The 71,424-nt window shown below is 38.1% G+C and overlaps 4 protein-coding genes and 1 pseudogene across 7 annotated transcripts; all 5 read right to left on the bottom strand.

Moving 5' to 3' along the window:
- Window positions 1-4,792: 4,792 nt before the first annotated feature.
- On the bottom strand, window positions 4,793-9,538 carry LOC148106142 (uncharacterized; annotated as a pseudogene). Its single transcript, XR_015719878.1, has 5 exons — window positions 9,490-9,538; window positions 8,088-8,415; window positions 7,290-7,541; window positions 7,081-7,200; window positions 4,793-5,351 (listed from the first exon to the last, which is right to left on the bottom strand). The product of XR_015719878.1 is annotated as an uncharacterized LOC148106142 (transcript).
- A 5,972-nt stretch (window positions 9,539-15,510) lies between these two features.
- LOC148106143 (uncharacterized) lies at window positions 15,511-20,126 on the bottom strand. Its single transcript, XM_087849566.1, has 5 exons — window positions 19,970-20,126; window positions 18,582-18,902; window positions 17,786-18,034; window positions 17,575-17,694; window positions 15,511-15,904 (listed from the first exon to the last, which is right to left on the bottom strand). The coding sequence occupies exons 1-5, from the start codon at window positions 20,016-20,018 to the stop codon at window positions 15,723-15,725; spliced, it is 921 nt and encodes a 306-aa protein (XP_087705692.1). The 5' UTR covers window positions 20,019-20,126; the 3' UTR covers window positions 15,511-15,722.
- A 5,766-nt stretch (window positions 20,127-25,892) lies between these two features.
- LOC102777407 (uncharacterized) lies at window positions 25,893-36,464 on the bottom strand. Of its 3 annotated transcripts, none has more exons than XM_087849510.1 (6): window positions 36,410-36,464; window positions 35,961-36,323; window positions 27,294-27,614; window positions 26,793-27,050; window positions 26,342-26,449; window positions 25,893-26,085 (listed from the first exon to the last, which is right to left on the bottom strand). In XM_087849510.1, the coding sequence occupies exons 1-6, from the start codon at window positions 36,462-36,464 to the stop codon at window positions 25,907-25,909; spliced, it is 1,284 nt and encodes a 427-aa protein (XP_087705636.1). In that variant the 3' UTR covers window positions 25,893-25,906. The 3 variants fall into 3 exon arrangements, with proteins under 3 accessions (XP_087705636.1, XP_087705640.1, XP_087705647.1); XM_087849514.1 differs by lacking the exons at window positions 35,961-36,323; window positions 36,410-36,464 and adding exons at window positions 26,584-26,709; window positions 28,276-28,347; XM_087849521.1 differs by lacking the exons at window positions 25,893-26,085; window positions 26,342-26,449; window positions 26,793-27,050; window positions 27,294-27,614 and adding exons at window positions 33,749-33,800; window positions 33,888-34,023 and having other exon boundaries at window positions 35,952-36,323.
- A 6,527-nt stretch (window positions 36,465-42,991) lies between these two features.
- Window positions 42,992-46,420, bottom strand: LOC148106144 (uncharacterized). Its single transcript, XM_087851802.1, has 4 exons — window positions 46,351-46,420; window positions 45,126-45,497; window positions 43,181-43,316; window positions 42,992-43,084 (listed from the first exon to the last, which is right to left on the bottom strand). The coding sequence occupies exons 1-4, from the start codon at window positions 46,418-46,420 to the stop codon at window positions 43,033-43,035; spliced, it is 630 nt and encodes a 209-aa protein (XP_087707928.1). The 3' UTR covers window positions 42,992-43,032.
- A 7,750-nt stretch (window positions 46,421-54,170) lies between these two features.
- LOC148106145 (uncharacterized) lies at window positions 54,171-59,021 on the bottom strand. Its single transcript, XM_087849609.1, has 4 exons — window positions 58,831-59,021; window positions 56,598-56,918; window positions 54,864-54,977; window positions 54,171-54,588 (listed from the first exon to the last, which is right to left on the bottom strand). The coding sequence occupies exons 1-4, from the start codon at window positions 58,877-58,879 to the stop codon at window positions 54,473-54,475; spliced, it is 600 nt and encodes a 199-aa protein (XP_087705735.1). The 5' UTR covers window positions 58,880-59,021; the 3' UTR covers window positions 54,171-54,472.
- Window positions 59,022-71,424: the final 12,403 nt, after the last annotated feature.

A 71,424-nucleotide genomic window follows, 5' to 3' on the forward strand; every position in this document is an offset into this window, starting at 1 on the left:
GGAAAAACATTATGAACTCTTAACAGTCTGCTTTTTAAATAGCAGAGGTACAGTGGTGTCTAACACCACACTTTGGAAGGCAAATGTGTTATTCTCGACTAAATATTCTTTAACACATTGTAGATTTGATTTTTTTGGACACTCCCCCCCTTCTTTTCTCTTCAGGTGTACAGAGTGCTGAGGAGCACAGGTGGTACTGTAGTAATGCCGGCAGAGGGTATGTCTTCAGATTGAGTAATCTATAATGTTTGACATGTTTTACATTTAAATATTAGTAATTCTGTTAGTTATACCTGGTACAAAATTCTGGACGTGTTGACTCATTGTGCTCCAAAAAAATATGTTATTGTTAGCTTAAGATTCTCTGCTCACATTGCAGGTTTTCTGTTTGATTTACTAAGGTAGCATTTTTTTAATTATCTGTCAATTAAATATGCCATATTTGCATTGTATAGGAACTTATAAAAAAATGTGTGGTACTTTCATTAGGCCTCCACAATTACACATATTGGTTAATTGGTTAAACATTCTGTAAGGAGAGACATTGAAAACAATGTTAACAACATATTGTAATTTTCTGTTTTATTTGGATCAGGCAGGGAGAGTGGACTTCGGACAGAAATTGTGGAAGATATTTTAGAGGCAGTGTTTGAAAACAAGTTTCTTGTATGTTTGTTTATTACTACCTTGCATGTGGAAAAACAACAAATGACACGGTGGACCAACTGGCACCCATTTTAAGTTTCTTGTGACAGCAGTTATAAAATCAGAATTGTTCTAACAGCATTTTGAGTAGGAAAAATTACTACTTAATCACCAGCTCAGCTGATCAACACATTGACATCTATCAGCAATTTCATGAGATGAAGTCATCAGTAGAAATTTGTTATATTCTCTAAATTTGTGATAAATTTCATAACGTTAGGGCACTGGTTTAGCTCACTACTTGACAAGATGACCATATCCCACATGGTTGAATGTAGTGGCCCAGGTTTGAGTCTGACCTCTGACCGTTCATCATTTAGAACACTAAGCAGTACTTTAGTATGGGCAGTATAGTACAATATGTGTTACTTTCTTACCTTATTGGCTCTCTGTGTTAGGTTAGTGAAGGAAACAACACATTTTACTCAAGTGAGTGAATCAATATGCAATTAGTAAGTAGTTGCTGATGTCACAACATACTACTTATTTTCACAACATACTTACCTGTGAATCATAGAGGGCAATTTCTTGAAGTGAAAAGTCCTAATGGGAAGAAAATAATTATATATTTTGTGCAACTGCTGTTTGTAAATTAAGAATTTAGAATCCAGAATTGAGGCGCTGCTAGCAGCTAGGAATGGTATGTCTTCAGATAAAGTAGCGTGTTATCTGTATTTAATATTCATTACAGCTAATATCCTGATCCAACAGCTCCACTTTTTGTGTATTTTACAGGCCTCTTACATTTGCTGCTACTGGCACGCTCATTCCAATTTACAAGAGGAAGAACTCTGAACTATGAAGAAATGGTGCGAGTGGCATCAGCGTAGTGCATGTCAGGTTTCAGTGTAGTGCATGTCAGCTGTGGTCACACATGGCATGTGGTTTTAAAAAGAACATTTGTATTCATTCCCAGCATTAGACACATTCAGCTGCACTTGTAATTATGAAGACACATAGCCTCCTCCAGCTCCAATTTACTTTAAGAAAATGTAATGCCAGGATGTGACTTTCCTAAATGTGTTCTCAAACTGTTGATACTTTGTTCTAAGTAGTTCTTAATTATGAAAGATAACATTCATTACAATGGGAAGTAAAATCTTGTCTGCACACCAACAGAAGCCTTGATAAAAGTGTGGTTTTGTGCAAACTGTGCAAAAAGGAGTTGGCATACCATCGAAGCACTTCAACTTTACGGTACCATCTAAAGCAAAAAACATGTTGCATCGAACACAGAAACTATGGGAGCTGTTAGCATTAGCTGTCCCAGTTCGAGTACCAATAAAAGGTGTTGGCAGCCCAAACTTGGTGAAATATCGGACAAACTTACAAATTCTCTCGCAAAATGGATTGCTCTGACTGTAGACCACTATCAGTGGTAGAAGACAGGGGTTAAAAAATGTGCTAGGTGATCCAACTTTCCAACTGCTGTGCCGAAAGACTATTTCAAGTAAAATCAACAGGAGGGCAGGGCTGCACCTCTGCCTGCATCTGTGAGAATTGCTTTCCCACTGTCAGGTGCAGCTTTGCCAGGGGAGGGTCGCAGCGGCCGTGCCGACAACGTTGCTGACCCATGTCTGTCTGTTTCAGGGCGGTGCTACGAGGGAGGCCACGTTTGCAGTAATTGAGGGCCCAAGTGTGGAGTGTGGCTGGACTGCGTGGCGACACGCCGTCAGGAAAATACAGGTCCGTGATGGTAGCTTCCACCTTTGTTTTCTGGCTGGCGTGGTCCCCATCTCAGAAGAGGAGTTCCTCTCCTGGTTTTAAACATAAGGAACATTTGCCCAATGAGGCTGGACAGTGGGATGACATTGTATTATTTTTTAGATAGTGTTTATTTATTTCTGCCGACAGGGTTTGTAGCATATTGAGAAAGTTGTTTTTATTGTATAAGGGTATTTTAAAATTTTATTTGTAATTGTATTTGTGTTCTGGTTTTTCTTCCTCCGTTGGAATAAATGGTGTGTCTAAGACCCGTTTAGTCTCTGTGCCCTGAGCGCTGATTCGCTTGCTCCCCTCGTCCCTGTATGCGAAAGAACGTTCAGGTGGGATATTACATACCCCTCCTCTTTGTGGTGCTCCAGACATGTTCTCAATTCTCCACCCCAAGGCAGTCGGTTTCCCGCCCCAGGTTCCCTAACCCAATTTGATCTCCCACACTAAACAGCGTTCTTCCATGTGTCCTCCCCCTCCTCCTTCCACTGTGGTCTTCTCTCCTCCCCACTTTGCACCAGTCCAGTTGCAGTCAGTTCTCTTCAGTTTTGTCCTGTGTAATCCAGCTGTCTTTTCCATTGCCATTTCACTCCAAATGTGGCAATTATGAAACTCAGACAGTCTTCCCAAGGTTCATTCATGCACAGTGAAGTTGCCGCTTGTTGGAAACGCATCTCCAGCCATCCAGTCCTGATGATGGTGTTTTCTCCATGCTGATGCCGTTTGCACATACTGCTGCTGCTGGACCTCTCACTGCTCAGGATACTGCTGTTTTCTCTTGACCTGCTGTCAACTCTTGATGTCCCAAAACTGTATTACTTGTCTTTTACTTTCTCTCCAACTGCTCTTCTACTTTTCAGCTGGTTGATGCTGAGTGATCCCTTTCCCACACAACCATTCAACCTTCTCTGCCATCTCACAACATTCTTTTACCTACAGTTCTTACCATACAGTTACAACTGCCCGGAGCTTCTCATCTGGCTGAAGTGTAGTGCCTGCCCACAGCCGCCTCTTTAGCCCGCTAAGTTGGCTCAGCTACTCACGGGATACAGTTTCCCTTTACATTCAGAGCGTCTTCTACAATGGACTTCTTCCCTTCCCTATGTTCCCTTCTGCAGAAAAGTGCTAAAATACCATCACTCCACGCACTGTAGTACGCAGAAATGATTCCCGACACTGGACTCGAACTATCGTCCCTGTGATGGACCTGAACAGGTAAATAAAACTATTTTTAACTTTTATCATGCTGCATCACCCCACGGAGATCTCTGATGATGACTCAAATTACATGGTAAAATTTAATACTGCCTTCACAAAGGACCAATCTCAATGTGTAGCTACACGCAACCATCAGTGGCTCAAGATAGCCACTGTGCTTGACCCATGCTTTAAGGATTTAAAGTGTCTTGTGAGGGGAGAGCGAGAAGAGGTTTGGACCAGCCTTGAGGCCCTGCTGCAGGAACAGTGTAGATACAAAGGAGCCAGCAAAGACAAGAACCTTCTCCTCTTTTGATTGTCATCAGATTCTGATTCAGATGGAAAGTAAATAAGAATGGAGATGTTTTGAGTCCAATAGGTTTGTTATTTTTTGCCCTAAAATGTTCGATAATCAAACGGTTTTAGTCTAATGTACAAAATAATTTTTGCTAAGGTTACTTAGAGTTTAAAGGTGAAGCTGGTCAAATAACCCGTTATGTTTCTGCCTTATTTTTTAGGAAGAAAAATGGCACTTTATGTTGAAAATTGTATTATTATTACAATACCATTTTCAAAATGCACTGGTGGAGAAACTGAGATCTGCTGATGGCCTTAACAGTCACCAGATCTTCAGTATTTTCATGAGCCCTTCCAGTCTGTGTCTTCAGTTTCCCGTTCTTAGCTTACAGGAGGAGCATTGCAGCGACAACAGGGGTAGCAGAGTGGCTCCAACAGAGTCTATAGGCAGGATTTTTAGCGCTTGTTCTTATGAAGCTGAATATGCAATGGATTACAGAAAAATATATTTTACTTAATTCCACCATAAGATGAAAAAAAAAAAGATTTTCTGCCAATTGTCAGTTATCAAATCTGTATCTGATCTCTTCTCACACTTTAACAAGTTTTGTTGGCATCAATTTCCCAAAAATTAAGTTCTATTGTCCGACACTACACCATTTTGTGAAGCACTTTGTGATTTTTGTCTGTGAAAAGTGCTAAATAAATTAATTTTACTTAACTACCACATAGAGAAAAAGGTATCCTCTTTTAAATGCAATGTTTAAGTTTAACTTTTGTTCTTTTTTTTCTCTTTTAATCTAAAGCACCAAGTTCTTACTTCCGTGTTCTCCATGGTCTCTTTTCTTTGACTCTTCCTGCATGGTTACAAGAAAAACTCTTTTATTGGCACTTTATTCATACACTGACATCACATTGTAAGCTATATGGTTGATTATTTAAAAATGCAGCAACAAACAACAAATGGCGAAAACATCTGTACACAAATGTGTCCTTCAGCACTACAGTTGAAATGTAAACGCAAAATAAAAAGTATGAAGGACAGAGAGTTTTTATATGATGATGATTATATTTAAGAGGACCTCAATAGAAAATTGCAGAAATTACAAGAAGAACCACATTTTTATGGAAATTTATACACAGTTGTTATCTTGTGAAAAAAAATGTGGAATGAATGAAAAGGAAAGGATAAACTCTAATCCTTATTTCCACACCTACACGGATACGTGACAAATGTACAGCAGGTGAAAGGTGACACTAGGTGTTGGAGTAAGGACTCATTTCAATCATGAAAACAGAGTTATCTGGAGATTCCACCTTTTTTGGGACAGCAGGGCCTTCCAATATTGTTTTTTTCTTCCAAGTGAACCAGATCCAAATCCCACTTAATGACAGAATTACCACAGCGGCTTTCAAACCAATAATGAACCAGGAAGTACCTGTGTTAGACATAAAAATGTTTATGACAAGTTAGAGCTGTGAAAGAAGAGTCACAGTAGAGTTTTCACTCATGTACCATAGTTTATAGAAAGGGGAAAAAATACATGAATGCGTCCCCTTTATCAGAGTTCATTTTTACTCATTTATATACAGTGATGGGAATAACGGCGTTACTAACGACGTTACTTTTTTCAGTAATGAGTCTAACTAATTAGTATTCCTATCGTTACTACGCCGTCACAGTTACTAATAAGAAAATGCGGTCCGTTACTATTTTTCAACACACAGACGGTTGAAGCTGTGTTCAGCTTACCGCATCTTATATCAGTTTCACGGAAGTAGCTGACTACGTAAGTAACCTGGACGCTACAGCTTTAAGCAGCTGCGCGCGCTCCCGCGGACAGCAATCACTTTCTGCCCGACGATCACTTTTCGGCACAACACCTGGAGCTCAGGGGGGCAAAACAATCGCATGAGTGCTGTTTTTTGGCTAAGGAAGAATAAAGTAGTTGTGGTAAGCCAATCACATGACCACTTCAAAGCAACAAGGTGATATATACCAGTTTTTAAATTGTGTTGATAGGTCACTTAAAACCAGAGTCATGATAAACAATATATGCCGCGTTTTTTCCTCAATACTTTCATCACGTTTACTGTCTAAGGACAGCGCTAGGAAGCACTCTCTGCTTATGAGCAAAAAATACAAAAACAAAACAAAAAACAGCCCTTTCCTGTTGGTGGAAAAATGCGCCATGTCGACAAATCCAAAATGATATGGCAACATGACATTTGGTTGTTTAAGAAGAGGGGGAAGTTTTAGCAGTGAGTTAGAGAGAGAGAGAGAGCAGAAAAAGAGAGAGCGAGTTTTGAGATGTGAGAGATTTGTGACGTTTAGCGTGTTTGGAGTGTGTAGTTAATGCGTTGTCTTGTGTAGTTAGTGTGTAGTGTTTTAGATGGTTTTGTGTTGTGTGTCAGAACAATGAGGCGACTGCTGAATGAAAACAGGAGCAGTGATACACCTGCTGCTGTCAGGCCTGCAGGTATCAGGCTGTGATGTTCTCCTTTATAGTGGACAGAAGTTATTGTTTTGGAGTGGCACAAATAATTTGTGTGGCATCTTATTGAATGCAGAACAGCTGATTGTTCTTTAAATAGTTTGAAATGGTTATTTAAAAAATCAAGGTAAAAGGTAAATGGCTGCAAATAACTTTGTTGTTTGCAAAGCTTGTGCATAGGATTTTAAAATTGACAATTTATATTTGCATTTAAAGTTATAAAATATGATTCATTAAACATGTTTGTGGTTGTTACAGTAAAAATATAACTTTTTCTACTCTGATTTATGTTTTTTGTCTGATTTTAGATCAATTGTGTTAATACAGTATGTCAAAATGAAAACATAACTGTAAAATCAGACACGTGAGGTTGTGCTGAAAAGGATGATACCAAACAAGGCAAAGTAAATTGTTTTTAAAGGTAAAATGTGGAGGTAAAATCAAAAGTAGTCAAAAATGGCAAGTAATGCAATAGTTACTCGTCAAGTAATTAATTACTTTTAGAATCTTGTAACTCAGTTACTAGCTCAGTTACTTTTTTGAAGAAGTAACTAGTAACTATAATTAATTACTTTTTCAAAGTAACTTGCCCAACACTGTTTATATACCATCTGTCATCGGTGATGGCAGTTTGATTAAAGAGGGTTAATTGACACTATGTTAGTCTCCTTACCCACTGCAGTTGGTGTGACTGGTGTAGGTTCTGTTTTTGGTTCAATACACAGGCTGTTACTGTCCACAGGCACCCACCCTAATATCTGTGTCCCATTGATTGAGGTGCAGTTAATGAAGCCTATGAGCAAAAAAACAGATCATTCATGAAAGACCTTCAAAGTCAATTAGTCGTTATTATCGACCTTTATTCAAAATGTTGTCACTCACAACAGGTCTTCTGTTCTTCTGAGACATCACTGACGTTGTTCCTGACTGAGCAGACCAGACGTCCTGAGATGTGCTGTTTCAGAGTGATGATGTTAGTCATACTATTTGGAGAAAACAGCTCAGCATCTGTCAGTGTGCGTCCATCCAGAGCCCAGCTATACTGAGGACTGTCCCCTCCCTCAGAGGAGCGGGACACTCTCATCTCTCCCTGGGACAGACACTCAGAGACCAGCAGGACAGAGGACACAGGAGCTGAGAGAAACACACACAGGTGACTTTTGGTACTATAACAAGATGCACTTTCATGCACTGTGCTTCCTTCTATGTAACTTTACATGGTCTGTAACTTGGTAGCTGATTTTCCATAGTTCCTAAAATCTACTACTTTGCAACACTATCAGTTGGTTATGGAATATCTAGGAGGGAAGAAATATCTCAAAATTATTTGCTGCAAAGGTAGCATCCTGGTACAGTAACATACACAATTTCAGTGAGCTCTTTACAATTATTCATTAATTCACAAATGTTTGTAGAGGCAGACTGCATGGCTAGCTGCTTGGTTTCATACATCTGTGTCAATGGAACTAAAAACATCAGAATTCAAAGATTAAGAGATGTGGCCCAATACTTTGGTGAATGTAGTGTGCATCATGTAGATTATCATTATTTATGGTTTGCTAATTAAGAACAGGGGATGCACAAAATGTACGTATGTGAAATTCTGTGCTCTATATTGTAAACATTACCAAAACAATATTGCATTTACATCAATTAAAGGCTGCATTTCCCAACATTTACCTTGAACAATCAACTGTAAAGTCCGCACGCCCAATAATATTCCATATGAATGAAAGCTGTCAAGGGTATAATCACCACTGTCTGTCCTGCTCAGGTTATTGATCCTAAATGTTCCATTACTCAAAAAAAAGAGAGATCTGTGTGCTATGGTATTATAAAAAACCATATTATTTCTGACAATTAGTATTACTGATAAATTCTTTAACAGTTGGTAGATATTAGATAGATATTTCAGAGCTGCTGTCCATCAGCTGGATGTCCACACTTCCTCCCAAAGCTCCATAACACTGAGCTCCATCCTGTCTGCCATCACAGTGAGTTGCCACACCTGCAAATTTTAAAACATTAAAAAAGAAAAACATTTGTGATTTGTTAGTTTCTACCAAATAAATGACAATAAAAATTAGAATAACATTGTCAGCAATCCAAAATTTACTGATGTGAGGATGTTTACTTGTAGTAAAAAGTAAAAAGTATTTTTAGTATTACCATGTTTATACCTAATACCACATTATGTTTTGGATAACCCAGTGTTTTAATTGAATGGTATCAAATTATTTATAGTAGCACTACTGCCATAAATCTGTCAGCTCTTAATATCTAACTCAGAGTACGTAGCAGTTTTGACAATTGTAGGTAATAGAGCCTCAAGAACAAACATACTGCATCCATAATCCCAAAGTTATCACACAAATGTGTCCAACATTTACAAATATATTAATAATTAAGAAATACAGGTAGACACATTCTCCACATTTTAGCCGAATACAAAAATTAAAGTATTTTCATGTGAATAAAATAATCGGTTGTTTGTCAAACAGAAAACAGGAACCCATATTTCAGAGAAAAGACTCTGCACAGGACAGAGATGTTCATTTCTGAAGGTGGCCTTATAAATTAAAAAGTAATGCAACCAATACGTTCTTCAGCATATCAGTAGTGACTGCATGACTTAAATAACTTAAGATCTGGATTCCTAGTTACAACCAATCAATAAGTTGAGACACATTCTTCAAAATCAGGCAGTCCATCAAAGTAACAAATAAGCTTGACGTCTCTGATAAGGATGGAAAGAATAAAGTCCTTTAAAAAGCCAGAACTCACTTAAACACACTGCAACAAGGCTGCCAAGGTGCATAGTGAGCTAAGAATTTACCACTGCTACTAAAACTGGTAAAAAGACAAAAAAAAAAGGAACTAAAGCTCTGCTCAAATGATCACGTACTGCAGATGGAGCCAACAGATTCATACATTAATTTAATCAAATAAATCAAAGTGCACACATTGTAACTTTGTGTAAGTATTTGTGCAGCTTAAACATCTCTGAGGGCGATGTCAGATATTTTGTACAGGTTAAAAAAGTATTAAATGATAAGTGTCGCATGTACAAAGAATATCTCACCATGAGACAGTCCCAGTAGGATCACCATCAATCCCAGCACAGCTTCCATATCTCCTCACTGTTCAGTGTGTGTTGACACAGTCGACAGAGTACTTTATTAAATGATGCACATTTATCAAGCAGGTAACAGTCAGAAATGGCTCCTGCTACTGATCAGCCTCTTTTGAAATGCTGTTCTCATTCTGTGTGTGGAAGTTTGAAAAAGGAAGTACAACTAGCATGTTCATTACTTTGCAGAAATAAAAGGAACCTCACAGATCTTCCACGGACTTTGTTTGTTAATTATTACTCACACTGTCACAAGACTATTTTTAGATCGATAACAAACTAACCATATCCTGCCCATCACTCAGTGTCTACAACATTCATGCAGTTTAATGCAATTCAACAGCAGCCCCATTTATATTCCACCTTAAGTCCATATTTTGGTGCTGATACAAAGCATGTGATACACATCCATGAAGAAAAAAGAAACACTTTTAAAACATTATAAAATGTACACTCTGCCCATATGGAAAACATATATATAAATCTTATAAAGTTTGTATCTGTCTTGTGTGAAACTTGTATGAAAAGCATACAAGAGTGAAAAAAATATATAAGATCCCTAGAAAAAATATATAAATGAAACTTGTATGTTTTGGATACTTACTAAAACAATATATGAAAGTGGCCACTTTCATGAGTAAATCATATAAGCCTTATATGTTTCACTATATGAAGTAGGCCACATCTGATGCAAGTCTTTTATACGTTTTTTCTATTTCTTTTCTATACAGGTGACTTTAGGGATTGTGGTATTTAGGCTAATTGGTGGTTTGAGTGGTTGTTTTGACCAATGCTCATTCAAACCAGTACAAGTTCTGAAAAGTGACACTATTATTCAAAAGTATGTTTTAAATACTTGGCTGTATTGTTTTGATGCATTCTCAATAATCCAGATATAAATATTTAAGAAAATTGTCTTAATCTGCACAAAGCATTTTCAGTGAGCGAAACATTTTGTTGCTCATCTAAGTGTTCATCTGAATCATAGGCCTGCTCAGATTGTCTGCCTGCGCAGACTACTGATTCTAAATGTGAATCCCACCCTCAAAGGACAGTGTGTGAATACTTTGATGAAAAGCATTGTTATAATCATCTTATTATTCTTTGAAATGAGTAAAAGGTGAGTGAAAAGGTGTTTCTTTCTTTTTGTGATTGGTTTCATTTTGTGTTTGTTGGCAAAAGAAGAATGTTCAGTTTCAATTTGTTTATTACTGTGAAAGTAGAGCCTAGTGAACCAAAACCTTTTTATGGGCATGCTGTGACTGCAGCAGTGTATTAATACTTTGACAAAAGCATTACTCATCTTATTATTCTTTGAAATTTGTAAAATAAAAGTACTCTGCATATTTGTTTCTTTCTTTTTTGCTTTGTTTCATTTTTTTGTTTGAATTGTTTATTTCTGTAACTGTAGAGCTTCCGTGAAATAACAGGGCAAATCATCACACCTATGAAGGCAAATCATCACACCTATGAAGTCAGAGGAAGTTGGTATTAAAATTATTAAATTATTTAAATCTAAAACTCTTGGGTTTGAAAGCTAGCTCACTAAAACAAAAAGAAACTAGCTGTTTCTCTTCATCATCATTATTTTTTTCCACAAGGAGGAAACTGAATTAACATGATCAATAACTACACTACTGATGATTATGAGTATGCCATTATGACAGAGTTTGATAGGAGCTCCCGCGTTCCGGCAACCTTCAGATAAACTACTCTAGTCTAACTACTGAAAGCAGCTGTCATAGTGATCAGTTTCAGATAAGAATGTGTGAACTCAGAAAGAACAGAAGTGATTAGAATGAAGCTAAAGAGAGAGAAAAGAGAGAAGTTGTCTTTCAGTTTAGAGATACTAATACTTTGAAACCAAATGTGTAATTTTCTTGTTCAGCTAATCATGCAGTTTCACTGACATTGTAATATTTAAAATTTAAAATAGATGCAATAACTAAATAAAATTAAAACAAGTAAGAGGTTTATATGTATTTTCAAGCCAGTTCAACACATACATGATAAAATATTCCATTTTATATTCAAGTTTTAATTACAGATTACTTCAATTCTCAAAACACATTCGTAGACATCAATGATTGTTCTGTTGTTCACTGGTTTTAAAATGTTTTCTGAAGTTATGTATGTTGAGGTTACATGTTTGTTAGTTTCACTATAGAAGTTATTTTGCACAGAAGGAAGTGAAATTGACTAGACCAAACCCTAACCCTAATATTCAAAACTTCATTAAAAATCGTCCTTGATAGTTGACGTCAAACTTTCAACACATTCCTCCTCTGGGCCACCTACTGTACGTCTATGCCAAGTTTCATCTGAAACTGCTTTCATACTCCCAAGAAATTAAAAGACAAGTCTGCTCAAATGTCACAACATTCAAGGAATGTGATAACGTCATGTTAAAATGTATTTAAAAATCAGTTGTGAGAGGTGACATGAATTTCGCAATGGATTCCTCTTCTTTGACACCCACACTATATGTGTGCAGTTTCATCTCAAGGTGTGGGATTTTAATGTGTTAATTGCGTTTAATTAATTAAAAAAAATAACATGTTAAAAAAAAGCCGCATTTAATTGCACTTTGCATTCCAAGATAAGGAGAACTTTTGTCAGTGTATGATTTCTTAGTACACCTATTACACGGATGCACACACAATGAATCCGAAAAAGCATGTTGCTAGGACTGATCAGAAGCAAATTTCATTTCAAATGACTACCCAACAGAAGCCTTGATAAAAGTATGGTTGTGTGCAAACTGTGCAAAAAGGAGTTGGCATACCATCGAAGCACTTCAACCTTACGGTACCATCTAAATGCAAAACATGTTGCAGTGAGCACAGAAAACGTAGGAGCGTTTAGCATTAACAGTCCCAGTTCGAGTACCAGTAAAAGGTGTTGGCAGCCCAAACTTGATGAAATGACTGGCTTCAGGACAAAAAATTAGTAAGTCAAATGGATTGCCCTGACTGTAGTCCACTATGAGTTGTATAAGATAGGGGGTTAAAAATGTGCTACAGTTAGCGTCAGGTGATCCAACTTTCCAACTGCTGTGCCGAAAGACTATTTCAAGTAAAATCAACAGGAGGGCAGGGGTGCGCCTCTGCGCTCCCACTGTCAGGTGCAGCTTTGCCGGGGGAGGGTCGCAGCGGCCGTGCCGACAACGTTGCTGACCCATGTCTGTCTGTTTCAGGGCGGTGCTACGAAGGAGGCCACGTTTGCAGTAATCGAGGGCCCAAGTGTGGAGTGTGGCTGGACTGTGCGGCGATGCGCCGTCAGGAAGAGACAGGTCCGTGACGGGAGCTTCCACCTTTGTTTTCTGGCTGGCGTGGTCCCCATCTCAGAAGAGGAGTTCCTCTCCTGGTTTTGAACATAAGGAACATTTGCCCAGTGAGGCTGGACAGTGGGATGACATTGTATTATTTTATAGATAGTGTATATTTATTTCTGCCAACAGGGTTTGTAGCATATTGAGAAAGTTGTTTTTATTGTATAAGGGTATTTTAAAATTTTATTTGTAATTGTATTTGTGTTCTGGTTTTTCTTCCTCCACTGGAATAAATGGTGTGTCTAAGACCCGTTTAGTCTCTGTGCCCTGAGCGCTGATTCACTTGCTCCTCTCGTCCCTGTATGCGAAAGAACGTTCAGGTGGGATATAACATACCCCTCCTCTTTGTGGTGCTCCGACATGTTCTCAATTCTCCACCCCAAGGCAGTCAGTTTTCCTCCACAGGTTCCCTAACCCAATTTGATCTCCCACAGTAAACAGCGTTCTTCCATGTGTCCTCCCCCTCCTCCTTCCACTGTGGTCTCCTCTCTTCCCTACTTTGCACCAGTCCAGTTGCAGTCAGTTCTCTTCAGTTTTGTCCTGTGTAATCCAGCTGTCTTTTCCATTGCCATTTCACTCCAAATGTGGCAATTATGAAACTCAGACAGTCTTCCCAGTAAAGTTGCTGCTTGTTGGAAACACATCTCCAGCCATCCTGTCCTGATGATGGTGTTTTCTCCATGCTGATGCTGTTTGCACATACTGCTGCTGCTGGACCTCTCACTGCTCAGGATACTGCTGTTTTCTCTTGACCTGCTGTCAACTCTTGATGTCCCAAAACTGTATTACTTGTCTTTTCCTTTCTCTCCAACTGCTCTTCTACTTTTCAGCTGGTTCATGCTGAGTGATCCCTTTCCCACACAACCATTCAACCTTCTCTGCCATCTCATAACATACTTTTACCTACAGTTCTTACCATACAGTTACAACTGCCCGGAGCTTCTCATCTGGCTGAAGTGTAGTGCCTGCCCACAGCCGCCTCTTTAGCCCACTAAATTGGCTCAGCTACTCACGGGATACAGCTTCCCTTTACATTCAGAGCATCCTCTACAATGGACTTCTTCCCTTCCCTTCCCTATGTTCCCTTCTGCAGAAAAGTGATGAAATACCATCACTCCACACACTGTAGTACACAGAAATGATTCCTGACACTGGACTCGAACTATCGTCCCTGTGATGGACCTGAACAGGTAAATAAAACTATTTTTAACTTATTGTTACTGTTTCTTTAAAAAGCTCCATACTTGACAGTTAATATGTGTAGACTTATAATGACTTTCCTGAATTGTCTGCTACGGGTTTGTGACTGAGCTTCTTGGAGGGGAGACATATGTCTTATGTTCAGTGGTTTTACATGCTTCTAACACCTGCATCACCCCACGGAGATCTCTGATGATGACTCAAACTACATGGTAAAATTTAATACTGCCTTCACAAAGGACCAATCTCAATGTGTAGCTACACGCAACCATCAGTGGCTCAAGATAGCCACTGTGCTTGACCCATGCTTTAAGGATTTAAAGTGTCTTGTGAGGGGAGAGCGAGAAGAGGTTTGGACCAGCCTTGAGGCCCTGCTGCAGGAACAGTGTAGATACAAAGGAGCCAGCAAAGACAAGAACCTTCTCCTCTTTTGATTGTCATCAGATTCTGATTCAGATGGAAAGTAAATAAGAATGGAGATGTTTTGAGTCCAATAGGTTTGTTATTTTTTGCACTAAAATGTTCGATAATCAAACGGTTTTAGCCTAATGTACAAAATAATTTTTGTTAAGGTTACTCAGAGTTTAAAGGTGAAGCTGGTCAAATAACCCGTTACGTTTCTGCCTTATTTTCTTAGGAAGAAAAATGGCACTTTATGTTGAAAATTGTATTATTATTACAATACCATTTTCAAAATGTACTGGTGGAGAAACTGAGATCTGCTGATGGCCTTAACAGTCACCAGATCTTCAGTATTTTCATGAGCCCTTCCAGTGTGTGTCTTCAGTTTCCCGTTCTTAGCTTACAGGAGGAGCATCGCAGCGACAACAGGGGTAGCAGAGTGGCTGCAGCAGAGTCTATAGGCAGGATTTTAGCGCATGTTCTTATGAAGCTGAATATGCAATGGATTACAGAAAAATATATTTTACTTAATTCCACCATAAGATAAAAAAAAAAGATTTTCTGCCAATTGTCAGTTATCAAATCTGTATCTGATCTCTTCTCACACTTTAACAAGTTCAAAAATTAAGTTCTATTGTCCGACACTACACCATTTTGTGAAGCACTTTGTGATTTTTATCTGTGAAAAGTGCTAAATAAATTAATTTTACTTAACTACCACATAGAGAAAAAGATATCCTCTTTTAAATGCAATGTTTAAGTTTAAGTTTTGTTCTTTTTTTCTCTTTTAATCTAAAGCACCAAGTTCTTACTTCTGTGTTCTCCATGGTCTCTTTTCTTTGACTCTTCTTGCATGGTTACCAGAAATAAACTGTTTTATTGGCACTTTATTCACACACTGACATCACATTGTCAGCTATATGGTTGATTATTTTAAAATGCAGCAACAAACAACAAATGGCGAAAACATCTGTACACAAACGTGTCCTTCACTACAGTTGAAATGTAAATGCAAAATAGAAAGTATGAAGGACAGAGAGTTTTTATATGATGATGATTATATTTAAGAGGACCTAAATATAAAATTGCAGAAATTACAAGAAGAACCACATTTTTATGGAAATTTATACACAGTTGTTATCTTGTGAAAAAAAAAATGTGGAATGAATGAAAAGGAAAAGAAAAACACTCTAATCCTTATTTCCACACCTACACGGATACGTGACAAATGTACAGCAGGTGAAAGGTGACACTAGGTGTTGGAGTAAGGACTCATTTCAATCATGAAAACAGAGTTATCTGGAGATTCCACCTTTTTTGGGACAGCAGGGCCTTCCAATATTGTTTTGTTCTTCCAAGTGAACCAGATCCAAATCCCACTTAATGACAGGATTACCACAGCGGCTTTCAAACCAATAATGAACCAGGAAGTACCTGTGTTAGACACAAAAATGTTTATGACAAGTTAGAGCTGTGAAAGAAGAGTCACAGTAGAGTTTTCACTCATGTACCATATTTTATAGAAAGGGGAAAAAATACATGAATGCGTCCCCTTTATCAGAGTTCATTTTTACTCATTTATATACAGTGATGGGAATAACGGCGTTACTAATGACGTCACTTTTTTCAGTAACGAGTAAACTAATTACTATTAATATCGTTACAACGCCGTTACAGTTACTAACAAGAAAATGCGGTCCGTTACTGTGTTTCAACAGACAGACGGTTGAAGCTGTGTTCAGCTTACCGCATCTTATATCAGTTGCACGGAAGTAGCTGACTACGTAAGTAACCTGGACGCTACAGCTTCAAGCAGCTGCACGCGCTCCCGCGGACAGCAATCACTTTCTGCCCGACGATCACTTTTCGGCACAACACCTGGAGCTCAGGGGTGCAAAAGAATCGCATGAGTGCTGTTTTTTGGCTAAGGAAGTAGTCGTGGTAAGCCAATCACATGACCACTTCAAGATGACAAAGCAACAAGGTGATATATACCAGTTTTTAAATTGTGTTGATAGGTCACGTAAAACCAGAGTAATGATAAACAATATATGCAGCGTTTTTTCCTCAATAGTTTAACTTTTGTCACGTTTACTGTCTAAGGACAGCGCTAGGAAGCACTCTCTGCTTATGAGCAAAAAATACAAAAACAAAACAAAAAACAGCCCTTTCCTGTTGGTGGAAAAATGTGCCATGTCGACCAATCAAAAATGATATGGCAACATGACATTTGGTTGCTTAAGAAGAGGGGGACGTTTTAGCAGTGAGTTAGAGAGAGAGAGAGCAGAAAAAGAGAGAGCGAGTTTTGAGATGTGAGAAATTTGTGACGTTTAGCGTGTTTGGAGTGTGTAGTTAATGTGTTGTCTTGTGTAGCTAGTGTGTAGTGTTGTGGATGGTTTTGTGTTGTGTGTCAGAACAATGAGGCGACGGCTGAATGAAAACAGGAGCAGTGATACACCTGCTGCTGTCAGACCTGCAGGTATCAGGCTGTGATGTTCTCCTTTATAGTGGACAGAAATTATGTTTTTGGAGTGGCACAAATAATTTGTGTGGCATCTTATTGAATGCAGAACAGCTGATTGTACTGTAAATAGTTTGAAATGGTTATTTAAAAAATCAAGGTAAAAGTTAAATGGCTGCAAATAACTTTGTTGTTTGCAAAACTTGTGCTTGTGATTTTAAAATTGACAATTTATATTTGCATTTAAAGTTATGAAATATGATTCATTAAACATGTTTGTGGTTGTTACAGTAAAAAAAATCTAACTTTTTCTACTCTGATTTCATGTTTTTCTGATTTTAGATCAATTGTTTTAATACAGTATGTCAAAATGAAAACATAACTGTAAATTCAGACACGTGAGGTTGTGCTGAAAAGGATGATACCAAACAAGGCAAAGTAAATCGTTTTTAAAGGTGAAATGTTGAGGTAAAATCAAAAGTAGTCAAAAATGGCCAATTATGCTCAGTTACTAACTCAGTTACTTTTTTGAAGAAGTAACTAGTAACTATAATTAATTTCTTTTTCAAAGTAACTTGCCCAACACTGTTTATATACCATGTGTCATCAGTGATGGCAGTTTGATTAATGTTAGTCTCCTTACCCACTGCAGTTGGTGTGACTGGTGTAGGTTCTGTTGTTGGTTCAATACACAGGCTGTTACTGTCCACAGACACCCACCCTAATATCTGTGTCCCATTGATTGAGGTGCAGTTAATGAAACCTGGCAGAAAAAAACAAATAATTTGAGAAAGATGTTAGAAGTGAATTAGTTGTTATTATTGACTTTCATTCATAATGTTGTCACTCACGACAGGTCTTCTGTTCTTCTGAGACATCACTGACGTTGTTCCTGACTGAGCAGACCAGACGTCCTGAGACGTGCTGTTTCAGAGTGATGATGTTAGTCTTACTATTTGGAGAAAAGAGCTCAGCATCTGTCAGTGTGCGTCCATCCAGAGTCCAGCTATACTGAGGACTGTCCCCTCCCTCAGAGGAGCAGGACACTCTCATCTCTCCCTGGGACAGACACTCAGAGACCAGCAGGACAGAGGACACAGGAGCTGAGAGAAACACACACAGATGACTTTTGGTACTATAACAAGATGCACTTTCATGCACTGTGCTTCCTTCTATGTAACTTTACATGGTCTGTAACTTGGTAGCTGATTTTCCATAGTTCCTAAAATCTACTACTTTGAAACACTATCAGTTGGTTATGGAATATCTAGGAGGGAAGAAATATCTCAAAATTATTTGCTGCAAAGGTAGCATCCTGTTACAGTAACATACACAATTTCAGTGAGCTCTTTACAATTATTCATTAATTCACAAATGTTTGTAGAGGCAGACTGCATGGCTAGCTGCTTGGTTGTCATACATCTATGCCAATGGAACTAAAAACATCAGAATTCAAAGATTAAGAGATGTGGCCCAATACTTTGGTGAATGTAGTGTGCATTATGTAGATTATCATTATTTATTGTTTGCTAATTAAGAACAGGGGATGCACAAAATGTACGTATGTGAAATTCTGTGCTCTATATTGTAAACATTACCAAAACAATATTGCATTTACATCAATTAAAGGCTGCATTTCCCAACATTTACCTTGAACAATCAACTGTAAAGTCTGCACGCCTGATGATTCTCCATCTGAATCAAAGGTTTGAAGGGTATAATCACCACTGTCTGTCCTGCTCAGGTTATTGATCCTAAATGTTCCATTACTCAAAAAAAAGAGAGGTCTGTGTGCTATGGTATTAGAAAGAACCTTATTATTTCTCACATGTAGTATTCTTAATGAATTCTTTAATAATCGGTATCTAGATATTTCAGAGCTGCTGTCCATCAGCTGGATATCCACAGTTCCTCCCAAAGCTCCATAACACTGAGCTCCATCCTGTCTGCCATCACAGTAAGTTTCCACACCTGCAAAATTTGAAACATTGAAAAGAAAAGCATTTGTGATTTGTTAGTTTCTACCTAATAAATTACAACAACAATTTGATTAACATTGTCAGCAATCCAAAATTTACTGATGCGAGGACTTTTACTTGTTAAAAAGTATTTCTTGTATTACCATGTTTATACCTAATGCCTAATTATGTTTTGGATAACCCAGTGTTTTGACTGAATGGTATCAAAGTATTTGAAGTAGCATTACTGCCATAAATCTGTCAGCTCTTAATATCTAACTCAGCGTAGGTAGCAGTTTTGACAATTGTAGGTAATAGAGCCTCAAGAACAAACATACTGCATCCATAATTCCAAAGTTAATACATGGATGTGTCCAACATTTACTAATATATTAATAATTAAGAAATACAGGTAGACACATTCTCCACATTTTAGCCGAGTGCAAAAACTAAAGTATTTTCATGTAACCAAAAGAAAATAAATGTCAAACACAAAACAGGAACCCATATTTCAGAGAAAAGACTCTGCACAGGACAGAGATGTTCATTTCTGAAGGTGGCATTAAAAATGATAAAGTAATGCAACCGATACATTCTTCAGCATATCTGTAGTGACTGCATGACTTAAATAACTTAAGATCTGGATTCCTAGTTACAGCCAACCGATAAGTTGAGACAGATTCTTCAAAATCAGGCAGTCCATCAAAGTAACAAATAAGCTTGACGTCTCTGATAAGGATGGAAAGAATAAAGTCCTTTAAAAAGTCAGTTTAAAACTCACTTAAACACACTGCAACAAGACTGCCAAGGTGCATAGTGGGCTAAGAATTTACCACTGCTACTCAAACTGGTAAAAAGACAAAAACAAAAAGGAACTAAAGCTCTGCTCAAATGGTCACGTACTGCAGATGTAGCCAATAGATTCTAACATTTAATTAAATAAAATAAATCAAAGTGCACATATTGTAACTTTGTGGAAGTATTTGTGCAGCTTTAACATCTCTGATGACAATGTCAGATATTTTGTACAGGTTAAAAAGGTATTAAATGATAAGTGTCACATTTAAAAGAATATCTCACCATGAGACACTCCCAGTAGGATCACCATCAATCCCAGCACAGCTTCCATATCTCCTCACTGTTCAGTGTGTGTTGACACAGTCGACAGCCGTCAGAGTACTTTATTAAATGATGCACATTTGTCCAGCAGGTAACAGTCAGAAATGGCTCCTGCTACTGATCAGCCTCTTTTGAAATGCTGTTCTCACTCTGTGTGTGGAAATTTGAAAAAGGAAGTACAACTAGCATGTTCATTACTTTGCAGAAATAAAAGGAACCTCACAGATCTTCCACGGACTTTGTTTAATTATTACTCACACTGTCACAAGACTATTTTTAGATCGGTAACAAACTAACCATATCCTGCCCATCACTCAGTGTCTACAACATTCATGCAGTTTAATGCAATTCAACAGCAGCCCCATTTATATTCCATCTTAAGTCCATATTTTGGTGCTTATACAAAGTACCTTGTATACACATCCATGAAGAAAAAAGAAACACTTTTAAAACATTATAAAATGTACACTCTGCCCATATGGAAAACATATATATAAATCTTATAAAGTTTGTATCTGTCTTGTGTGAAACTTTTATGAAAAGCATACAAGAGTGAAAAAAATATAAGATCCCTAGAAAAAATATATAAATGAAACTTGTATGTTTTGGATACTTACTAAAACAATATATGAAAGTGGCCACTTTCATGAGTAAATCATATAAGCCTTATATGATTCACTATATGAAGTAGGCCACATCTGATGCAAGTCTTTTATACGTTTTTTCTATTTCTTTTCTATACGGGTGACTTTAGGGATTGTGGTATTTAGGCTAATTGGTGGTTTGAGTGGTTGTTTTGACCAATGCTTATTCAAACCAGTACAAGTTCTGAAAAGTGACACTATTATTCAAACGTATGTTTTAACTACTTGGCTGTATTGTTTTGATGCATTCTCAATAATCCAGATACAAACATTTAAGACAATTGTCTTAATCTGCACAAAGCATTTTCATTGAGTGAAACATTTTATTGCTCATCTAAGTGTTCATCTGAATCATAGGCCTGCTCAGATTGTCTGCCTGCGCAGACTGCTGATTCTAAATGTAAATCCCACCCTCAAAGGACAGTGTGTGAATACTTTGATGAAAAGCATTGGTATACTCATCTTATTATTCTTTGAAATTTGTAAAATAAAAGTACTCTGCATATTTGTTTCTTTCTTTTTTGCTTTGTTTTTCATTTTTTGTTTGATTTGTTTATTTCTGTAACTGCAGAGCTTCAGTGAAAAAACAGTGCAAATCATCACACCTATGATCTCAGAGGAAGTTGTTTTTAAAATTATTAAATTATTTAAATCTAAAACTCTTGGGTTTGAAAGCTAGCTCACTAAAACTAAAAGCAACTAGCTGTTTCTCTTCATCATCATTATTTTTTTCCACAAGGAGGAAACTGAATTAACATGGTCAACAATTAATTATTTAAAATAGGACTACACTACTGATGATTATGAGTATGCCAGTATGACAGAGTTTTATAGGAGCTCCCGCGTTCTGGCAACCTTCAGATAAACTACTCTAGTCTAACTACTGAAAGCAGCTGTCATAGTGATCAGTTTTGGATAAGAATGTGTGAACTCAGAAAGAACGGAAGTGATTAGAATGAAGCTAAAGAGAGAGAAAAGAGAGAAGTTGTCTTTCAGTTTAGAGATACTAGTACTTTGAAACCAAATGTGTAATTTTCTTGTTCAGCTAATCATGCAGTTTCACTGACATTGTAATATTTAAAATTTAAAATAAATGCAATAACTAAATAAAATTAAAATTAAAACAAGTAAGAGGTTTATATGTATTTTCAAGCCAGTTCAACACATACATGATAAAAATTCCAATTTATGTTCAAGTTTAAATTACAGATTATTTCAAATCTCAAAATACATTCATAGACATCAATGATTGTTCTGTTGTTCACTGGTTTTAGAATGTTTTCTGAAGTTATGTATGTCGAGGTTACATGTTAGTTAGTTTCACCATAGAAGTTATTTTGCACAGTGAAGTGAAATTGACTTGACCAAACCCTAACCCTAATATTCAAAACTTCATTAAAAATCGTCCTTGATAGTTGACGTCAAACTTTCAACACATTCCTCCTCTGGGCTACCTACTGTACGTCTATGCCAAGTTTCATCTGAAACTGCTTTCATACTCCCAAGAAATTAAAGCACAAATCTGCTCAAATTTCACAACATTCAAGGAATGTGATAACGTCATGTTAAAATTTATTTAGAAATAATTTATAAGAGGTGACATGAATTTCCAATGGATTCCTCTTCTTTGACACCCACACTATATGTGTGCAGTTTCATCTCAAACCATTGCATAACTCTGGAGAAATTAAATGACTTTTCTTGTTCATTTCAACATGCACATTTGATTATAACAATAAATGAAAAATTAATTAAATATCATCTTTGATTGTTGACATGAAACTGTCAAATGAATACTCCTTTCTTTTACCTTCTCTATATTTGTAATAAACAAAACTTTACAAAAAAAATCATCTTTCTTTGACAGTTGACATGAAATTGTCCACAAATTCCTCTTCTCTGAAACTAACACTACATCTCTGCAAATTCAGCTTCAACCACTGAAACACTTCTCTTGTGAACTCTAGTGAACTCAAGACAGACAGTAAAGTGGTGTTGAGCACCCTAATACAGGAAGTAGGGATTGGCTCTCTGTTTAAAGAGTCCAAATCTCTGATCCTATCGATCTTACCCAGCAAACAGTGCAAAGCTTTGATGAAACCGATGTGTGAGGGGACTCACCCAGCTGTAACTGCCTCAGAAACCCAAGTTGCCCTGCTGTTGCCCTGCTGTCATCTGTTCTCGTAAAGTATAACCAAACTTTTGAGCGTTTGTGCCACTTAGTCGTCATGTTTCCTATCGGGTAAATGACACTACGCAACGTGGTGACATCATTCAAGGGAACTGGAATCGATAGGGGAATCGTTTGCAAAAATGGCAAACAATTCCAATTAATTGAAACAATGGGAACCGGTTCTCAACAAGAACCATCTGTACCTAAGGGTCTGTTAGTTTAAAAGGGCTGGAGTAACCTGTAACATGGATAACAACACTCTGCTGGGTGCTGGGAATATTGTACTCAAAGGATGACACACTGAAGAACTAGAACATAATTAAATATATAAAACCAAAGTAAATCATGAACCCACATAACTCAAAACACTTAGTCGGTGACCCAGGAACCATGACAGTTAATTCTAAATAGTATAAATAGCTCTTACATGTTACTCCAGACAGACTGTTGGTGCTGTTTTCCAAGGCACTAGTTTTTTTTTGTTTTTTACATGCAGTGCATGTATAAGACATTCACAGAATTTGAACACTTAAATAAACAAAACTGCAAAATGTGAATTTCTCTCTCTCTCTAAAACGTACAAAATTGTCATGGTCCCTGTGCCTCCTTGGCCAGCCCAGTGTGGCCACAATTGTTTGTTGTTTTGCTCTCTCTGCTCTCCTCGCCTTGCTCTCTCTCTCTCTCTTACCTGTAGGTCTGGGCGGAGCTCAGATTAGGCTCCCGCCCTTGGCCTACATACCTGCAGCTGATCTCCGGTGATTTGCAGTTGATCTCTGGCTCTACTTAAGGCAGGGGCTCTGAGCTACTCGTCGTTGGAATATTGAGTAACTGTCATTAGTATTGCTTGGTTCCATTGCGATTCTTTTGTTCCCGTGCTTGCCTTCGACTAACCCTCATCTTTGTAAATAGGTTTATCTGGATCTGCCCTTTTTGTGACCCCTGGACCCCGTGAGTGAAAGTGAGCTGCTTGTGTGGAGATTGTTTGGACGAGGAGCGGAGCGAGTGCGAAGACGTGTTTCCCCAGCCTGTTGACCCCCGGGACCCTGGTGTTACCCCCCTTCACGTGTATATAGCGCACCAGTGTGATTAATAAAAAGTTGTTTGAACCGTGCTTTCTCAGTCTGCGCCTGAGTCCGTTCCACCGCCGTGACAAAAATGCCTTTTGTAGATTTAAAAAGGTATGGTTTCACTGACTCAGTGAGTATAGGTAGTCTAGCGGTTTGTCTTAAAACAACTGTACTCTCCAAATTTAGACTTGAAATAGATTTTTGACTTTAATCTCAAAATTTGGGCATTATTCTTGAAGTGATCAGTAATATTTTTTCTTAATGTGGCTCTAATACACTATAAAATAGAGCGAAATAGAGAAAATAGAGCCATTTTAAATGGTTGTAGCCTTTCTACAAAATGCAGAGATGCCTCCTGTGATAAAATGAACAATTCTGACACTCTGTTTCAGTTAACTTACCCCCATAATTATGACAAGTTGTTGTTTATGTCAAATCTTTTCACATATACCGTAGTTGTAGTTGACACCCAAAATAAATAATAATAATAATAATAATAGTGTCTGAAAACTGCATTTAAAATAAACTTACATTGTAGATAACTGAGTGCTTTTCCAAAATCTAAATAGATTAAATAAATACAAGTTCTAAAAATGATACATCTTCCATCATATTTGATTATTTATTAAACAGTGATGGAGCTAATTAAACTGATTAAAATTAGTTAGATATTATTTAAACAGTTCTTCTGCCGTAACTGTATTTTAAGTGTATTTTAACTTTAAGTGCATATACATATGAAATTGATCTCAGAATTTCAATCTCTGTCAAATAGGAATAGGTCACTCCAGATGTTGACCAATAATATTTACAAACATTGTGTACTAAAATGATTGCTTTCATATTTAAAAACTGAGGTTTTGTGAGAATATATACAAAAATATAGTTAAAATAGTTACAGTTCTTTACAATAAAGTCAGATAAGTAACTAAAAGACAGTTAAAACAGTAATAGAATGCTGCATAATAGCACCATCTCGTGGGAATAAATAATAATACTGCTTCAGACTGATTTGTTGACCAGATAAACCTTTTTTGGACTATCATAATTTGTTTCAATAGGCTTTTGTTTTATGTATATAGTTCAAAGATATGCCACCTCAAAAGATAGCATCAGGTCTCCTTATTAAAGCATCTTAAGAGTCACTACCTGAGGTACTCAGTCATTGCTGGATCATTGAGGAACTTCAATCAGTGTAACTCCGGGTCTTGTGCTGGTTTGTTGTGCTTCTTGTCATCTTGTGAAGAAACTTACCTGTCTCCTCTTGTGCACAGAAACCAGTGGAGAGCAGCCTGTTGAAGAGAATCACTGGCATCTTGGAATCTGGATCATCACAACTGTGAGAATCGAGTTTTGGGATTGTTTGTTGCACATTTTGATGCTTGTAAGTCAATTAATTGTCCATTAAATCCATTTGAGTCCTGCTTTGCCTTAAAGGAAACCTCACAGCCTCATCCAAGTGATTCTCCAAATTGCAGCAAATACAGTGATGGTGACTCACACACCTTTCCCTTGAGAATGTCATTTGAACATCAATATCTCTTGTAAGGAATCTGTTAGGAAAACTGTTTAAACCAGGGTGTTTTATCACTGTCCAAAGGTTTTGCTGCACTGAAATTTGTACAAACATTTAGCCATTTACTTTATTTATTTCTAATTTAAGGATCATCTGGTCCAACTTCTACCAAGTCAAAAACTAGACAAGTTCACATGAAAAAAGAAAAACTCCCACATAAAAATGGTCTATCATCATGTCTGCAGAATACAAAAGCAGTAAACACTCACAGTGTTTATATAACATACTATCTTTAAATCAAGAGATCATAAAATAATACATGTGTAGTCCTCTAGTATAATGCAGATGAAAGTAAAATAAATCAGTAAGTATTAGCTTTTTAAAATTTTTCTGATGGGAAATCACATTCAATTAAAGACCTTTAGACATTTTAACATCAGCTCTTCTCTCCATGGATCTTCAGTGATGCAGTCTGTGTAGAAGCACTGAACACTTAAATCACCTGAATTTATGGATGTTAACATACAAACAATCATCTCCTGTTGGTTCAGTCTGTCGAGGACACTTTGAGTACTTGACTTGGCCAAACTCTAGCTCCGCCCTTTTCTCCAGTTGTTTCGCCTGCCGTTTCACAACCGTGAGATCAGCAAAGATTTCTTCCTGATCATTTTCTTCCTCTGCAGAGTAGCAAGAAGGAGTGGCTCAAAAACAATAAATGAATGACTAAAGGAATAGTTGCACTTTGTATGAAACTTCATTTTTGAGCTTTAGACTTTATGGTGGATTTTGTTAAGCTGTTGAGATTTTTTCTTTTTAAAGTTAACTGTGGCTGCTTAACAATATTTAAGTGACATATAACAGAGATATAGTATATGTATAAAAGAGTAAAAAAGCAATTTGAAAAAAGTGAGCAAAGGAGAAGAAGTATTGTACCTTTTGTTTTGCTGTTTTTCTTTTTCCACTGGGCACAGATTGCTGCTACAACCACAACTAAGAAAATTATAAGTGTTGACAGAACACCACTGATCAGCGGCAAATGTCCTATTTCATAGAAAGAAGACATAACAAAAACACACAATTAAGTCAATAAACATGAAATGAAGAAAGGAGAAAATGATATCAATGGGTCTAGCTGTTTTTTCAGTTTCCACCGTACCATGGGTCATTCCTCTTACCCATTGGTGTTTGTGTGGTTGTGGTTGGTTCACTTGTTGGTTCAATGCACAGGGTGTTATTGGCTGCATACACCCACTCTGACACCTGTGTCCCATTGACTGAAGTGCAGTTGATGAAAATGAATCCTATGGGCAAAAAACAGATAATTTATCAAAAATGTAAAAGTGATACAATTGTCAAAGTTGTAATTATCGCCTTTTTCACTCACCACAGGTAGATATTCTCTGTTCTTTGGAGACTTTACTAACATGGTTTTTGACTGAGCAGCCCAGATGTCCTGAGACGTGCTGCTTCAGAGTGATGATGTTAGTCTTAATATTTCTAGAAAGGAGCTCAGCATCTGTCACTGTGCGTCCATCCAGAGTCCAGCTATACTGAGGGCTGTCCCCTCCCTCAGAGGAGCAGGACACCCTCATCTCTCCCTGGGACAGACACTCAGAGACCAGCAGGACAGAGGACACAGGAGCTGAGAGAAACACACACAGATGAATTTAGATTTATTAGAATCTCTCTAATAAAAGAAAACGCAGAGATATATAAATTACCAAAACAATTTTAAGTTTCTGTCTACTAATCACCTTGAATAAACAACTGTAAAGTCTGCAGATCATTGCACAAATTATATGTATCTGAAATTCTGTAAGCTATATAGATTACAAAAACAATGTTAAGTTTGCATCTATTAATCACTTATTAACACAACATTTACCTTGAAAAAACAACTGTAAAGTCCACTCGCCTGATGATCTTCCATCTGAATCAAAGGTTTGAAGGGTATATTTTCCACTGTCTGTAATGCTCAGGTTATTGATCCTAAATGTTCCATTACTGGGGGAAAAGTGAGATCTATGTGCTATGGTATTAAAAATAACCTTATTATTTATGGCATATAGTATTTTTAATGAATTCTTTAACAATTGGTATCTAGATATTTCTGAGGTGCTGTCCATCAGCTGGATGTCAACAGTTCCTCCCAAAGCTCCATAACACTGAGCTCCATCCTGTCTGCCATCACAGTGAGTTTTCACACCTGTAAATTTTGAAACATTAAAGAAGAAAAACACTTGTGATTATTTCGTTTCTGCCAAATTAATTACAATAAAAACATTGATAGCAAACCAAAATTAATTCATGTGAAGACTTTTACCTGTTACAAAGTTGTTTCTTTTTTTTCTTTTTTGGGGGGGGATTAACATGTTATTACTTAATGCCCAATTGTGATTTTTGGATAATCCACAATTTTGATGAGCTGTATATAAAATTATGAAATCTATCAAATTATTTTTAATAACACTATTGCCATAATTACATACTGATTATTTCACTCTGAGTAGGTAGTTTTACAAGGTGCAGGTAATGGAGCCTCAAGAGCACACACATTTAATCGATAATATACTCACAAAGTTGTGACAGTAATGTTTTTAACATTGCAACTAGGTTACCGTAAAATCTGTTTGCACTTAAAACAACAACACTAAAAAAATGTCAATAGACGACCATTATACTGAGCAAAGTTACTACTCTCCTTTTTTTCTAGAATCACTGATACCAAAAGTGGTCTGCTCAAATGTTCACAAATTAAAGATGTAAGGAAAATGTCCAACTTCATGTACTGATTTAAAAAATCACATTGCTTATTATTAATTATCATTTTTAATAAGATGCCACATGAAAAACCCAGAACAGCTTACCATGAGACACCCCCAGTAGAATCACCACAAATCCAACCACTGCTTTCATTGTTTAATGACGTGCAGACAGCAGTTAATAGTCAGAAATGACTCCTGATCAGCCTCTTTTAAAAAGCTCATCACATTAAAAGCAGAAGCAAAACTAACATATTCATTACTTAGCAGAAATAAAAGGAACCTCACACAGCTTCCACAAACTTTTTTAATCATTATTCATACTGCCATTGGACTCTTTGTAACAAAATAACACTGTCCTTCCCATGATGGCAGTAGACTAATAAGGTTTAGTTTAGTGCAGCTTAACAGCAGTCATGTTTGTATCTAATCTAAAGTGAATTCTTGTTATATCTTATTTTAATTTAGTTTATAATTTGTTTTAGTATCTAATACATCATATTTACATCCATGAGGGAAGCAGACACTTTTGAACAGCTTTGAACATAAAAAAAAGAATGAAGGATTGGTGTTTAGGATGATTGTTGGTTTGAGTGGTTGTTATTGTTGCCAAAATTAAATTCCAATGAGAGAAACACCTCATCGCTCATCCAAGTGACTTCTTCATTCTTAGCAGACTAAATGTTTCCTACCTTATAAATAGTACAGTTACATAATGACCGAAATTACCCCCATTGCCTAAGCCAAACGCCCAGTATTATGAGCACTGATCAACTGCCATGAGTACTATTCACGGAGAGTTGGGAACTGCTGCAATCATCACAGCATTGTAAGATGGTGTGGCAGAGGTGTGGTCTCTGGCTCAGCTGCAGGGGAGGAGTGGGGCAGTGAGCTCAAGGGGGCAGTACCAAGGAGGCTGGAGGAACAAGTGGCGGTTATTTAACTAATGAGGTTTCTCCCTTTATATATAGTGAAGCTGGAGACCTGAGGGAGGAGCATGCACTGACAACTGACTGGGAAGTTAATGAACTGTGTACAGAAACGTCCAGCCATATGTTTGTGGTGCCTTAATAAACACTCCCCAAGCATTCAAACATACCAGTGTGTCAGATCTATCATTACAGATAGTGAAAGATGTACTCTCAGAAACACTGGTTTCAGGAGGGAGTCAAAAAGGCCATTCATGTAAAAAAGGAGCAATCAGCTGTGGAGACTCAAGAGTACGTCTTTCACCATCTTACAGTTCTATGATTGCAGCCATTCCCCAACTCTCTGTGAATGTTTCATCACTATTTAGCCTCTCACTAATCAAATCAGCAGACAGATTTCACACAAACTCCTCTATTCTACTCAAATGCAAACAACATGGACAACATAACTGACCATGATTCCTGTAAGTGATCAGACCTCGTTAATTTATTTAAAAAAAAATACATTTTACATTTAAGAAAAAAGCCTTCTGACTCATGTTCATTCTGAGAGGAGGAGAGGAGACTCTCTTTTCTGCTGTTTACATGTTTGGCTCATGATCACATATTAGACAATGGAACCACCAAGAGAAAAAAGGAAACTTTCTCCAGGCTACAATCGTTTTGATCCCATAACGTCAAATAATGTTTTTTTTCTTTCTTGTGTTTATGTATTCCTTTTTTTTTTTTTGTTTATTTTTATTACTTTGTTTTGTTTATGTATTCCTACCTGATTAGAACCTTGTGGAAGAGTGTTTTTCCAAAGCAGGAGAATGATCTCAAAGAGACAAAATCAATCATTAAGTCCTCACTACTCTGTTTTTCCAGAAGAGAGCTCAGCATCTGTCAATGTGCGTCCATCCAGAGTCCAGCTGTACTGAGGACTGTGCCCTCCTGTTACAGTAACATACACAAATTCAGTGAGCAGAGGCAGTCTACATGGCTAGGTGCTTTGTTTTATACATCTGTGGCAATGAAACTGAAAACATATGAATTCAAAGATTAAGAGATGCATGAATGGTTAATTGGCTGTATTTGTATAGCGCTTTACTAGTCCTTAAGGACCCCAAAGCGCTTTACATATTCAGTCATCCACCCACCCACACACTGGTGATGGCAAGCTACATTGTAGCCACAGCCACCCTGGGGCGCACTGACAGAGGCGAGGCTGCCGGACACTGGCGCCACCGGGCCCTCTGACCACCACCAGTAGGCAACGGGTGAAGTGTCTTGCCCAAGGACACAACGACCGAGACTGTCCAAGCCGGGGCTCGAACTGGCAACTTTCCGATTACAAGGTGACCTCCCGACTCTCGAGCCACAATCGCCCATCAGGCATAAGAGGTGCATGAAGGGTACATTATACAGATTATCATTGTTTGTAGTCTTCTAATTCAGAACAGAGAATGTGCAAAATATATGTATCTGAAATTATGTACACTATGTTATATAGATTACCAAAACAATGTTGCATTTACATCTATCAAAGGCTCCATTTCCCAACATTTACCTTGAAAAACCCCACACACCTGGTATTCTTCCATCTGAATCAAAGGTTGGAAGGATATTTATACCAGTGTCATTCCTGCTCAGGTTATTGATGCTAAATGTTCCATTACTGGGACAAAAGAGATACCTATGTGCTATGCCATTAGAAATCACCTTATTATTTTTCACATTTAGTAGTTTGAAATAACTTTTTAACAAACTGTATTGGGATTTTTCTAAGGTGCTGTTCATTAGCTGAACATCCAATGCTCCATAACACTGAGTACCATTCTCCATTCACACTCATTTTCCACACCTGCAAATGAAAAAGTCAACAGAAGCAAAATTATACCAAATGTAAGTGGTTAGTCAATACTAGAAGGGCCGTGGCAGCATTTGCAAATGTTTACATAAAACAGATAGATTTTTTTTTTAATGTGGATATTGTTTCTCTGTTCCAGTGCAAACTATGCAAACAGGCATTTATTGTAGTGCAGAAGAGCATTGCACAGGTCTGTGACTTAAAAACAGTTAGAGTTCAGAGTTCATATGAACCTGAAGCTACAGCATGGCTGTGTTTGCTTTAACTGCATATTCATTTTGAAATGATCTCAGAATGAGGCATTCATATTTAAATTAAACCAAGCAACATACATTGAAAGTATTCAACACATCTTTAGCTGAATTTAGGTTTTTTCTCTCATGGTGAGCTACTACACTTCTTTCATGTGTTCCTTCATGAATACTTAATACTTGTATATGTTAATATGTTTTGAAGCCACAGGAATCAGTACAGTCAATTAGATACATTTGACTGGTGATCCAGTCAGCAACTTTTTCTCTTTTGAAGTTTACTTTAACCGCATCTTCATGTTAAATATGCAGTTAAAGTAAGTATAAGATCAGTTGTGGGGTGTGTAGTGCTCTGATTACACTGCACTCCCAGAGTGTCCTGGTAGCGATCAGCCTGAGAGCAGAACGGTTGAAAATGTCGATGTCAGGTTATGATGAATTGGTTCTAGTTTTTGGTTCTAGTTTTTTACTCTCATACGTTGAGAGGACAAAAGAAAGTGACGTTGTTTTTAGTTCCCCTTTTAGCCTTCAAGAAAAAAAGAATCGGGGGGACGGACTGAGAATAATGGAGGAAACCATTTTTCATGTATACTGCAAGAGGTTTTAAGACTGTATTTAATTCCTAAAATGTCCACTTTTAGGAAAAAGTTTTCAATCACAGAAATATGTTTAGGTGACAGAATAAGTATAAGATCAATTATGGTTTTGTATTTTTAATCTCTAAACTCTCTCTAAAATAAAATAAATAAATAAAAATAAAACACTGTAAACCTCTGCCCAACAGAAATGGTCAGATAAGCAGGTGAGCTGGGCACTAAGTGTTTACACACACCGTGTGTTATAGTGTTTCATTTCATATTTAAAATCTTTGATTAATGAAGAATATACACAAAATTACAAAATATGCTTTTGGTATGTAGGATTTTGATGTGAAAGAAATACAATTAAACAGATTCTCAACATTTCAGTCCAAAGCAAGCACAAAATTCTTTTCATGACATAAAATCCCATAAAGTGCCATGATAGCATAATGTGTTTACATGACAAAAGTACAGAACAAGAAGATTTATCTTGAAACCAAAGAACAAAACTAAAGAACAGACCAACAGTTGCGTCTCAAATAATAAAACTCATTGCCTTTTTTACTTTACATTGAATAATTTCTCTGTTATTTTATATATAATTTAATCATTTTTGCCTGCTGAAGTATTTCTGTCCAATTTATTGCCTATAGTAGCACAGAAAAGGGCAAATTCAATGCCATGACATAATTAAATCTACAGCTACTGGACAAATTACCCTAAAAAGCTCCTGCCATCTCAACCAAAGTAACTAGTGCTGATCCTTTCCTGTTAAAGCGTAAAAGTGTAAAAGCTTGAATGCAATCCCTTTATGAACCAGTAGAGAGAAACCTCACACCTACCAATATGTTTGTCCAGACGTTAAAAGTAATGTCGTTATATTGTTTACATAGCAATAGGGTCTCTCTTCTTCATAGCATCATTTCTAGTGCAAAATCATAACTAATGATTCTGTTTGACCTATTTTTAAGTGCAGAAATACATGTTTCTGTTTTTGACATACAGTATTTCCACAGACTCAATCATAGTCATATGAAGGTCCTCTTGTTTGACAGTAAGTTGAGTTATGTACACTGTATAAAAATTAGATTTGAACTACATTTTACCTTAAAAAACAGCTAACATATAAATATAACAATAAAGTTAACGCTTTTTTTAAAAAAAAATGAATTATTAATTGTAATTATTCATTAGCACCACTTACAAAGTGGTGAAATAAATTGGAGAAAGCTTTTGTGTGCAGTCATAATTCACTTACAGTCAACTTCATTAAAACAATGAAGCTGACTGAGTAAATTATGTTCTTCAGTTGCATGAGAAAATAGACGTGTGAAACAATGTAGAAGTTTGAGAATATTTTAGCAACACTGAGAGCCTCATTTTACACCGCTACTATATGAAGGAAGTGAAACGCAGACAATGGTCAACATACAAGCTGCAGGGACACAAGCAGCTTTCCCACAAAGAGTCCATCTTCATTTTATCCTGTCAGTGTCTCTAGAGTCAGATCCACACTGATGAATATGCAGCCCTGTTAGTTATAATTAAAACAGTTATATTTATTTTCAAACTTCTTTAGGTTCATTCAAAGACACTAAAGTGATAAAGCCAAAACCCACAAGGTTTGATATATCTTTTAATATATTTCTAACTACAGCGAGATATATATATATATATATATATATATATATATATACTTTTTTTTTACTCCCTACTAACTCACTGAAAAAGACTTTTCCCATTCATTTACAACGTTTTTATTGTTATTTAAGGAATTTTGAATCAGGATAATATACATGACTGTATATTCTTATCTGATCTCCAAAATATGATTACAAAGCTGCAAGCATAACATTTTTTAATTGTTTTTGATACAATATGAAACTTCCACAGTCACCTCCTAACTGTTTTCATTTTCATCGATCCTCAGTTCAGTGTCCAGTGCTGATTATGAGGGAGTTCAGTTCACTAAAGCTCAGACTCACACTTAAGGTTTATGTTCTCTGTTTCACACCTGAGGCTGTGAAAGAAAAAGAAAAAAACAATTATAGCAAAATAAATACTTTTACAATTACCCATCAAATTATGGCATTCACTGTATATCAACCTTTTTTGATCATGAGCCGCCTTGTTACTAGTCTTCTTAAGATGCTTCAGTTCCCGATACACAACACAGCATGACACTGCTATCAGGGGAGATCCCAGTGCAGCAAAGACTAGCCTCAGGTAAGGAAAACTGTGTGCTGAGAGAAGAGAACACCGTGATAATTATAAGTACAGTACTTACAATTTATTCAAGTGTAATTTTTGGTAAGACTTGTTATTAATATGGTTAACTAACTGTAAATATATAAACGCTTCGGCACAAACCCCACACACTGGGTACCCTTAAGCCTTGTTTCTGGAGGTGCAGGTTTGTGAGTTGATGTATTTCACGTCAATCTTTTCCTAAAACTAATCAAGAAACTTTAGTGATTAAACTAAATGAAGAGATGGTGAAAGAAAACTGGAACAATGGGGGAAAACACTCAAACGTGTAGCGTGGTCCTCCAGGTTCCTCCTCCTCCCTGCCGGTCTACCCATGAGCTCAACAAACTTGTACAATATTTATAGATGCTGTAGACAGAGTTTATTAACATTGTTTTAATGTTACTATCATGTTATAAAAACAGTTTAGATAATGTTTACAAATCTGTTAATTTTTTGTGTTATTATAATTTTTATTGAATAAAAATTAACTTAAAAGTACTTGACTATGACTTTACTAACTTATTAACCAAGGTATGATGAAGTATTACCTACATGTTTTTATTTGGCTTTTTTACTAAAATGAAAATTCAAAGTAAATGTAAAATATGTTGTCAACCCTGTTTGCAACATAGAAGATCCCAATATGAAACAGGTCATCATCTGACCTGACCCGGTTCCTGGACACGTCACACCTTGTGATGAAAGCCAAACAAAGGCTCTTATTCCCCAGGAAACTAAAACGGACTGGACTCGCTTCTCTGCCTCTTATGAACTTCTACAGAGTGACAACAGAAAGTGTCCCCTGTCTTAGTATGACGCTGTGCTTTTAATAGTGTCTTCTTTGTGCTTATATGCATGTGTGTTTGTATATATGTGTATATATATTAGGGGTGGGGGAAAAAATCGATACTGTGTAGTATCGTGATATTTTGTTTGCTAATAATGTATCGATACAGGGACAGCAGAAATCGATATTTTGTTACAAAAAAGGTTTTTGTGCTCTGACTTCAGAGCATGTTGATCCTTTTTCTGAGCAAGAATCCTGACATTCCTTCACTGTCCAAATGTGACAGTTTACTTATTTTAATTTAAGACATGTTTTATTTTAATTAAGTTTAAAACTTTTTTATTTAATGTAAAATTATATTTTGTTTTAATTTACTTTCAAATTCTTCAGTTGCTGAAGGGGCTGCATAGTTTTCATAAATTGCATAGTTCAGAATAGCTATAATTGTACCAGATGGTTGCATTCAGTTAAGTTGGACTAGACTGTAATACAAACCGTTCAGTTTGTCATCAATAAAACTGACTAAAATGAGAGAAAGACTGAGTGTGAGACTTTGATATTAGATAAAATGAATATTGGTAAAGTTTACCTTTATGTACAGAATCTAAATATCGCAAAATATTTTTAAAAATTGCAATAATATCGTATTGTGCGTTAAGTATTGTGATAATATCGTATCGTGGGATGTATGGTGATTCCCACCTCTAATATATATACATAACGACAATAAAAAGGATTCGTCTTCTTCTATTATAATGCATACATGTCACAGGTTAATATGGTCATACAGTGCAGCTCAGAATATTCTATCACCAAGTGGAAAGTTTCAGTGTGCCTTTAAAGTGTAGGTGGTAGTTAAAGTGTAGTTACTGGGAAATAAAAGATGATTAAATCATAAAAAGCAATAGCAGCCCATGCGTGGCTAAATAACCAATAATACCTCTACATAGACAAATACTATATCAGCAAATACTGTTCACTGTACACTTGCATCTTTCTTTCCATATGTTTTTCTGCATTTCTGCTTCTATCATTTGTTGCACAAGTGACGTGTACTGTGTTTAACAGTTTAACAGTTACATGTCTGATTATCTTTATAATACCATCAACACTATTCAATAAAGAGTAACTTACATAACTTGCTTTCAGCTTTGTCATTGCCTTTGACATCCAGGGTGAAATAAATGTTTTTCTCTCGGACTCCACCTGAATTAAAGACCTCAGTGCTGTATTGACCTGAATCATTCCTCCTCAGGTTTGTGATCTTGATTGTCCCATTCCTGATTAGAAACTGTAGTCTGTTGTTAAATTCTTTGTCTATTGTTATTGTTTCTTTCTTCAGATTGAACACAATTATATTCACGGTGGGAAGCATCTTCAAACATGTCACCTCACGGCCACTAGCATCAGTCATCACTTGGATATACACAGTTCCTTCAAGAAGAGGAGAGCATGGACATGTGTTCGTCCTGAGGTCACATGTGGTCGCATCGACTGGAATGAGAGCTGGAAAAAACATTTAATAGAACATGAGGTGAAATTATTCACACTACAAATGTGAATGTTTGGCTTCTTTACGGGGACAATCTTACCTTGAGTTCCTCCTGCTAGTAGCACAATGATAAAAAACTGTTCCATGCTCTTCATTCACCCACACTGTGGTTTCAATCTTTCAAAGATTCTAGAAAATTATGTAAAATCTGGGTGTAAATCTGCTGCAAACCTGAGTCCTAACTGACAGGAAACAGTAAATGGGAGACAATACAGACAGGTTATTTTCAAAGTTAGGAAATAAACTGCATGTCTACCTGATTTCAAGAAATATCCATCAAATGCGAATAAACAACGTTCTCCTTGCTCTTGTAATTAAATACACAAAACTGAATCTAAACAATACACACTTTCAAATGTGTGTCAGGCACACACTATTTTTTCTTCACGTTTACTTTTGAGAAAAAACGTGCAACATCTGAAGTGATAAGTTAAGTTACAAATAGTCTAGAGGTTCCTGTGGTGAGAGCTTTATTGCATAACAGTCTTTACAGGATGTCCATGACAGATGTCTTTTTATGACATCTGTCATGTAGAAAAAATAAAATGTAAGCAACCTGTGAAAAAGCAGCTCATTAAAAGGATGCAAATCATTAGCACAACATGAAACAGTGAGGCAATGCTTTCCAACAAACAAAGGAGCCTTTTATCTACCAAAAGAGGCTGAATTCAATATGAGAATTTCAGCTACACAACTCACAAGTATTTGGTAACAATCACAAATAAAACTGTAAATTATATTTCCAGTGGTAAGTCACTGTGTAATAACATAACAAGAGTTGAAATGTCACTGTGAATATAGTAAAATAAATAAACATATAAATAAATAAATCCTTCCTTTGCATGATTCTGCAAAGGAAGCAAACATTACAAATCTTCACTTTTTAATGTTTTCAGTAAGAACAAAGAGTGATGGTGAACATGAATAAAAAAAAAGAATCAAGAAAATCTGTGTAAGGATGTAATTAGCTTACTTACATTTGAATGGATGCACATAGCAGCACAGGCTAAGAAAGTAACATGTAAGTGCTCAGCTGGAAGTGAGAAAAGCTCATCTGTGAAAAAAAAAAGACCCATGTATGGGTACTTCCTGCATTACAGAACAGAGATGGAACTGTGTGTGTGGTCCAGGGCTTTTATAGACACTGAGGCTACACTGACTTTTATTTTGCATACCTCTTCTCATTCTGCCCTAAAAATATAATCGACAGCTAGATCTATGAACACCAAGATGTATGAATGTGCATGGGCATACCCAGCTGGGTGGGCATCTCATAGGTTTTTACTCTGCCAGAATGTAATGCCACAAAATAACCAGCTCAACATATATTGAGGATAAAATTTTGATTTACATTTTGTTGGAGTTTCAGTATTCTATTCTATTCTATTCTTATATATAAACTTTAATAGGTTATTCATATGTTATTAAATAGAAACAGGCAGTTTTGCATTTTGCAGCGCTGTGTCCTGCTTATTACACAGAAACTACCACAGTTGTTTCCATGTAAAACTTTTTAAGTTTACTGAAATTTTTAGATTTGCAAGTATCAGGCTTGTAATGTGCTCCTCTGTCTTATAGTGATTCCAATTTGGATTGGGGAGACAGACTCTATCTCTACTTTTAAAATTAGGCTTTAAACTTTCGTTTTTGCTAAAGCATATAATTAGGGCCGGAACCCCTCCGTTAGGGGTTAGGTGTTCAGAGCAGCAGCTCCCCATATACAGCCTTTTTTACCTGCACAAATGCCACCTGGCACAGCCCTGTCCACTGGACCAGATCCAGAGCACCCTTTTGTTTTTAAAGCATACATGTTATGTAACGGTCGTTTGCATTTGATGTTTTGTTGAGCTGTATGTCCAAATTTTGCTCCTTTCCACCCTCTGGTGGTGAACTATGGAGGGTACAGTTGTTTGCAGTTTGGGTCTCCACCCAGCTACTTCTTTGCTACTGCACATTGTGTCTGCATGCTGCAGCTCGTGGTTAGCGCCACACATGGAGAAAGACATGTTCAAAGTTAGAGAAAGAGAAGAAATAAGTAAGAAATAAGATGGAGAATAAGACAATAAGATCATAAAGGAATATTATCCCCTCCTGGATGTCAGCTCACGAGGTTTGTGTACTGTAAATGTTTTATTTTATGTGATTAAAGACTTTTGATTGATTGACACCAAGTACAAGAGTGCATTTTGATGTGATGATTTTTTTGTTGTTGTTTTCGTCGGTGAGTAGTTCTCACAGGTTTTATAACTCTACATTGTCCCTAAGTCAGTCCTTGAGGTTGCTATATGTCGTTTGATGTTTGAGCTAATGAATGGTAAGTCTAAAATCTCTATATTATCGCGTGGTGCCTGTTCTACGTCTAGCCAGGGCTCATAAGAGGGTATGTTTTAACCTTCCTGAGATGGTTGTAGGCTGTTGGCTAAGAAGTAGTGTTGAAATTTAGGCAGATCTAGTCCTCCTTTATCCTTAGTCCTTTGTAGCATTTTAAAACTAATACGCAGGGGTTTATCTTTCCAAAGGAATTTAGAAATGAACAGTTCCAGAGTGCTAAACCAGTCTGGTGGTGGTTTACTTGGGATCATCGAAAAAAAAAATTGATTCTTGGCAAGACCATCATTTTTATTGTGGCGACCCTTCATTTGTGATTTGAGTCTTCCATAATTCTTTTTCTATCCCAGTGCAGTCTACAAATATAAATATTTAGGTATTAATGTCTCTACTAATCTTGCAGATTTAACTAACATAATCCAAACAACATCCCACTTTTAAAGAAACTAGAAGGAGCAATTAATCAGAAGAACTGTAGATTTTAACCAGTTTGTCGAATAATCTGAAACTTTTGAGAAAGAGTTTATTAATGCAATCACCTCAGTGAGAGTGGTTTGTGAGTTTTGGAGAAAAAGCAAGACATCATCACATAAAAACTAATTTTATGTTCTACATTCTTGCATTTTATACCTTTAATCGCAATAGTCATCTGATGTGGTCTGAAGTGGAGTGTGGCCATCCCTGTCTCTGGAGACAGAAATTGTCGGATGTTTGGTCATTTGTCCTAAAACATGCTGTTGGGAATTGTATAACATTTTTAACCAGTTTATGAAAGAGTTTCCAAAACCAAATTTGTGTAGAGTTGCAAATAAAAATTTCCTGTTAACTCTGTCAAACGCAAACATTAATAGTCTATCAAATTAAGTAGTCTACGTGTATTTGATGAGTACATACCTTTTATGAAACCAGTTTTGTCAGGATATATTATTAGGGGAGTTATCTTCCCTAATCTTTTTGAGAGAGCTTTGCAGATTATTTTAAGGTCAACATTAATAAGGGATATTGGACAATAGCTGTTGGGTAATACAGGGTCTTTGCCTGGTTTTAGTAGGAGACTAATGTTGGCAGACACGTCTTGATGTATGCTCAATCATCCAGGTAAGTAAATCTCCAAACGTTGATTCTGTTCATCTGGACGTAGGGTAAAATTGGGGAAAGCTGCAGTTTCCCCAAACAGTACATAATGTACTGTTTATAAGATTGGGGAAACCTGGATGAGTGACGAAACATTTCTCCCACTGAAAACGCTACGTCCAGATGAACAGAATCAACTTTTGGAGATAATGTTGGCAGAATTCATACCCTCTAAACTCAGAACTATGAAAATATTTTTTAAATTCATATTTTTTTTAATCTATTTGCATTTATGAATTTTAAATTAATGATATTTACTGCATGCAGTATTTTTTTCTATTTATTGCTTACAGTAGCGCTGCATGTGTCTGATTTAATACATCAGCTTATTTGGGGGAAAAAGTCATCCTCATAATATCGTGGTCTCAAAACCCATGTACCAAATATTATACGCACGGCCTTAAAAGGACAAATTCCCTGCTGTGACATAATTAAAACTACAGTTGCTAGAAGACTCATCTCCGCTCAAGAGTTCATCCAAATTTAAATGCAACACCTCCATAAACCAGTAGAGGGAAACCTCACACCTACCCATATGTACAGGTCCAGATCATTATTTTAATTTTAATGTTTACACAACAATAAATGCTCCCTTCTTCTTACCTTGTTCAATTAATTGTATTTCTGGTGCAAAATCATAAGTATAATTCTGTTTGATCTATTTTTAAGTGCAGAAATACATATTTCTGTTTTTGGCTTATAGTATTTTCACAAATTCAGTCATACTCATTATAAGTAAGAAAGTATTTCTGAAGGTCCTTTTGTTTTACACAGTAATCTGAGTTATGTGACTAAGTAGGAATTGGATCTGAACTACATTTTACCTTAAAAAGCAACTAACATAAAACAATAAAGTTACATTACCACTTCTTCTTAATTAAATTATTATTATTATTACTTACAGTCAACTTCATTAAAACAGTTACCTTGTTCTTCAGTTGCATGAGAAAATAGACGTGTGAAACAATGTAGAAGTTTGTGAATATTTTAGCAACACTGAGAGCCTCAGTTTCACCGTGAGATCTCACCATACAAGGAGATATGTTCATTTTACACCGCTACTATATGAAGGAAGTGAAACGCAGACAATGGACAACATACAAACTGCAGGCCCACAAAGAGCCCAGCTATTGTACTTTTATCTCTCTTCATTTTTTCCTGTCAGTTTTCCTAATTTCAAATCCACACTGATAAATATGCCATCCTATTAGTTATAATTAAAACACGATTTTTCAACCTTTTTTTATTCATACAAAGTAATATATGAATTAAATGAGGCACTAAACACAAGGTTTGATATATGTTTTAATATATTTCTAACTAGAGTGAATTTTTTTTTAAAAAATGGCTACTAAATCAATCCATTTGCGCAACATCTCTAAAATTAGAAATATCCTGTCTCAGAGTGACGCTGAAAAACTAGTTCATGCATTTATTACTTCCAGGCTGGACGACTGCAATTCATTATTATCAGGATGTCCAAAAAACTCACTGAAAAGCCTTCAGCTAATCCAAAATGCTGCAGCAAGAGTACTGACAGGGACTAGAAAGAGAGAGCATATTTCTCCTGTTTTGGCTTCCCTTCATTGGCTTCCTGTTAAATCCAGAATTGAATTCAAAATCCTGCTCCTCACATACAAGGTCTTAAATAATCAGGCCCCATCTTATCTTAATGACCTTGTAGTACCATATCACCCTATTAGAGCACTTCGCTCCCGCTCTGCAGGCCTACTTGTTGTTCCTAGAGTATTTAAAAGTAGAATGGGAGGCAGAGCCTTCAGTTTTCAGGCCCCTCTTCTGTGGAACCAGCTTCCAGTTTGGATTCGGGAGACAGACACTATCTCTACTTTTAAGATTAGTCTTAAAACTTTCCTTTTTGCTAAAGCATATAGTTAGGGCTGGACCAGGTGACCCTGAATCCTCTCTTAGTTATGCTGCAATAGATGTAGGCTGCCGGGGGATTCCCATGATGCATTGAGTTTTTCCTTTCCAGTCACCTTTCTCGCTCTCTATGTATTAACAGACCTCTCTGTGTTGAATCATATCTGTTATTAACCTCTGTCTCTCTTCCACAGCATGTCTTTTATCCTGTCTTCCTTCTCTCACCCCAACCGGTCGCAGCAGATGGCCGCCCCTCCCTGAGCCTGGTTCTGCCGGAGGTTTCTTCCTGTTAAAAGGGAGTTTTTCCTTCCCACTGTCGCCAAAGTGCTTGCTCATAGGGGGTCATATGATTGTTGGGTTTTTCTCTGTATCTATGAAGCGCCTTGAGGCGACTTTTGTTGTGATTTGGCGCTATATAAATAAAATTGAATTGAATTGAATTGAATTGAATTGAAAAAGACTTTTCCCATTCATTTACAGTGTTTTTATTGCTTTTAAGGAACTTTGAATCAAGATAATATACATGACTCTATATTCTTATGTGGCCTCTAAAATATGATCACATAGCTGCAAGCATAAAATTTGTATTGTTTTCAAGTCTTTTTCAACATTAAACATACAATATGAAACTTCCACGATCACCTCCTGTTTGTTTAAGCAGCTTGGAAAAGAAAGCAACTGGACTTCTTTAAGTTTCATGAAAATGTTTCATCTCTGGTCCAAGAGGCATCTTCACTTCTAAAAACAAATGGTGGCGAGTCCCAGGTGTTTGAACCCTGGTAGGAGTTGTCCCTTATGAGCATCACTGACCCATGATTGATCGTGTGCTTCATTGCATGAGCCAAGGTGTTTTAAAAAAAAGCATGAGTCCTTACCACCAGAGGTTTTGAATGAAACCACCTTAAGCCCTTACCTAAAACTATTATGTAACCCATCACTTGACAAAGCAGGGATTGAGGAACCTGGGAAAGGATCTAAAAACTGTAGGTGGCAGACACTTGGTGTTGTAATGGTAATGACTCACACCTTGGGTCATGTGATGACGGACATGATTATTAGTGGGTCAAAGACCTTCTTAAGTGAAACACTCCACCATTTGGTTTCATAACTGAAGAGGTTTGTCGAATGAGAGGTGAAGCGTCTTCAAGAAACTCAGTGAAGTCCAGTTACTTTCTATCCAAGCTCCTTAGACTACCATGACCTGGATGACTGAGAACCTACACAGACATACTCCTGATTGTTGTTTTTGAATTTCCTTTTTTTTTATTTCATCGATCCTCAGTTCAGTGTCCAGTGCTGATTATGAGGGAGGTCAGCTCCCTAAAGCTCAGACTCACACTTAAGGTTTATATTCTCTGTTTCACACCTGAGGCTGTGAAAGAAAAAAAAAACAATTATAGCAAAACAAAGATTTTTATTTACCCATCAAATGATGGTATTCACTGGAATTATGTAATTGTTTATTAACCTCTTTTGATCATGGGCCGCCTTGTTAGAAGTCTTCTTAAGATGCTTCAGTTCCCGATACACAACACAGCATGACACTGCTATCAGGGGAGATCCCAGTGCAGCAAAGACTAGCCTCAGGTAAGGAAAACTGTGTGCTGAGAGAAGAGAACACCATGATAATTATAAGTACAGTACTTACAATTTATTCAAGTGTAATTTTTGGTAAGACTTGTTATTAATATGGTTAACTAACTGTAAATATATAAACGCTTGGGCACAAACCCCACACACTGGGTACCCTTAAGCCTTGTTTCTGAAGGTGCAGGTTTGTGAGTTGATGTATTTCACGTCAATCTTTTCCTAAAACTAATCAAGAAACTTTAGTGATTAAACTAAATAAAGAGATGGTGAAAGAAAACTGGAACAATGGGGGAAAACACTCAAACGTGTTGCATGGCCTTCCAGGTTCCTCCTCCTCCCTGCCGGTCTACCTGTCAGGGTTAGTATCTATTTTCCATGTTATGGCTGTCTACATTTTGAGTTACTTGTAGGTCCTAGGTTTTGGCCCCGTCGCCCCTCATGTTATCCTGTGCTCCCTCTGCTCTGTGTCTTGTCATTTCCTGCTAGTGTTCCCTCTGTGTAAGGCCCGTGTTTCTTAGTCTGTGTCTTTGCATGTGTGTTGAGTGTCCTGTTTTATTGTGAAGGTCTGTGTTCTATGTCAGTGTATTCAGTTTGCATCCTCCCTGTCTCGTCAGATTCATTAGGTTCAGCTGTGTCTCCCTCCTGTGTGCAGTTTCCTCGTTTCTTAGTTCTGTTTCTCGCCACCCTCGCTTTTGGTTGTATGTCATTCTCCTTCAATAAAGCTCACTCACACATCAGCCAGCGCCTGTGCTTTGGGTCCTTCACAAACACCACATGACACTACCCATGAGCTCTACAAACATCTATAATATTTATAGATGCTCTAGACAGAGCTGATTAGCATTGTTTTAAAGTTACTATTACTTTACAATAACAATTCAGATAATTTCATAAAAAAATTAACCTATTTTACACATTATAATTTTATTAAAAAATAAAATAACTTAAAAGTATTTAACTATGAGTTTACCATTTATTAACCAAGTTATGAAGTAATTTATGTTAAAGCAAATGTAACTGCGTTTGCAACAAGGAAGATCTTAATACTCGTATAAAACAAGTCAGCTTGTTATGGGGTTGAGGATTCACTACTATATAACTAATAGTTAACATCATTACATGTTATTTAATACTTCAATAAGTGACCTCCATACAAGTATTAAGAACTTCAGCTTTGTTTCTTCCGTAGCCTTTGCATGTTAACACTTTCTGATTCACACGTGTTCTTATCTTTTATTCTTTTCATTCTTTTTGTGAAGCACATTGTGAAGGAAACTGCTAGATAGATAAATATTTTTCTCATTTATATCTTTCACTAAACCTAACCATACCACACCAGAGATGGTAGTGTTACACACTGAAGAAAAGCCACACTGAAAACTTGTGCTGAACGAGGACAAATTTCCTGTCACAAAACCGCATCTGCTAAAATATTTCTTCTTCACAGCTTAATGTGCTCATTTAATGCAACTAATAATAATCAGTGACCAAGTGGAACGTTTCAGTGTGCCTTTAGAGTTTAGGTGGTAGTTACTGGGTAATAACAGATTATTAAAAAAATAAAAATGAATAGCTGCCCATGTGTGGCTAAATAACCACAAATACCAATAGAGAGACAAATACTGCATCAACATATACTCTGTTCTATTCTGTTCACTGTACACTTGCATCTTTCTTTCCATATGTTTTTCCCCCATTCTAGCTTCTATCATTTGTTGCACAAGTGATGTTTACTGTGTTTAACAGTTCTACTTCCACATGATGCTTACATTTGTAATTAACTTTATAATAACATAAAAACTAGGCAATAAAGGGTAACTTACATAACTTGCTTTCAATTTTGCTGTTGTCTTTAACATCTAGGGTGAAATAAATGTTTTTCTCTTGGACTCCATCTGAATTAAAGACCTCAATGCTGTATTGACCTGAATCATTCTTCTTCAGGTTTGTGATCTTGAGTGTCCCATTCTTGATTATAAACGTTAGTCTGTTGTAAAATTCCTTGTCTGTCGTTATTTTTTCTTTCTTCAGACTGAATACAGTTATGTTTCCCTTGGGAAGCACCTTCAAACACTTCATTTCACGGCCACTAGCATCAGTCATTACTTGGATATACACAGTTCCTTCAACAAGAGGAAAGCATGGACATGTGCTCGTCCTGAGGTCACATGTGGTCGCATCAACTGGAAAGAGAGCTGGAGAAGATGCATTTAATAGAACATGAGGTGAAATTATTCACACTACAAATGTGAATGTTTGGCTTCTTTATGAGGACAATCTTACCTAAAAAACTGTTCCATGCTCTTCATTCACCCACGGTGTGGTTTTAATCTTTCCAAGCTTCTAGAAAATTATGTACAAATCTGGGTGTAAATCTGCTGCAAATCTGAGTCCTAACTGACAGGAAACAGTCAATGGAAGATGATATATTTAGTTATTTTCAAAGTTAGGAAATCAACTTTCACTTCTGCTTGCCAACAAAAAGACTGAGATGAGTTGTTTGCGTTTTGTAGTGACCTGATCTCAAGAAATATCCATCAAATGCAAATAAACAATTCCCCCCTCACTTTAATACACAAAACTGAATCTAGACAAAACACACTTTCAAAAGTGTGTCAGGCACACATACTTTCTTCACATGTACTTTTGAGAAAGAACATGCAACATCTGAAGTGACACGGTAAGTCACAAACAGTTGTTCCTCTGGGGAGAGCTTTATTGCTTAAGAGTCTTTACAGGGTGTCCAAGAGAGACATCTTTTTATGTTTGTAAGTTTGCACAGTTTGCTTTCTGAAAGGAAGGAAACAAATTGGCGTAGAAAGAATAAAATGTAAACAACCTATGAAAAAGCAGCTTGCTAAAAGGATGCAAATCATGAGCACAATATGAAACGGTGAGGCAATGCTGACCAGCAAACAAAGAAGCCTTTTGTCTACCAAAAGAGGCTGAATTCAATATGAGAATCTCAGCTACACAACTAAATAATAAACAACAATAATCAATAAATAAATGAACATGACATGATTATGCGATGGAAGCAAACATTACAGATCTTCACTTTTCTAATTAGCCTCAGGCTAATTAGCAGGCCTTTAGCATGAGGAGTGATGATGAACATGATGATGAACAGGTAAACCACTGTTTAATCAAGGTAAAGGTGAATGTAAATAGTTTACTTACAGTTAAATGGATGCACAGAGCAGCACAGGCTAAGGTAGTATGTAAGCACTGAGCTACAAGTGAGAAAACCTCATCTGCCAAAAAAAACGACCCATGCATGAGTACTTCCTGTTTTACAGAGCAGAGATGGAACTGTGTGTGGTGCAGGGCTTTTATAGTCAGTGAGTCTACTTTGACTTTTATTTTGTATACATCTTCTTATTCTGCCCTAAAAATAGAAGTGACAACTACATCCATGCGCACACGTCCATCAGAATGTACATGTTGGCAGTGTTGGGAAGGTTACTTTTAAAATGTATTCCATTACAGAATACAGAATACATGCCCCAAAATGTATTCTGTAACGTATTCCGTTACGTTACTCGATGAGAGTAACGTATTCTGAATACTTTGGATTACTTAATATATTATCATGCTGTTTACAACTACATGAATGTACTATTGCTGTGATTTATTACTGTTACTGAAGGTCCGCGGCTCCGAACCGTAGTAAAGGGACCTCTGGCTAATACGGTGGGTTCGTGTCGGGCTCGTAGCCGAAAACTAGCTTTACTTTGTTGTCTGGGTCAACTTTGCTAGCGAGAGACAGAGAGGCGTTGAAAGGCTGCTCCAACGGAACTTATTGTTTTTGGAGGAAAACACGAACACGGTGTACAGTCGAGTCTTAATAGCTTACTTACAACTGGGCTCGTCAGGCTCTCTTCTTGGCTGCAGTGGTTATTATTATATTTACATGCTTCCAGCTCCCGTTTTTGCTGGATGACAGCTCGTACTTTTCCTTTCTCTCCCTCCCTCGCTCACAGACACATAACGGGTATGGCAGTCCATTCTCCCTGCAGCACGGACTACACTGCCTATGATGCTACATTCTTTAGAGCTATACCTGTAGCATTCTGCCTATTAGCTTAGCACAACAACAACAGGCGCTCTCTCACCCAGGAAACACGCAGAGAGAGAGCGTCACCCTGTAACCATGGCAACCGTAATGCTGCCGCCTGGAACAACAGAACGTAGCTGTCAAACAAAACCCAAACAGTCCTGACCCGCGACAATATGAAACAGGAAAGTACCGCCGTGTAATCCATTTATTTCAACAAAGTAACTGTATTCTAAATACCACCTTTTTAAATGGTAACTGTAACAGAATACAGTTACTCATATTTTGTATTTCAAATACGTAACGGCGGTACATGTATTCCGTTACTCCCCAACACTGCATGTTGGCATCAGTTGGGCATCTCATAAGTTTTTACTCTGCCACAGTGCAATGCCACAAAATAACCAGTTCAACATATATTCAGCATAAAATGTAAATATACATATTGCAGGAGTTAACCAAGAGCTATTCTATTCTATTCTGTTCTGTTCTATTCTATTTTCCAAATAAAGTTCATGAGCCATACCATGAAGATATGAGAAAGAGTTGTTGAAGCTAGGTTAAGAGGAGAGGTGACAATCAGTGAACAGCATTATGACTTCATGCCAAGAAAGAGCACTATAGATGTTTGCTTTGAGAGTGTTGAAGAGGTATAAAGAAGGTCAGAAGGAGTTCCACTGTTTATTTGAATATCTAGAGAAAGCATATGATAGTGTGCTAAGAAAAGAACTGTGGTATTGCAGGAGGAAGTCAAAATTGGCATACAAATATGGGATTATGAGAGGGTGGTGCGCAACATGGATAAAGAAAGCAAGAGCGTGGTAAGGTGTGCACATGATGAGCTAGATGGGCTCAAGGTAGAGGTGGGATTGCATCAAGGATCAGATGGGAGCCACTTATTATCTGTGAAGGTGATACACGGGTTGATAGATGAGGTCAGGCAGGAGTCTCTGTGGATTTATGTTGTTCACAGATGACATTTTGATCTGTTTAGAGAGTAGGGAACAGTCAGCCTGGAAAAGTGGAGGTTTTCTCTTAAGAGAAGAGGAATGAAAAGTCAGTAGAAGCAAGACAGACTAAATGTGTGTAAATGGGTACAAGTGACACTGCAACAAGTACAGGTAATGAAGGTGAAGTAGTTTAAATGTCTCAGGTCAATCATCCAAAGCAAACAGGCAAAGCATGCAGGCCAAGTGGAGTGGGTGGACATGACTGTGTGGGGTTATTTGTAAATAGCAGCAAAAAGGAAGGTTTATAAGGTTGTAGTGAGACCTACTATGCTGTATGATTTGGAGACTGGCAATAACAAAAATAAAAGATGCAGAGTTGGAGGTGACAAAAGTTTAATATGTTAAGATTTTCATTGGCAGTGACCAGAATGGACAGGATTAGAAATGAGTCTCTCATTTGGACACCTTAGACTGTCCAGTTTGGAGACAAAGTTAAAGAGGCTGAGATAGTTTGGACATGTCCAGAATAGGGATAGTGGATACAATGGACAAAGAATGTTAAATAAGGAGCTGCCAAGCTGGAGAAAAAGAGGAAGACCTCAGAGTAGGTTCATGTTTGTAGAGGAGGACGACAGGGATCGTCTGACAGATGTTACTAGGAATGGGGTGAGATGGGGGAAGATGATCTTTTGTGACTAAAGAGAGCAGCCAAAAGGAGAAAATAATACTAAATAGTCATATGATAGTTAAGTGTAAATAGTAAACATCTACCACAGTGATTCCCAAAGAGTGGTGTGGGGGGCCCCTGGTGGGCCACAAAGGTAATGCAGGCGGGCCTCAGTAGTAACAGAAATTCTATTTGAAGTATTTATTGTATATTTATACAAATGTATTTATGTAAAAGTATTTATCTATCCTTCTATCCATTCTCTACCGCTTATCCTTTTCAGGGTCACAGGGGGGCTGGACCCTATTTCAGCTGTCTTAGGGCAAGAGGCAGGGTGTCACTACCCGATCCGTACCGGAAACCCGATCGGTACCCCGCATGCGCGAAAGGTGTCTACTTCCGGTCGTAGCGTTTTACGATAGTTATGGGTCAGAGTATCGGTTAAGATGTTAAGAATAATAAGTATATCTTAAAATGTTTGCAATAATGAAGCATTTCAGTACAATGTAGGCAAAAACGAAAAATAAAAAGATAGTTGCGGATCGGGTCTACCCGATCCGTACCGCGCATGTGCAGATGTTTTCTTCTTCTTCTGTTCATTTAATGGCAGTGTACTCCCCAGTGTACGAGGATACTGCCACCTGCTGACCGAGCGAATGAACCCCATTGTAAAATGAATTGGCGTCATTACAAACGTGTGTTAAATTTGATTTAGTGATAGTCGAGTGTGTTTATGCTTGTCTGTGAGGAGAGGATTGACTGGAATAGTGATGATGATGTCCGCTATCACTGTCAATTGTCAGTAAACACTTAATCTGGCTGATGAATCTTCACGTGACACATTGCTAAATCAATATTATTAAGTCTGTAATTAGGCACCATTCTTCTTATTTTACGGCGCTGTTTTTCAATCGGGGAACGCTCTCTGTTGAGGAGAAAAGCATGACTTTGTTTGTATAAGGATTATCCATTGTTTAAATGTCCCGGGCAGTCGAAAAGGAGGCAGAGCTGTTGAGAAATGCTAGGAGCTAACTGGGCGCTAACCGTATCATTCAAATATATTGAATGTCGCAATGTTGGCAAAGAGAGGAAGTGACGTAAGATTTGCGCATGCGGGGTACCGATCGGGTTTCCGGTACGGATCGGGTAGTGACACAGGGTACACCCTGGGCAATTCGCCAGTCTGTTGCAGGATCAACACATAGACAACCATTCACACTCACGTTCATCCCTGCACTGACACCCATGGGCAATTTAGTTTCCAATTAAACTATCCCCACTAACTGCACGTCTTTGGACTGTGGGAGCAAGCCGGAGTACCCGGAGAGAGCCCACGCAGACACAGGGTGAACATGCAAACTTCACTCAGAAAGATCTCAGCCTGATGGTGGAATTAAACACAGGACCTTCTTGTTGTGAGGCAACAGTGATAACCACCATGTTGCCCATAAATAAATATATGTATAATATATTATAATATAATAATATGTATTTATTTATATAAAAAGGTGAGCTAAAACTGGTGACAGAAGGTGATCATTTGGGGATATTGTTCCCCTGACCTAAATTTACTGCTCTGTAGTAGTGGAGTTTGAGTAGTGAAAATGTCTATGGTAATGGTTTTTATTAATGTCTGAGTTTGATAAGATAAGAACTAAAATATAAACTACTAAAATAATTTTTAAGATACAGACCTAACTCGGGCCTAGCTGACAACCTGTGTAGAATTGGCCTTGAAAGATGTGAGAGTGTGTGTGTGTGTGTGTGTGTGTGTGTGTGTGTGTCTGTGTGTGAGTGAATGAGAGCACACACAGGACACTACACAATGATCGGTGAATGTCGGATTTTTAAAGTGTATGATTTAATGAAAAAGGGGATCGTACTAAGTAAATTATGATTGACAAACACAAAGTTTTAAAGAGAAAGACATTTGGATTGAAAAGAAAATCATGCTGAAGTGAACGTGCTAATGAAATCCAAACTGAATGAAATGGAATTAGTGAAACTTATTCATACTGTATGTGAAAGAATGCTTAAATGTAATGGAATTTTCAGTGCTAAAAGAGAGAGAGAGAGTGAGTGAAGTGATAAGGTGGGGCTGAAGTTCAGTGAATCTAATGTAAACACATGACTGGCCGACGAAATTGGGATGCCTGGAGGTGTCCTGGGTCAGTCTCCGGCACCCGGCAAGATGAGCAGTTCAAATGAATGAAGCCCAGAAGTTCACTGTTGGAAATTCCACCAAAGGAGTGATTGGTCATAGTGGACTGGACTTAACTGGACTTCTACCATTTTCCAGGTGGACTGCAACTTTTCAAGATTTCCAAAGATTATAACTTTGAAAAGATGTGTGATCTATCAAGGAATCCTACTTTCCTGATTATTTCCATTAATACAGAGCATTGAAATGGAACACATCAGTGCTGGAAGAGCTCCTCTCTCCACCAACCTCTCGCCCCAAAATGATAAGAACAAAGTCAGCATAAGCTTAGAGTGGGTTAATTAAATAAGTAAAATTAATGTGCTTTGATTATTCTTTTTATACTCTTTTTATTTTTTGCTTTTACTTTTCTTAGCTTTTTCAAGCAATATCTTCCCTTGGATTCTGCAAGCAGGTTAACAAGTGCCACAGTCAATGTAGGAGCCATATGAGTTGTTCCTTTTTGGACTAAGTGGGTTGGTTTAAATTGGCTCACTGTATTGGTGCACGGGTGTGGGGCGTGTCTCATGGGTGTGGTAGATAATAAATGTGGTTGCACTCACTTGTTCACAGCACCTGATGTTGATGAGCAGAAAGGTAGGGTGAGCATGAGGCAGAACTTTCTGTTGACCGCAGCTTGATCACAGCTTGAGCGCAGCTTGAATTATTTTGATGTATTATATCTGTGCATTTGTTTAATAAGTTAATCCCAGGCACTGATTTGTATATGGGACAGTTGCATGTGGAATAAAAGGAGCAAAAGGTACAGAAGTGTATTTTATGTGTTCATTGTTGCGCGTCATCTGTGTCCTCATGTTTAGCCTGCCGCGGCCATAGGTTGGAGGAGCCGCAACAGTCAAGATATATACAGTGTATATATATACATATTTAAAAAGGTGATGATTAAACAAATGGATTAACCGGAGGTCTTTTCCTGTTTCATATGTTAGGCTATCCCCTCTCTATCCTTTGTCTAATTTTGGTAATTCCACACATTGCCGGGAACCCAAACAAAAGAGGCTCTGACCGAAATCTGACCGTGCAATGCAAACTCTGTTTGCCAACGACCAGGCTCCTCTCAGCATCAAAAGACTCCACCTCTAACCTAAATAAACAACTGGAAGTAAGTTGTTTTTAAAAAATTAACATTAGCCTACTGCAACTACCTTTTTTTAGTTGTGGTAGTTGCCTGGGTTATGTGCCACTTCAGTAGCTGAAAATAATCATATGCATTTCTGAAGGCAGACAGAAAGAAAACATATTACTGATACAGAAATACTTTTCTATACGAGACCATTGCAAAAAGTGCAGACTTACCTAATGTCCACTTTACTGTTACTCATTTTATATTAAGATTTAAAAACTCTTGTTAATGCTTTCCATCAAGTTTAACAGTCTGCAGTTTATGAACTAACCTCAGCTGACACTAGCTAACAATGTTAGCTTGGTGGCGAGTAACCTTCAGTAATAGTAATAAACCACACAGCAATAGTACATTCATGTTGTTGTAAAAGGATGACAATATATCATATCACAAGTCTCCCTCTGTTCTTTGTCGTGTTCTCCATTTTTCCTATGTGGTGTTGTGTTAGTGCTACGTTCTCCAGTCACATCAAGTTGTTAGTTGTCAAATTCAAGATCCTTAGGATTAGTTTAGCTTTTGTTTGTTTCTTTCAGCCTTGATGTACTTTGTTTTAGTTCATGTTTTCCAGCAATAAAGCTGCCATCTTTAGTTAAGTTTTAAGTCTCCGAGCCCTGTCTTCCACACAGCTTACCATAAAAAATTATAGAGATTACTCACTGAAACTTTAATAATTATTTATTATTATTTTATCATAAAAAAGGCAATTCAACTGACATTTTAGAAGTGTAATTATTTCTAAAAGAGTAAATCATTAACGGTGATAAAACATGTAAGTGAAACAGACTCTAAAGAGATAAGAAACAAAGTAATTACATCATTTAGTCATGTCAAAGTATCAGTTAGTCAGAGAAAAGGAGACAGGTGGGCTGATAATTAGGTAATCAGTGAAGAAAAGCTAAAAACCTCATCAAGAAAAACTGAACATGAACTGAACTCTTTAAGCCTGAATCAAAAAAACAAACTGATGATGTTGAAGTCTCAGAAACTCTTAAGAAAATTGAACATGATGCAGTTTGTCTTTAAACGGTTAAACAAGAGTGTAACTAGAGGAAGCAGACAAGAAAACAGCATGAGAGATGTTGACAGAAATGAGGAAACACTGAATGAACAGGACAGAGATAAGACAGAAGGAGGAACACATTGGAAAGGGGAACTAACTAAATTTAAAGTCATCAGAGCCAAGAACTGATGGCACAAACGAAAAGGCTAAAAAAAAAACGTATACAGACAAAGGAATAAACTATTATGTGAACAGAAAACTAAATAGTAAAAATAACAGAAACCTAATCCAAAGATAACCTAAAATCCAAACTTATAAAAAATCCCAAACTTCAATACCGAGACCCAGGGACCATGACAATTTCCGTAAATCACCAAATGCACAAAAATCAATGTTGCCAGTATGTTGTGATTGTGTAACTATAGAGAAGCAAAATATATGAAAACCCAGTCAATTAAAATAAAACAAAAAGCATCTTTAGCATAATAGAAGCCTTATTTACAATACTAGATTTTTGATTTAACATAAAGAGATTTTTACACCATAACACTAACGAACACATATGCAGATCCCAGACTGATGACAAAACATTATCAATATGTTATTATTGTCACTATAACAAGTAATTGGCCGTGCTCATATCTGTATTATTGTAGGTTTTTTTGATATGTTATGATTTGGTTCTATATAAATAAATCGGAATTGTCTTTAATAAAAAGGTGGCGTGTCTTTGTTTACAGAGTAAAAAGTATTAATCATTGATGAAACCAAGTAACACGAAACGAAAGGTTTTCTCATATTCTGTAACTGTAACATCTGGATGCGTTGTCATGCTCAAAATTGTTGCTCCACTTTAATTCATACAAAACTTCAGTGTTTTTACTTGAATTATTTCCATTTAAATGATGAATTTATGCTCTGTTGTAATACAAAAGTAAAGATGAAGCAAAGAAAATCAGTATTTATACGTTTTGATGGTTTGTTTTGTGATAGAAAAGATGTTTAGGGATTTAGCATCACTTCCTCCCTCTGTGGGCATTTGGTGGTGCAGTCTGTATAAAAGCACAGACCATCTAAATCACCTGAATTTAAGGATTTTGCGATACAAACAATCTTCCTGTACAATCATCATGTTGGTTCAGTCTGATAAGATCACTGTGAAAGCTTCACTTGGCCATACTCCACTTCCTCTTCTCTTCCCTTCACTTGCTTCTCCTGCTGCTGCCTGATCCTAACATCAGCGTACATTACTTCCTGGTCATTTTCCTCTGCATAGAAGCAAGATAAAATTAACATCAATGAATCATTAAGGTAATAGTTTTTATGAAACATGCTGTTCTGACCTGTTTTGATCATGTTTTTACTGCAGTAGAGCTGACTGGTTAGCAATACCCACTTATTTCAATGAAATTATAACATTATGAAGAAATCATTAGCAAGAAAGAAAAAAAGTGTCTTCAAAAAAAAGAAGCAAAATATGATTCTGTATATCTACAAGAAGAGCAAAAGGCTGAGTGAGGTGATTGAAAAGCAAGTTTTGTACCTTTTTGTTTTGTTTTGTTTTTTCTCCTCTCATAACAGATGACAGCTACACCCACAACTAAGAAAATCACCAGTGCTGAGAGAACACCACAGATCACTGGCAAAATACCTCCTTCTAAAAATAAAAGGACACAGGAGAGAAACACAAACAGATGACTTTTGATGCTAAAACACAATCTTGGACATACTTTATAGCCTCTAATGAAGAACAGCAAAAGCACAAACTACATTTATCACAGATAAGATAGAGAAGACAGAGAGATTATTTATTTATTGAATAAGTGACCAGTTTTTGTAATATATTTCTAAAGGCACTATTGCCGTGAAATTCTCACCAGATGTCAGTGACAAGCCCGTCCAATCCACACACGCAAAGAAATCAAACCACAGATTTCCATAAATTAGGATATGTGTAATAAAGAGAAATGACACAGAGAAAACACACTTACCGAATTTACTACTTTGTACAAAAGCCTTTGTTGGTGCATCCTATATGGAGAAACGAGTTCTCAGGTGGGATTTTGCCAATTCTTCCGCACAAGAATCTGCTTATTCTATGATCTCTGAGCTTTAGTTCTTTCCATAGATTTTCAAAGTGATTCAGGTCAAGTGATTGGCTGGGCCACTCTAGAGTTTCCGTGGCTGTGTGTTTGGGATCATTCTCTTGCTGAAACGTCCACCCTCGTTTCATCGTCATCATCCTTGTAGATGGCATCTGATCTTTATCAAGAATGTCTTGGTGCAATTTCCAGCACGCCAGTCCCATATGCTGAACAACAGCCCCACACCATGATGTTCTCACCTCCAAACTTCACTTCTGGTATGGTGTTTTGGGGGTGATATGCAGTGCCTTTTGATCTTCAAACATGGCGTATATTATGGTATCCAAAGAGTTCATTTTTGGTTTCATCTGACCAGACTATATTATCCCAGTATTTCACAGGCTCGTCTAAATGTTGTTTAGTAAACTTAAACAAACTTCTTCAGCAATGGAACCTTCCACGGTGGTTGAGTGCATTACTTATCGTTTCCTTTGAAACAATTGTACCTGCTGGTTCCAGGTCTTTCTGTAGCTCTCCACAACTGGTCCCTGGCTCTTCTGATATCAGAAGGGCCAGCTATCAGAACTCAAATGATTATTCTTTTCACTCCTCTGTCTGAAATCTTCCGGGTTAAATTATTTTCTTTCCACTTCAGGATTATGGCCCCAACAGAGATCAGTAAACTTTAGTAGTTTAAAAAAATAAAAACCGATGCTATCAGTATGTTTTGTTAAAAAAGTAAGGTTGTGAAGGTCTTGCTCATTTGTTTTACCCATTATGAGAGATTTCTTGTGTGACACCTTGGTAATGAGACACCTTTTTATTGGTTAGCAGTTGGAAATGAACCACCTAAAATTAATTTGCACTAAGTGACAGGACTGCTTTATTATTACTGGCAGATCTCAGCTGGTGTCATGATTTTCAATGCTTTTTTGCACCTTTTTCCCTTTGTCATTTCTCAATATTACACATGAAATAATTAATGGACATCTGTGGTTTGTTTTCTTTACATTTGTGGATTGGACGGGTTGTTACTGACATCTGGTGAGAATTTCATGTCAATAGCACCTTTAAAATTAGATTAACTTAGAAATTTGGTGATGTGTTAAATACTTTTTTTACCCACTGTATAGATACATATGGATTATCAGAACAATATTAAATTTAGATCTAGTAATGCAGGGAAAAATTACCTTGAATAAAAATCTGTAAAGTCCGCTCAGCTGATGTTTCTCCATTAACATTAAAGCCCTTAAAGGTATATTTACCGCTGTCTGTACTGCTCAGGTTATGTATCCTAAGTGTTCCATTATTGGGAAAAAAGAGAAATCTTTCATCCATTGTATTATGTTTAGAACTGTTGCTACTCGCATTTATTATTACTGATATATTCTTGAACAGTTGGAATCTGAGTATTTCTGAGGTGCTGTCAATCAGTTTGATGTCCAAAGTTCCTCCCAAAGTTCCATAACAATGAGCTCCATCTTTTCTGCCGTCACAGTAACTTTCCACACCTGTAAATAATAATAATAATAATGAGTTAAAGCAAAGATATCATTAATTTCAGTGTTCAGTCGCTACCAGAACATTTATGGCAACATTTCCAAATGTTTACCATGAAACAGAAATAGTGCGACCTATCTCAGGTCACACAAAGTGAATGAGCATTACACAGGTCTGTGACGCTAGGGTGCAGCCAACTATTTCCTAATCAGAGTCGTTTTTATAACGAACATTTAAAAAATATGGGTTTAATGTCCAAATAATAAAATGATTTGACCGAAGCTGCAGGTTTTGCTATTGCTGATGTTGCCTTATCATCATAACATCATGACCTATTGTGTTACTTAAGATAGACCCATTTAAAATGTCAATAGCATTGCTACAAAAAAAAATAAAAAACATAGCAAGAATGAACAATTTTGACATTTTGATGTTTCAGGGAACTCCTCACATGTACCATTGTATATACTAAAAATGATCAAATAATGCAGAGTGTTTGAATTACACGAAGATAGTGTCTGTAAAATGCATTAAGATGCAATTAAATAAGTAATTGAGTGATTTTCCAAAACCTAAATGCATTAAATAAATATTTGAAAAAATGGTACACCTTTCATCCTATTTTATTATTGATATTATTATTCAAATATAAATTAATCAGCTCCAACAGTCATAACTATATTTACTTTCAGCATCTGCAAGGATGTTAAGATCACCCACAATAATTATTTCTATCTGAACTGAGCACTAAATCAGAGAGAGACTCCAAGTAAGGGCCATCTTTGGATAGATAATAACAAATAATTTATGTGTTATGAGTTTAACAACTGATTTATGAGTGTTTTGACAATTAGGGTGGACGAGGCTAAGTGTCAGGCTTTCTAATAAATAAAAAAAATTCTGTCTCTCTATAGTTGACTAATCAGCTGGAGTGGAAGATTGCTGCCACACACCACGTTGACCTGTGCTTTAAGGATACTGGCAGTCAGTATGACCCCAGGTTTTGATTCATCTAATAAACTAACACATGCTGTAACCAGGGAAAAGGGACCTAATCCACATTTAACTTTTTTACTCTTTGGTGGAGTTGAGGACCCTATAATGTTTTGTTGTTGTTGTTTTAAAGAATTTTTTTTTAGCTTTAAATGACTTTTTACTCATTGTTAGTTTTTCACGGTCTCTAAGCTCTAAGGGGATGCTAGGAGGAGAGAAGTGATGCTGCTTCCTGGTCCCAACTCTGTTTAGCGACGTTTTGAGGTTTAATACATTTGTCCAGGTTTAGAGAAATGAGAGCTGCTCCATCCAAAGTGGGATGGATGCCGTCTCTCCTAATTAAAAAAAAAAAAGACTAGGTTTCCCCCAGAAAGTTTTGCAATTATCAAAAAAACAAACAAACAAAAAAACACGTTTTTAGTACACCACTCGGACAGGCAGCGACTTAAGGAGAACATGCGGCTAAAATGTCCTGTAGGCTACATGTCCTACTTGCTGGTAATGGTAACAAGAGAAAACTACAGAGTCCGACATTGTTTTAACAAAGTTACACAACCGTGCAATAATTTTGTGACCTCGGCGCTGACATCAAAAAAGATTTTACTGAATTTATGTTTACAGTTAGCCAAGCAGTTTTAAATTTCCCTCACTCCCCGCTCTGTCGCCTGGAAGACAATTGACTGTGGTTGTCGCTGTGTCGAACTTCACGTTTCTCAAAGCAGCATCGCCAATAATCAGAATAATATTTACTCCGCGGGGTGTGTACAGGGAGGGGGCGGGGGGGGGTGTTTAGACTACAACAATATCCAGCCCTGTTGCAATATCAGACTTCTTTAACTGATTGTACAGGATCCCGTGGCTGATGGAAAAAAACAACACGCTGACTATAAAACGAAGTATTAATAAAGGACATGAATTTGAACAGCTCACCATGACAGACTCCAAACATCATCAAAAACAATCCAACTACAGCTTCCATGTCTGCTCACTGTTGATCCACTCAGCAGCTTTCAAAATAATTAAAAACAGACGCGTGTGCGGCTCTGAACTGAAGCAAAGCGTCAGTGTTAAGCCTCGGACAAGAGGGTTTTCAAAGAAAGCTAGTTTCAAGTCTTATTGAAGTTCTGTTTATCCTTTCATCTGCTGAGAAGATAAAAGGAAGTGACAAGTTCTTGTTCCGCTTTTTAGTTTGACGAGAATAAAAATATATCGCGATTAACTGGGAGGAAGAGAACGAAACATTCGTCATTTATTTTGAAATAAGTCTTAAAACTGACAGATTACGTCAATGAGAAAGAGAAATGCCTACAGATATGTGGATAACAAAATAAGCACAAGATCAATTGTGGCTTATATTTTTCATCTTTAAACGCAATGTAAAAAGGAAAAACATGTCAGTCAGCATGGTGAGCACTGAGTGAAGAATATGTTTGCTGGAATATAAATCTATAATATAAGTACAGCTTGTAACATACCATTATTTACATATCCATATGTAGCAAGAGTGTGCTACACAATATGGAGTAAAGAATAATGATACTGCTTCACACTTTATTGTTGACCAGTTACACTTTTGTTGCCTTTTTTAGACATTATTTTTATTGTTGTTATGATTTAGTTTATTCGTTTTATTGATGTAGTCCCCAAAACATCAAAATATGCCATTTCAAAGGACGTGAAAAGGGAAAGACCATCTCTTCACCTACTCAACGACATATAAAAATCCTGCATGAAACAAAGATTTCATATTTTGATTCATCAGTCCATAAAACCGCCTTCCAGTAGTCCATCAGCTGTGTTTCATGGCCCAGGCAACCCTTTTTTTTTTTTTTACTTATTCTGGCATCTTATAAATGGTTTTCTTGTTGCAACTCGACCTGTCAAACCTGCAACTCAAAATCTTCTCTGTTGGAGCCAAGTCCATGCCATATTTAAGTATTTGTCAAGATCTTTAAGTTTCTATTATAATCTTGATCATTTTATGTTTTTAATGTAATCGGCTGTGCTCCATAAATTAATCCTGCTTTGTTAGTCTGTTGTTGTAAAGTGTTGATAAGTGTCGTTAAGGGGTGTGTGTATTTGGCCCGCATGTGGAGGGGTGTGGGTAAAAGGTTAGCTAAGCGAGCAGGATGTGGAGCAACAGTTTTTTGACCGTCGCCGTTTTAATGTTATTTTTTGTTGTATTATAAAGGAAAGCTCCCACCAGAGGCATTTGTTTTGTACCTTTCGGTTTATAAGGAAAATAAATGTTTTGCCCCTTTTTTCCTTCGCCTCGTTTTTTTGCTACCGGAAGGCATCCGAGCTAGTTAACAACAGCACGAGTCAGAAACTTTACATCCTGCAGAAACGGCAAAGAAGGACCAAAGGTTGCCGTTACATTAGTCAAAAAACTGCTCCGAAAGTGAGAGGATTACGCACACGTCACCGGCGCACAGAGTAAATCGGCGCGGCGCGGCAAGGAAAAACTGGAAAACGGGACGTGAAAGAGGATGCGCTTCAGTCTTCCCGTGTTTCCCGGATCCTTTCGGCAGTAAGAAAACCCCGCATCTGAAAAGTAAGAGGCTGTGCCTGCTTTAAGGTTTGTGAAAAATCCTGTATGGTTAAGTCTTACATGGCCTGTGTAAAGGATTAATTGCATTGAAAGGTTTATGGCAGCGCAATTAATATGGAGCAGCATGAAAAAAGAGTTTCCAAGCCAACCTTTAAAGCACAAGAGGAAAAGCTTCAGCATCTTAAAGTGACAAGGAAAACCAAATTGGGTTATCTTACTAGAAAGATAAAAGAGATTGAGGAGCTTATGGAAGATGATGGCAATTTTGAGGAAGTGTCTGTTAAATTAGCCACTGACTTCTCAAAAATGTATATTGAGTTTTGTGAAAACAACGATGCAGTTAAAAATCACTTGACTGAGTCAGAACTTCTTCATGATCAGACACAGTGGTATGAGCCAAAGGCTAGCTATTTGAGAAGTTTTGTGGAGAAAGTCGAGAGATGGTTACAAAGAGTGGAAATGCAAGCAGATGAAGCAAGAATGGTTGATGCTGAAGTTGAGCCTGCAGACAGTGCTTCAGCGACATCGTCCAGACGCAGTAAAGCACATCGAAGCAGTCGAACCTCTTCTGCTGTGTCTTCGACCACGTATTCTGCCAGGCTAAAGATTGAGGCAGAAAGGGCTGCTCTGGTAGCGCGTGCTGAGGCATTAAAGCAAAAGATGGAGATTGACAGACAAGAAGCTGTTCTTAAGGCAAAAAGGGAGGAATGGGAGTTGCAAACAGCTATTGCTGCGGCTAACGCAAAGCTTGAGGTGCTGACTGTGAAGGAGCCAGCCCATAACACTTCTGCTGACTTGGTCAACAAAATGGCTACCTGCCAAAGAGCTCCGGGCCAAAATATTGGGGCCAGTTTTGGTTTGGTTCAGCCAGAACATGGAGATGTTGGTCGCGAATGTGAGTCAGAGGTAATGCAGGGCTCAGAAAGGAGTAGCAGGCTTCCTCATCCATTGAATAAGAAGGATAATAGCCAGTCTATTACTAGTCAAGGCAGGATGGCTGATGTTAAAGACTTATTGGATGTCATGAAACGACAAAACGACATTACAGAGCTCCTAGTAAAACAACAGAAAGCATCCACTCTCCCTCCGTTGGATGTTCCAGTATTCAGTGGGGATCCACTGGAGTTTGGGTTTTTTATGAAAGCGTTCGAGCATGGGATTGAGGAAAGGACAGACAGCAATAGAGATAGGTTGCGCTTCCTGGAGCAGTTCACCCAAGGGAGACCCAAGGTTCTTGTTCGTAGCTGTTCGCACATGTATCCTGACAGGGGCTACGCTGAAGCCAAGAGGCTTCTGCGCAAGCATTTTGGGGATGAATATACTATTGCCTCAGCCTACATTGAAAGAGCTCTAAAATGGCCTGTAATCAAGCCAGAGGATGGTGATGCACTGACGGAGTTTGCTATGTTCCTCACTAGTTGCTGTAACACAGTAGACAGCATGGAGTACATTGAGGAGATGGATAGCCCTTCTAATATGAGAACAGTCATCTCCAAGCTTCCCTTTAAATTAAGGGAAAGGTGGAGGGGTTTCGCCTGTGACATTCAAGAACGTACAGCAATGAGAGCTAGATTCGCTGATCTGGTCAGTTTTGTAGAGAAGCAGGCAAAGATCGCTTCTCACCCATTGTTTGGTAACATTCAGGACACCACTTTGTCTAGAGACAAGGGCAAAGCAAAGGTATTCAAAGAGAATGCTCTGAAGTTCAAGGAGAGGGAAAGCATCTTTGCTACTAATACGGCACCTGTGTCAAACAGTGCGGAGCAGACAAAGAGGGAAAGGGAAAACGTAGGCTCTGCAGGTGGAAGACAGTGTCTTTTCTGTCATAAGGGAGGACATAACCTCAGTACCTGCAGACTCCTCAAGCAAAAGCCTCACAGAGAAAGACTTGATTTCCTCAAATCAAAGAGCTTGTGTTTTGGTTGCCTGTCACAGGGGCATCTGAGCAAAGGCTGCCAGCAAAGACACACGTGTGAGACTTGTTCTCAGAAACATCCCACCATTCTGCATAAGGAGCAGTACTCTTCTCCTGATAGTGTCAGTAAAAGTATCAGAGAACCAACAGCAAGTTTTTCTCCAGCAGCAGGCAGTGAAACATGCGGTTGTACCGGGGCTGGCGAAGCAGTCTGTGCACTTTCAATTGTGCCTGTGAAGGTCAGATGTTCAAGGAGCAACACAACAGTTGAATCATACGCGTTCTTAGACCCAGGAAGCACTGGAACCTTTTGTACAGATGAGCTGATGAGGGATTTACAGGTCACAGGGAAAAAGTCCAACATTCTGCTCCGCACCATGGGAAAGGAAGCGACAATCAGTACTCATGTCGTTAAGGGTCTCGAGGTCAGTGGTTTGGATGAGGACAACTTTTTGAAGATTCCCCAGGTTTTCACACAGGCAGAGATTCCAGTAACAAAGGAGAACATTCCACAACAAAGTGATGTGGACAGATGGCCTTATTTGAAGGAGGTTCAGCTCAAGCAGATTGATGGAAAAATTGGTATGTTAATAGGCACGAATGTACCAAAGGCGCTTGAGCCCTGGAAGGTTATCAACAGTGAGGGCAACGGCCCATATGCTGTAAAAACTGCACTAGGCTGGACGATTAATGGACCTCTGCTAAGAGAAGAGGGTATTGCTCAAGGAGCTGTTGAGTGGCCACCGGTGATGGTGAACAGGATATCGGTGACAAAGCTAGAGGAGCTCTCGCAGCAGCAAATGAAGTATGACTTCCCTGAGCATGAGTTATCTGAGAAAATGGAGATGTCAGCCAGAGACAGACAATTTATGGAGTCTGTGTCACTGTCAGTGAAGCAGGTTCACGGTCACTACACCATTGGCCTCCCTTTAAAGAATAAGGCGGCTGCATTTCCAAACAACCGTGTTGTGGCGGCACAAAGAGCAGAAGGCCTGAAACGGAGGCTGTTAAGAGACAGTGAGTTTCATCAAGAGTACACAAAGTTTATGACAGAGACACTGGAAAGGGGCTATGCTGAAGAAGTTCCTGTGGCAGAAACTTGTAAAGATGGTAGCAGAATATGGTATCTCCCACATCATGGGGTCTACCACCCAACCAAGCACAAGTTGAGAGTGGTATTTGACTGTGCATCCACGTATCAAGGCATGTCACTGAACTCACAGCTGTTGCAGGGGCCAGACTTAACCAATTCCCTCATAGGTGTTTTGATGAGGTTCAGGCAGGAGCCAGTTGCCTTCATGTCTGATATTGAAGGCATGTTTCATCAAGTCAGGGTTCCCGCTGAAGATGCTGATCTGCTGAGATTCTTGTGGTGGCCACATGGAGATCTTGGTAAAGGCCTCAAGGAATACAGAATGGTAGTCCACTTGTTCGGTGCAACTTCTTCACCAAGCTGTGCATGCTACGCGCTGCAAAGGTGTGCTGAGGACAATCAGGCGAGGTTCAACCATATTGCAACGAACACTGTTCTAAGGAACTTTTATGTGGATGATTGCCTGAAATCTGTCGGCACTGAAGAGCAGGCAATCTCACTGATTCGGGACCTCAGGGCTTTGTGCGCTGCAGGAGGTTTCAAGCTCACTAAGTGGATTTCCAACAGCAGAGCGGTGCTTGCGTCTATACCTGAGGATGACAGGGCCAAAGAAGTCAAGGAGCTCGATCTTGAAAGGGACTGCCTCCCTATTGAAAGAGCTTTAGGGGTTCAGTGGTGCGTGGAGTCTGACACGCTGAAATTCAGAGTTCTGGTTGAGAGCAAACCACTCACAAGGAGAGGGCTGCTTTCGATGGTAAGCACCATATATGACCCACTTGGGATTTTATCCCCTCTGATCTTGCCAGTGAAGCACATCCTGCAAGAGCTAAGCAGAACAAAACATGCATGGGATGATATCATGCCAGAAGCTCTGTCTCTGCAGTGGCAACAATGGGTCAGCAGTTTGCACCACTTAGCTAGGTTTGAGGTAGACAGATGTGTGAGACCAGTCAACCTTGGCAAGATCTCTTCAGCTCGACTTCATCACTTTGCTGACGCAAGTGAAAGGGGGTATGGCATAGCCACATACCTGGTTTCAAAAAACAATCTGAACCAGCCACATAGTGCTTTCATTATTGGTAAAGCCAGGGTTACACCATTGAAGCCAGTGACCATACCACGACTCGAGCTTACTGCTGCAGTGGTGGCAGCAAAGATGGACAGGATGGTAAGAGCCGAACTGGAGTTGGAGTTGGAGGAGTCTGTCTTTTGGACGGACAGCACGTCGGTGATTAAGTACCTCAAGAATGAAACAGCGAGGTTTCGTACGTTTGTTGCCAATCGAGTTGCTGCCATTAAGGATAGATCGGCTGTCTCTCAGTGGAGGTATGTGAACACCTCGGCCAATCCTGCAGACTTTGCTTCCAGAGGGCTCAGTGTTGGTGCCTTTCTCAAGGCAAAGACATGGATCACAGGTCCAGATTTCATTATTAAACCAGAAATGGAGTGGCCAGAAATGCCAGACAGTGTATGCCAGCCAATCTGTAATGACCCAGAAGTCAAAGAAGCATCAGTATATGCTCTTGTGGTTGAAGAAGCTGCAGACGCCACCTCTCAGCTCATTAATCATTACTCAAGCTGGCGTCGGGTTAAAAGAGCCGTTGCATGGGTCCTGAGATTAAAAGGTGTGCTGAAGCTTCTTGCTCAAAAGAGGAAGGATTTAAAAGCAAATCTCTATGATCGAAGGTTGGAGCAGGAGAAGCAAATGACACACTTCAGGGCTAACCTTCCCATCTTGCCACTTTCTGTGAGTGACATGGCTGAGGCGGAAGTGGAGATCGTGCGCTTCAGTCAAGGGCAGCGATTTGGCGAAGAGATTGCCAAGCTGCAACAAGGAAAGACAGTGTCAAAGAATAGCCCTCTTTGTCAGTTGTCGCCAATTGTACAGGATGGCATTCTGAGAGTGGGTGGCAGATTGAGCAGATCTAGCATGCAAGAGGAGTTAAAACACCCTGCAATCTTGGCTAAGGATCAGCATATAGCCACTCTTATTCTCAGATCTACTCACGAGGATCTTGGACATTGTGGCAGGAATCATGTCCTATCAAAGGTACGGCAGAAGTACTGGATACTAAGATCTCATGCTGCTGTCCGGAAGATTTTGTCCCGGTGCGTCGCCTGCAGACGGCATCATGGGAAAGCGGCAAGTCAGATCATGGCAGATCTTCCTACTGAAAGGCTCACGCCCGATGAGCCACCCTTCACAAGTGTCGGTGTGGACTACTTTGGTCCCTTCGAAATCAAAAGGGGTAGGTCCATGATCAAAAGGTATGGCGTAGTTTTTACCTGCTTGACAGTGAGGGCTGTGCATATTGAGCTGGCAAATTCGTTGGACACGGACTCTTGTATTCATGCATTGCGGAGGTTCATTGCTAGGAGGGGACAGGTGCAGTTGATGCGTTCTGACAATGGAACAAACTTTGTAAGTGCAGAGAGGGAGCTGCGGGAAGCAGTGCGTGCTTTGGATAATGCAAAGATTCAAGAAGCCTTGTTGGTTAAAGGCATCACATGGATATTCAACCCCCCAGCTGCCTCGCATTTTGGAGGAGTTTGGGAGCGGCAGATACGGTCCATACGCAAAGTGCTCAGCTCTGTTGTGGAGCAGCAGATCCTTGATGAGGAGGGTCTGCACACACTGCTGTGTGAAGTAGAGGCGATTATCAATAGCCGCCCTATCTCAAGAGTCTCTACCGATCCGAATGACCTGGAGGCCTTGACGCCAAACCATTTGCTTTTGATGAAAGCCAAAACTCCGCTACCTCCTGGAGTATTCAGCAGGAGCGACTTGTACTCGAGGCGTAGATGGCGTCAAGTCCAGTACTTGGCGGATTTGTTTTGGAGACGGTGGATTAAGGAGTATCTGCTGGACTTGCAAAAGAGACAAAAGTGGGCCCTTCCACAAAGAAATATCAGTCAAGGTGATATTGTCCTCATCGTGGATGATTCCGCTCCAAGAAATTCGTGGCTAATGGGTCGAGTGATTCAGACGTTTGAGGATGCCAAAGGTCGGGTTCGTCAAGCCAAGGTGAAGACCAGCAAAAATATTCTCCTACGACCTGTGGCGAAGCTTTGTGTGCTGCTAGAGTGTGATATGTAGCACCCCTTCTACATATTACCCAAGAGACAGCGGTAAAGGCTGGTCTCCTACGGTGAGTCATGTGCTTGAACCTCTGACTCCTTTCCCTAATCTCCCCAACATACACACATACACGCATCCGCGAAGACATGTTCCAGCTTAAGAAGAGTTCCTGCTGTAACAAGACAAAACGAGGTTTCTGTTGGAGTAAGGGCATTAATGTGCCATATGAGCAGTTCAAGTACTTTGTATATATGCCTGTTCGTTATCTGGAAGGTTTGATTTGTTGTTCTGAACAATATATAAATGTATGTATAAGAGTAATTGTTTTGTGGCTCACAAGAACAATTAGGGGCCAGGATGTTGGAGCCAAGTCCATGCCATATTTAAGTATTTGTCAAGATCTTTAAGTTTCTATTATAATCTTGATCATTTTATGTTTTTAATGTAATCGGCTGTGCTCCATAAATTAATCCTGCTTTGTTAGTCTGTTGTTGTAAAGTGTTGATAAGTGTCGTTAAGGGGTGTGTGTATTTGGCCCGCATGTGGAGGGGTGTGGGTAAAAGGTTAGCTAAGCGAGCAGGATGTGGAGCAACAGTTTTTTGACCGTCGCCGTTTTAATGTTATTTTTTGTTGTATTATAAAGGAAAGCTCCCACCAGAGGCATTTGTTTTGTACCTTTCGGTTTATAAGGAAAATAAATGTTTTGCCCCTTTTTTCCTTCGCCTCGTTTTTTTGCTACCGGAAGGCATCCGAGCTAGTTAACAACAGCACGAGTCAGAAACTTTACATCCTGCAGAAACGGCAAAGAAGGACCAAAGGTTGCCGTTACATTCTCTTTACAGTCAAAACTGAAACTTGCTTACTATAATCACTATTGAGTTTTGAAGCTGTGGTCTTATTAAGTGTCTCACACAAGCTATTGACTTTCAGAAATATAGCTTCTGATTCTGTGTGGTTTGAGGTCTGCAGACCTCATACCCCTCGGAGTGCCTCTTGATGGTAAAGGAAACTGCAGGCTGACATAATACTCACAAGGGAATGGTACCACAGCATGTTCCAACACTACTTTTACAAACGCCTCTATCTGTAGGAGCAGGGCTGTAAGTAATCAAGCAAATTTTGGACGCATGTAAGAAATGGTAGCACAAACTTTCAAGGCTTAATCCATTTCCGTTGCTACAGAACAGCTTTAAGTTGTTATACATAATGTGTAGCAAGAGTGTGGTACATACATGCATGCCCTTGTGGTTAAAAAAAAACAGAAAGTACTTCTTCAGACTTTCATTTATTTATACTATGGCATTTTTAATTTAGTTTTATTTATGTAGTCCCACAATGCAAGATATGTCTTCTCAGAGAACTTTAGCCAAGGCCCTTTTATATACAGTGGCTTGCAAAAGTATTCAGTCCCCCTGAACTTTCCCACATTTTGTCACATTACAGCCACAAACATGAATCAATTTTATTGGAATTCCACGTGAAAGACCAATACAAAGTGGTGCACATGTGAGAAGTGGAACAAAAATCATACATGATTCCAAACATTTTTTACAAATAAATAACTACAAAGTGGGGTGTGCGTAATTATTCAGCCCCTTTTGGTCTTAGTGCAGTCAGTTGCCAATAGACGTTGCCTGATGAGCGCTAATGACCAAATAGAGTGCACCTGTGTGTAATCTAATGTCAGTACAAATACAGCTGCTCTGTGATGGCCTCAGAAGTTGTCTAAGAGAATATTGGGAGCAACAACACCATGAAGTCCAAAGAACACACCAGACAGGTCAGGGATAAAGTTATTGAGAAATTTAAAGCAGGCTTAGGCTACAAAAAGATTTCCCAAGCCTTCCCACAGAGCACTGTTCAAGTGATCATTCAGAAATGGAAGGAGTATGGCACAACTGTAAACCTACCAAGACAAGGCCCCCCACCTAAACTCACAGGCCGAACAAGGAGAGCGCTGATCAGAAATGCAGCCAAGAGGCCCATGGTGACTCTGGACGAGCTGCAGAGATCTACAGCTCAGGTGGGGGAATCTGTCCATAGGACAACTATTAGTCGTGCAGTGCACAGAGTTGGCCTTTATGGAAGAGTGGCAAGAAGAAAGCCATTGTTAACAGAAAACCATAAGAAGCCCCGCTTGCAGTTTGCCACAAGCCATGTGGGGGGCACAGCAAACATGTGGAAGAAGGTGCTCTGGTCAGATGAGACCAAAATGGAACTTTTTGGCCAAAATGCAAAACGTTATGTGTGGCGGAAAACTAACACTGCACATCACCCTGAACACACCATCCCCACTGTCAAATATGGTGGTGGCAGCATCATTGGTTCACCTTCCAGCAGGACAACAACCCTAAACATAAAGCCAGGGCAACAATGGAATGGTTTAAAAGAGAAGACCGCATGAAAATAAATACAGAGACTTCACTGCAAGGTGCAAACCACTCATAAACCTCAAGAATAGAAAGGCTAGATTAGATTTTGATTGGACATCTAAAAAAAGCCAGCTGAAAGTTCAGAAAAAAATTCTTTGGACAGATGAAACCAAGACCTTCACCAGAATCATTGCAAGAAAAAAGATGGTGAAGACGTAGAACAGCTGATCATCCAAAGCATACCACATCATCTGTAAAAAAACAGCGGAGGCATGTCATGGCTGCCAGTGGAACTAGGACTCTAATGTTTATTGATGACACAGGACAGACGCAGCCGAATGTATTCTGAGGTGTTCAGAGACATACTGTCTGCTCAAATTTGGCTAAATGCCGTCAAGTTGAAGTTCTGTTGCCCGACACTACACAACATAAAAACGTGACCCTTTTTAACTTGATTGTTAATGTTCAACTCAGATGTTATTTCAGTTCTTTAGCTCCTTTCCTCTAAAGTTTTTGCTCTCCCCTTTTCCATGGTCTTTTTTTTCTTTGATTGTTCCTGCTTTTAAGAACCAGAAATAAACATTTTTGTTACCTCTTTATTCACACACATAAATCACATTGTAAACTTTATGGTTTATTATAAAATGCAACACAAACACACCAAAAGGTGTAAACAAATGCGTCCTTGTGCACTACATATGACAAAAGAAAAAAGAACAAGAAGAAGAAGAATAACCTACACTGTATAAAAAAAAATCCTTAAAAAACAGTAATATTCCGGCAGCTGGGGCGCCAAAATAATACCAGAAAATAACAGAAAATAACTTTCTCATGAAAATACAGTTATTTTCAGTAATGACAATACAGTTTGTTGCCCTAATTTTACATGGGATTTTGCCTTTTTTAAGTGCTTTTAAACATTAAATTAGGAACAATTTAATGTGATTAAACAAGGAAATTACCTATAAACAAGGTCAATGAATGCGGCAATATGAATAATAATACTTAAATGTACAGAAATATACAGTTGGTTTAAATAATAATGGATTGCGTTCATATCGTGCTTTTTGAGACCCTCAAAGCGCTTTACAATTCCACTTTATAATTCCCCTCTGGCCATCACCAGTAGGTGGTAGGCGAAGTGTCTTGCCCAAGGACACAACGACCGAGAGTGTCCGAGCCGGGGCTCAAACCGACAACCTTCTGATTACAGGGCGAACTGCCAACTCTTCAGCCACGATCGCCCTAAATAGCAATAATAATTATTATTATTTGATGTAAAAAAAAAGTTTATAGGAATCATTTTATATATTTTTCCATAGCATTACATTTGGATTTAACAGTTCAATCTTTCAAATAACGGACAAATATTTGTGAAATCATGATACATTTGTGAATGTATTTTAACAATCTAAATATGCATATGTACAGACAAATACATTTAAAAAACAAGAAAATTATGTTTTATTACATTACAGTGATTTTACGTTACTTTACATTTGAAATGTGAAATCACAGTCTATTTATGTAAATTTAATGATATTCTAGAAAAACAGTACAAAACTGTAAAATACACAGTAAAATACTTTTATATTAGGATTTTTTCTTTAGAGTGTAGTCCTCATTTGCACATCTGTAAGGACACAGAGCGAATTTACAGCAGGTGAAAGGTGACACTAGGTGTTGGAGTAAGGACTCATTTCAGTCATTAAAACAGAGTTATCTGGAGATTCCATCCTTTGTGGGACAGCAGAGCCTTCCAATATTGTTTTTTTCTTCCAAGTGAAGTAGATCCAAATCCCACTTAATGATATAATTACCACCACAATTACCACTGCTTTCAAACCATGTATGAACCAGGAAGTACCTGTGTAGAGACACACACATATTTCTGAAAAGTTAGAGCTGTGAAATAAAACATACTTGAGAGTTTTCACTCTTGCACCATATTTTACAAGACAAATGTCACAGTCCTCCTCTGTATCCGGTTTGTGTGCTGGTGGCTGTGTGTGTGTGTGTGTGTGTGTTCTCTCATCCCGCCTTACCTTACAGGGGAGGGATCTGCCAGGATCCCCATCCCCTCCTGGATGCACCTGAAACACTCAAGCATGTGTGTGAAGCATCTGGCAATGACCTGACTCCTATTTCAGCTGGGATCTGAACTCTAATCTTTTCCTAAGTGTTGTTTAACTGTGATAGTGAGCTCCTCGCTGATCTGCAAGTCCTTTTCCCTGTTATATTCACAGATATTTCTAATGTGCCTCATGCTGTCTGTATAATGGTTCAGCAGAGCCCTGTGAGAGTGTGTGTTGCAGAGGAGATTCTGTACAGGAAACTCAGAAGATACTCAGATTCACAGAACTTTCTTTCTGTCAGAGTTTGTGAATAAGAGGCTTTTGAACTTAGAACTTGTGAAAGAATTTGTAGCGCTTGAATTCACTTTAGGGTGATGATGGCGATTTATCTCTTTTTCTTTTCATTTGTGGATTGGATAGGTTGTTACTGACATCTGGT

The sequence above is a fragment of the Neolamprologus brichardi genome, chromosome 2 (genome assembly GCF_056152115.1).
Source record: "Neolamprologus brichardi isolate AB-2024 chromosome 2, ASM5615211v1, whole genome shotgun sequence".
Lineage (NCBI taxonomy): Eukaryota > Metazoa > Chordata > Actinopteri > Cichliformes > Cichlidae > Neolamprologus > Neolamprologus brichardi.

Excerpts from the sequence above, each read along its gene's own strand:
- LOC148106145 (XM_087849609.1), bottom strand. The coding sequence starts at position 58,879 with ATGGAAGCTGTAGTTGGATTGTTTTTGATGATGTTTGGAGTCTGTCAT. Across the intron at positions 56,919-58,830 it reads GATGTTTGGAGTCTGTCATG|GTGTGGAAAGTTACTGTGAC; the intron begins GTGAGCTGTTCA and ends TATTATTTACAG. Across the intron at positions 54,589-54,863 it reads AAACAAAACAAAACAAAAAG|AGGAAAATGACCAGGAAGTA; the intron begins GTACAAAACTTG and ends GCTTCTATGCAG.
- LOC102777407 (XM_087849510.1), bottom strand. The coding sequence starts at position 36,464 with ATGAAGAGCATGGAACAGTTTTTTATCATTGTGCTACTAGCAGGAGGA. Across the intron at positions 36,324-36,409 it reads ACTAGCAGGAGGAACTCAAG|CTCTCATTCCAGTCGATGCG; the intron begins GTAAGATTGTCC and ends TGTTTTTTCCAG. Across the intron at positions 27,615-35,960 it reads AGGCAATGACAAAGCTGAAA|GTGTGAAAACTCACTGTGAT; the intron begins GCAAGTTATGTA and ends CAAAATTTACAG.
- LOC148106144 (XM_087851802.1), bottom strand. The coding sequence starts at position 46,420 with ATGTTCATCATCACTCCTCATGCTAAAGGCCTGCTAATTAGCCTGAGG. Across the intron at positions 45,498-46,350 it reads AATTAGAAAAGTGAAGATCT|CTCTCTTTCCAGTTGATGCG; the intron begins GTAATGTTTGCT and ends CATCTTCTCCAG. Across the intron at positions 43,085-43,180 it reads GCGGCCCATGATCAAAAGAG|CCTCAGGTGTGAAACAGAGA; the intron begins GTTAATAAACAA and ends TTTCTTTCACAG.
- LOC148106143 (XM_087849566.1), bottom strand. The coding sequence starts at position 20,018 with ATGGAAGCTGTGCTGGGATTGATGGTGATCCTACTGGGAGTGTCTCAT. Across the intron at positions 18,035-18,581 it reads TTTACAGTTGATTGTTCAAG|CTCCTGTGTCCTCTGTCCTG; the intron begins GTAAATGTTGGG and ends TGTTTCTCTCAG. Across the intron at positions 17,695-17,785 it reads CTCAGAAGAACAGAAGACCT|GTTTCATTAACTGCACCTCA; the intron begins GTCGTGAGTGAC and ends TTTTTCTGCCAG.